Here is a 72,089-nt window from a genome sequence, read left to right as displayed (position 1 = left end):
AGCTTGGAGCTAAAAATATGTGCAGCCAAGCAGCTGAGAAGTGAATTGCGAGCACTGGAAATTGGAAAAGGGGCAACAATAAAGGTAGCGTTTAGTGATCTGACAGCACAATCTCACATTACTGATGAGCCAGAGCTCAGTTTACATCTTGACATCCACATGCAGCACACGGAAGCACTTAATGCACCACTGAAATAAAAAACTTGAATTTCCTTGCATCAGATAAACTGGTATATACTGATTTACAGTGTTATTATGAATCTTCTGCCAATGAATACTAATTTGGGAAGACACTGGAACATATGCCTATTTCCCCAACAGTAGCAAACATACTTGCAGAGAGGTAAAAGAGTATTCGTTTGAAAAACACATTAAAATCTCCCTATTTTAATATTATTGGAGTAGTAAATCTATCTCAGTTTTTCCAGGATTTAATAAAAAAAAGATTCCTTCATTTATGTCGAGCCATCTCTTGTATCTCATGAGTGTTCCTGTCACACATTTATTACTGAAATTATCTCAGTCATCCCTCACTGTTGATGAAAAAAGTATTATAATAGAGCAAGAAGACTGAATTTCAATCTTTAATTATACTCTCCTCAATACATTGAATAATAACACAATTGATATGAATTTGACCAAAGTTTCACTTATGTTTGTAACATGAGTCTTTGTTCTATAGATTTATTTGTGGTCTTATCAATATTGAATTGCTGATGAAGCTAACGTTGTTCAGATGGCTGTTTTTCAGCTATAATTTCTACTTTGTGATGGATTAAAAATAAATGAATCAAAACAGCTGTCAGTTACACTAGTTGCCATGAAATTATTTAAAATAATATAATCTACTGTGAATTAAGAAAAAAAGAATATATAATGTTACTTTTGGAAGTTGATGAAGGAGGTATTTTCTAAAACCTTCTCTTAAAGTCCAGGTGGAACAGCGTTTCGAGAGTATCTAACTTCTGTATCGTGACGTATTTCCGAGTGAAACAGGATAGAAAGGTGGGACATAACGTAGGGAGGATTTTGATTTGAACGTTGAAAAGTGGGTGTGTCATAACAAACATAAGCTCTGTGCTGATGAAAGTTGAAGATTGATTGATTGGTGGATCTCATGATATTATTGGTTGAAATTGGTTGGTTCAAACCTACATAAGCACATGTCATGTTTTGTTTTACAAGAAGAAAACATGATTGGATTTTGATATAGGAATACAAAGAAATTTTTTTTTTTTTGGTATTTTTTGGCATATATTGTTAAATAAATGCACAATATAACCAGGGATGTGATCTAAAAGGGTTAAAAAGGCATTTTTCATTTCATCTCGACTTTAAGATTAAATTGACAACCAACTCTCACACAATTCCTTTCCTGAGACTCAATCCAATCCTGCAAGCTTGAACCCAGCTTTACTCAGTCATCCTGCTTTTCATCAGCGATTCTGCCCGCCTCCTTGTTCCAGCTCTTTTATTTTTTTGGTCCCTCCAGAGTATTATGCCTTCAGCCCCCACAGCTCATCTAGGATTCTGCAGCCAGCATAGTTCAGGATACAGGAGTGGGGCCTCCTGCACTCAATCCACTGGCTGCTTGTCAGCTGCTCATCCCAGACCCAGAATGCTGTTAGGGGAGTTTAAGTCCCTCTTCTCCACAGTCCAGCCTGATATTGCAGTTATGCTCTAAGGCACTTACTTCATCCTCCTTGGGATGACCTGGGGAGCCATAACTTCACATACTGGGATTTTCTCTCTCCTGGCTCCTGTACAGTAAAGACTTTCCCACAAGAAGATATTGAATTTTGGTAGCATTCTCAACTAAATGTAAATTTCTTTTAAAACAAAGATATAAAAACACAAAGTGATTCTCTAAATCCTATTGTTCTTATCTCCCATTGATATCTGTTATCAAATATTTGAAATATCCTGCTAACATACAAAATTAACAAACAAGACCCCAATAAATTTGTTACTTTATTTGGGGAGGTAATATAGGGGGAAAAAAACTATCAAAGTCTGCCACAAAAGTTAAAATAATAAAATAAATAAAAAATCATGTGTGTGATCTTAGTTTTAATCTTTTATCAATTGCCTTATTGTGAAGGGGAAAAGAATTCTGTCATCATAAACAACCCCTAATCCACCATCAATACAGCATTAATACACTGACACACAAAACAGCACCACTATAATCCATATATGCAGCACAATCAACAAACTGCTTAATTACAATGTATGATTTTAGTACATTTCTATTTGTCATATAAAGAGGATTTACCGATTCATTTGTACAAATAATGTTATTTTCCGAGTGGCATTGGCTTTTGATTGTCATGGTACATACTGTGAAATATGAAAAAGGTTGAAGACTGTACACTGTGAGAGACACACCACGGTCTAAAGAAGGATATGCGTAATCTTTCTAGTGAAAAGGAGACACTGTCAATAACACTTAAGGCAGCCATATGCTATCTTGTGGGGGAGAGAATCAAATACATTTTTTCTATAGAGCTTATACATTCAACAGTTGAATGGTTGGGCTGAACGTCACAGATGTAGCACAATCTGGGCTCTGAAAGGACACGCCTCATTCTTTAAGCAACAGGCTTGAGGAGAAATAACACATGTACAAAGGAGGAAAAACATATCCTTATTCTCTGTCAAATCTATTCTTTCTTTTCACTTTTTTAACGTATCTTTGTGTTTTTCATTGGGGAGATCAAATCTGCATGTGAATGTATTTCTTGGCTGTTCTTACAGATGATTTCAAAGGTGTATAAGCTACAGATTTTACAGCGCTCTCTTTGAAGGACAACATCGTTCCAGTGTTCTTTTGTTAAAAGAGCCATGAAATGCCAACCTACACACCTTTCCAGCAGCTGCTTTGAGCAGATTTAATTAATCTCTCAATACACAAACACACACACACACACACACACACACACACAGTATCACATGCAAAATGATAGAAACCGTGAGCTGATAAAAGTGATGTTTGATGATGTTTAATACCAACACCAGGGTGTCCTAGGAGGGAGGATACTTGGAGTCCAAACAATCTGCCCTGCGGTGTAGCATCATGGGTTCACAATGTCATTCATCCTGGAGATTATTTCATTTATTGTCTCGGCTGGCCAGATCACTTATTACATCACAGTCCACCTTGTCTCCAAGGACACACTAACGGATCCATTAAATCAGGATGAGAAATCCTGTGGTGTGTCGCTGCTGGCCCCCCAAGTGTGTTTCATTACTCTGTGTTGGTGTGTGCCGGCATGAGTGTTTGCATGTGCCACAATATTTACAGCCTGGCTCCCACTACAGCAAATAAGTCTTTACAATCATTATTACACTTTTCTATCATCCTCTCACAAGAAAATATATCTTCTACAGTATTTACTTTGTTCCCAGAGTGAACAGCAGCAGTGTCAACAGCCTTTGCACAGAGTGATGATGATCCCCTGTTGTGCGCAATGTGCTGTGACAAGGCCTGCATCATCACTATGGCAAATTTAAAAACCTACAGTTAGTGTATGAAGGAGTGTGTTGAACTCAGCCCTATCCTGGAATGAAGTGCCTGGTAATGAAAGTGGTCCCATGTCAGATTCAACTCATGACTCTTGGAGAAAAATGTCAATCCAGAATTGACAAGGCTGATAAAGGATGTGTAAATCTCTGCATATTCTATTAACATTCAGTGCCATTTCCCCCCCTCACACTTGTCACACATAAGGTTGCGTAACAGGACGGCATGGTCACGGGCACAGAAGCGGAAAGGGAGCGGGTCCAACATGGCCAGTGGAAGTGAAGAAAATGCTGAGTCATACTTGTCCTCTGGGAATTCTGAACATATAATCAATACCTCAGGGCACTTGAAGCATCAGACAGCACACTGCAATTGGAGGCCAGTTTCATGCTTTGTAAAAGTGCCAACAAGGCACCTGAGGAGTGACCTCAATTCTGATCCTGCCGTGCTAGGGTTTCTCAACCAGCCCCTGCACTTCTTCTTTTGGTCGATGTGAAAGAGAAAAGAGGCAGAAGTGTTGCATTCTTCTGACAGGTCTATTGACTTACTTTTTTCTTTCACATCCTGTCTGTTGCAAAATTACAGGTTGTTTTTGGTTTGCATGCTATTCTGAAAAATTCATCACGCATTACATTTGACATAAGCTGCCATTTGTTAAACATTCAACGGAAGATTTAATCGCCACATCTGGTTACATAAACCACAGAGATGTAGTGCAAAAGGCTGAATAGTAAATGAGGTTGTGCTTACATAAGTAGTCAAAAATCACTAGTAGTAACAAATATCTCACATCAAATAGATAATTCCTCATATTTTGCAACATTAACATACAAATACAATCCACATTTTACCACGTTGAGACCCTGAGGTGTCATTACTAAATTCATTTGTAACGGAGCATCACCTCCTCCAGATATGCTGCAGCTCCAGCATACAACATTATCCTTCAGTCATTTCTGACCTACAATGTCAACTGTATATGCTCTTGCTAGAGGGAATCAGAAAGTGATGGCCTGACTGTATACTAAGCTAATAACAAGTCAGTGAGCATGCCCAGCCTCAGCTCCTCTGGGCGTTATCCAGCAGAGAGCTGCTTTCAATGCAGGAGCCATATGCACAAACTGGGGAATCTAATATCTTACCCTTGATATCTTCTAATGGCCCAAAATGAAAGATAATAAAGAAGATGACATTTTATTACTCACGCAAGTTGTGGAGCACACAGCAGGCGATGACGATATTCTCAAGCTTAATTAACCTTATTCTTCATAGTGCCAGTTATCACTGTGGTCTTCTTCTAACTGTGCAACTTTGAACTGATGCAGACAAAAATCAAGGACACGTTTGTATCGGTACTTGGAGGCATTTTAGGAAGTGACCCTCCACCACTACTCTACTGAAATATTCATTATGTAGAGGACAGAGCTAAAGCTCAGGCAATATGCTGTGTTTGGATAAGGAGGAAAAAGCTGCTGGCCTCCACATTCACACAATAGAGTCTTTGAATTCATGCAACACAGACAGGGTGGGATCTGTTTTTACTGAAGTTATGGAGCTTCGATTTTCATCCTCACAACCTGATTAGAAACACAGAGAACCCCAGATGTACTGTTTGTATTTAGCCAGCATCTGAGGAGGTAAAACTAACTTGTTGTCCTAAATAAATAATTGAATCACACAAGTGTTCTCATTTCCATAAATTAAGGCATGAAACTCTATAAATTTGGCAATGACTCTCCATCACTCAGTCAGCATTTGAGGATTTTGAACCAATGTTGTAGTCCAATTAATGTTCAGCTGCACACAGTGCTGCTGCTGGAGACTTTGAGCCCTGAGGTGGCAATCTGTATGATATCTTCTGTTATTTCTCATACACAGTCTGTCTGACTACAGCCAGACTACAGCCTGCAGGTGCTCTGCTCTTCTACATTTTCAGTAGATGAGTTCTGGTAATACTCACATCCTTGCACTTGGCTGATTATTCAAAGGCTACAGCAACACTTTTCATGTTAGTGATAATGTGACTCCTCTGGCTGTAAATCTCCCCTACTTTTTTCCCCCGAATTTGCTATGTCCTATTACCAGGGGCTGATTTAGTGATTTAGGGGCTCTAGGCAGATGCTGTCTTGCTTTTCACCCTTTCTCTAACTGGGATTATTGGTATTGGCAGTGGTAGAAGAAGTACTCAAAACTTTTTTCTGAAATAAGAGTATTAACTATTAATAGAAAAACTGTTAATACCACACAGTAAAAGTAAAAGTCCTGCATTCAAATTTTTTACTTAAAGTGAAGAGTGAAAGAGAGGAATTATTAGCACAATGTACCTGAATTTACTTAACATCTGTTCAAGGTGAAGCTTTTAATTCTAACTTCTTTATATAATACTGGATAGTCTAATGAATAATAATGCATCATATTTTAAGAGTTTTTTAGTTTTTTATTTTGTGAGTAAAGTCTTGATCTGCAATGTAACCAGTAACATTTATCTGTCAGGTAAATGTAGTAGTACAATGCTGAAGTTCTACTTTGAAGTAGAAGTACACAGTAATATACAGTTGCTTTATATATACAAGTATACAAGTGTTTTTGGGGCCTTTTGTAAGTTATTTCAGGGTACAATGAGTTAGAATAGTAACATAATACAATATTTTTCATATTTAAGCATCATAATAAATCTATAGCTGTTTAGGGCCCTTTTAGTTGGGGGCCAGGCAGTTGCCCACTTTGCCTTATGGTAAAGTCCACCCCTGCCAATTACCCCATCCATATCACTGCTAACACTGTTGGCCTAGGAAGGGTGCAGTCAGTCATGTGCCTCCTTCAAATACACATGGAGTTGCTAGACAATGCTTAGCTTCACCAGGAATAAGCTGATGCTGTGACCCCCAAATCTCATCTCCCCCTGTGCATATAAAAAAGAAACAAGGACATGGGCAGATGTATCTATTAAATGTATTTTAGATATATTAAATCCATATAAATCTTTATTTAAATCTCATTTCTCTTTAATTTGCATCCCTCTCCAACAGTGTCCAGTGTTTACAAAATTAAAATATAGTGTGTTGAGTTATCTTGATGAGATCAGACAATGAAATTCTATATAAGCATGGACCAACTTTGGACATATTTCTCCTTGTTTCCCCTTGGACCACAGACACGTCCATCACCCTCCAAAGTTTTTGTTCTCAACTGAAGTCCTTTGGGCCATTTATCTCCACAACAGAGCAAAACAGCTCCTCTCCTGTTCCCTCCTATCCTTGTTTTCCTGTTTGTATCTGCTCCAGCAGAGCGTATCTAAGTATCATTGATTGATGTAGTAGTTACTGTGTGAGGGTACTGACATTTCTGCTGAGACAACAAAGTGGAAAGCTTAACTTTGTGGCTGCATTAAAACAAATCGGAGCATTGCAGCAAATGTGCGGTTTCTGTTTAGACTTATGATTCTTCTAAAAAAGCTTGGTGTTGATAAAGTGTGATTGCATTATTAGAATTATATAGCGCGAAAGGTAGAAAAAAAACATAATTTTCTTAATGTGTATGTGAAGATTGTATATTTTTAAGGGCTTTTCACGCTGCACTTAGCCCAGGGCTAAAAGCATTCTTAGAACCTTCTTAGCCCCAAGAAAGGGAGCTGTTTGCTGTCAACGTTCACTCTCTCTGCTGGTGTCAGCTTTCACGCTGGCACAATCCTGGCACATTCCAAAGTGAGCTAACCTCCACTTTAGCCTAGAGCTTGCAGGCCCTGCTCCAGGCCAGTGTTATTCCCGAGGTTGCAGGGTTATCCCCTTAAAATAAACTAAACATGGGGCTAAAAGGTGCCAGTGTGAAACGTGGCTAAAGTAAACAATGGACTTTGTGTATCATTTTTGTTGTCCAATCACACTACTTCTTCGTCACGCCATTACAGTATGCACATGCTTTCTGTTTACATTGTAACTACTACTAACTGAAACAGGCAACATTCAGATGTTAAAGGTACCTAGCATGCTAGCTAACTTAAAATAACAATAATATGTCCGGAAAAGACTTCAGATCACATTGGTCGCAGGCTGATATGACATTGTTCCAGAGTTTGGCCAAGTGTTAAGCCTTCAGGTGGATACAACTCGGCGAGCAAAGACACCCTGGCCATGGCTGAGGAGTAGATGGGGGGAGAGCAGAATGGAGATGGGGACGTGTCAATTGCGGAGGAGGAAAGGATGGATGCTGTGAATTAAATCACTTCATCAACATCAGCAGGAGTCAGATCAAAACACCCAGGTAGGCTGTCTTTGTTCTCGAACAACAGTCACACACTGCGCATCCACTGTGACGTACACATATAAACGGACAACTCATACTCGTTAACACCCACACACACACACACACATGCACACACACACACACACACACACACACACACATACACACACACGAGTCTACTAGGAATGTGCAGAGAGCACAGTATTTGTATTTGTATCTGTATTTGATGAGGCAGCAAAATTATTTATATTTGTATTTATATTAGAATAAAAGTGGAAATGGGCATAAAAATCCTTTTTTTTCTTATTACGTTTTTAATTTTAGGATAATAAAGTGTTAAAATAAGTGTTTATGAATAAACTATCTTACAAAGGAGGTCCCCACACCAGGTCTCGAACTCAAGCCTCCCAGATCATAGATGACTGTGCTGACTACCGAGCTAAAACCAGGTGCAGACAGACCTTTACTTATTTATACACCCTTGAAAACAGAGTCCCCTGAAAGCACTTTGCACATGTCAGTAGCTCAGCTTTATCTCTGGGGGACATCCCCAACTCTGGTAGTGATGTCCAAATAAGGAAATGTGCGTCATGCAGCAGGTTGATGTGACTCCCCTTGTTGAGACTTGCTATGTTTTTGTTTTCTCCCCAAAAACAAATTTTTGAAATATTTGTATGAAATAAATGTTCGTAAAAAAACCCACTATTTGTGCTTTGCTGAATAACGTATTTGTATTAGGGCACACCCCTAGAGTCTACCTTTTAATGAGTTGCTTAGCCTTGATGTTGAATTGAGACAAAAAATGCCAGAGGTGACGGTAAAGAATGTCCAGTTAGTGGTCTACAACAGGTCTGTTGTTGTGTTGAAGTCTGTTTCCCCCTTAAATAATGTCCCCCTCCTGCTAAATTTGTATTTACGTACCCATAGAACAAACTACTATTGGCACGGAAAGCCACTCCGGACCAACAGCCTGTGGACTACTGGCATGGAATCCCATTCTGTGTCAATAGTCAGTAAGTTATTGCACCCGTTCTGTAGCTGTAACCGGTGCCAATTAAAAGGGGTTATTTTCAGATATTCATATTTGTATTTTTATTAGTAGTAATTTATGTGTTTCTGTTGATGTAGAAAATCGAAATAGCAGCCATATTTTACAGTACACTGTAAGAACTAATTTTTGGTTTCAATTCACCAAAAAATGCCCACTAGTCCCATCCCGTCCCCCACCACAGATATCTATAGTAAGGGTGGAGTCGAATCCGAATATGGTATTAGGAAAAGCACAAACAATGGATTTTTATGAATATTTACTTTGTACAAATATTTTTTAAATTATTAACATCACAGCAAATAACAGTGTGCAGGTTGGTTACATCACTGTCCTGTCTCTCTCTTCTGCTCCACTCTGTCAATCTCTGTGTCATGGATGTATGAATAGTGGCAGGTCTGAGTGCTTTGCAGAGCGTAATAAAAAGTGTAGTTAAAAACAAAAACAGGATTGTTATGCCAATTTCCACATTTATTCAAATACAAATAATTTTGCTGTCTCAACAAATACAGATACTGGGCTCTCTGGACATCCCTAATCTATAGATTTTCATGATGTTTGATTCTCTCCTGTTAAAAAAGTGATATCTTCTTAAATGTTCTCTATAATCAATAACTCGTTGACATCTGGTCATGTCACAGCTTATTTCAAACAAGCCACTGTTCAACCATTTCTCAAAAAAAAAACAAACCTGGACCATTCTTTGACCCAGAACTACAGGCCTATTTCTAAGTTACCTTTTATAGCTAAGGTCAAAGTGGTTGCAAAGCAGCTTACAGCTGTCTTAGATAAGCACAACATTTTCAACAAGTTTCAGTCAGTTGCATTAAACAGAAACAGCTCTTCTCAGAGTCTCAAATGATCTGTTAATGCAGGTTGATGCAGAATAAGGTTTATATTGGTACTACTAGAACTTAGTGCTGCTTTTGATACTGTGGACCACCGTATATTGACTGAGAGGCTCAGGCAGTGAGTGGGTATCTCTGGATCAGCTTTGGATTGGTCCTCTTCATACCTGTCAGACAGGACCTTCTCAGTTACAGTTCATAATTATGCCTCATCAGCTAAATCTTTGTTTTATGGTGTTCCCCACATATCAAGAACTCCCTATCCTAGAGTCAAATGATCACACCTAAGGCAGGGAGGATAGCACAAGCACTCCTGCCTGGAAGGACACCCCCCCCTCAGGTGCAATCACTTCACCTTAATGAGAGGCTATATATATAGCCTTCCTCCCTTTGTTCTTTCTTTTTGACCTCAGCCATGTTGTGTGTGTCCTGTAAGTGAATTTCCTTATTTGGATTGAATTTTTGCACACAATTTCTGTTAAGAATTGATGTTAATAATTTCGTTCTCTCTTTGCAGAACTTAAAACACACACACATTGAAAAGGAAATCCATAAAGAAATTAAAATAAAATGGCTGTGTTTTTGAACCTTGGATTCCTGCCTCATCTATGGGTCTCTCTCAAACACACTCAGCCTACCCCACCAGCCATTAAATTTCAAATCTAACACCAAGGTTCTGTCCTTGGCCTGTTACTGTTTGCATTGTACTTGCTTCCACTTGGGCAGATGAATAATTTTAAATGTATCTCCTTCCATTGTTATGCAGATGATATTCAATTATACATTTCATTTAAGCTTCAAAATGTTTCAAAACTGTCTGTTATGTGAACTGCCTTAACACTATAAAAGATTGGATGGCAAATTTTCTACTGCTAAATACTCATAAAACAGAAGCTCTCATTTCCACTTGGCTCTTTATCTTCTGTTAAACCTTCCCTCCGTAATCTGGGCATTTCTATGGGCCAGGGTTTGAATCTTGACCAGCATGTAAATTGTTTGGTTCTGTCCTGTTTCTAGCAGCTGAGAAACATTGCTAAACTCAGGCCCACTGTGTCATAGCTGAGATAGAGATGATTATACTTGCGTTCATTTCCTCTTGTCTTGATTATTGCAATTCCCTTTAAATCTGTCTTAGCAAGACGTGGACTAATCACAAGTGGTCCAGAATACTGCTGCCAAGCTACTAAGATCGTACAAAGACAAGGGAGTCCATTGATGGAGGCCACTCTCAAATAATACTAATGTCTGAAGATTCTCAGTCATCCAGGTCATGGTTATACAAAGAAGACTGAATCAATCAATGACAACTGGACTTGGTTGTAGATACTTGAAGTTTCGCCTCTCATCCAAGGGGCTTCATCAGTTCTGACTGGTGGGGAGTCCCAGGTATTTAACCTCTGTCTGTGGGGTCGTTATCAAGGTCATTGATACCAGTTGGTTCGTTAGTGCTCCTGGCTGTTGTAACAACAGTTGTTAGTCGTTGGAGTCACCTGAGGCCAAGTGTAAATGACAGTCGTTGGAGTTGTCACATGAGGCCAAATGTGAATGTTGTTAAGTCTCCTGGGAAGGAATGAAAGGACAGCATTATAGGTAGGGGAGAAGTGGTGTCGTAGACCTCTTCCTCTGTTGAGGGATGGATTTTCTACTTTGACATTAATAGCCTCCGTCACTCCTCCTTCAAACCATTTGTCCTCCCTATCCAAAAATGTATATTGTTGTCCTCAAAAGAGTGTACCTTATCATTCAGTTGTAGGTAAACTGCTGAGTCTTGACCTGAGGAGTTGGCCCCCCTGTGCTGAGGCATGCATTCAACAACCAAACAACCAATATACAAGTCTTTGCATTCCTCACTGCATTGGATTGCATACACTAGATTGATTTTCTTGTGTTTGAGTGTTCAGTCTTTTGGGTAGTCCAGTTTCTGTCTTAGTGTGTTGCTGGGTTTCAGAGACACAGGGATGCAGTGTTTGTTGAAAATCCTCCTGAGTTTCTCAGATACTCCAGACATGTATAGAATGACAATGTTGCATTTTTTTCTTCTTTTCTTCACCACCTGCAGTGTTGGTGTTTTTTCCTGGATCTTGTGGCTGTTTTCAGAAAGGTCCAGCTAAGGTATCCAAAAGTATTAAGTGCATCCTTTAGGTGTTTGTGTTCCCTCTCTTGGGCCAGGGCACTTGTTGGTACGTTATCACTTCAGTGGTGCAGGGTTCTGATAACTCCTAGCTTATGTTCCAGTGGGTGGTGAGAGTTAAAATATTGGTCTGTTTGTGTGGGCTTCCTTTATACTCTAATGTGGAGGTTCCTGTCATCTTCAATGTGTATGGCACAGTCCAAAAAGGACAAGATGTTGTAATTAATAATAATTATGTCTCCTACCTAAGCGTGATCTCTTCATTCTATGTTGTTCATCATAGTATGTGATTATTTTGTAATGTCCCAGTCCTATCAATCATGACCTAAAGCACTTAAGCATTGAGTCATGAATGATACTAGTTTACTAGTATCACTAGTTTACCTCAGCACTGTTTTATTAATAATACATGTTGATTAGTTGTGTCCAATTATACAGCATCTTCATGCTACCTCATTAGATGCACTTAACTTCTGTAAGCCACTCTGGATAAGAGTGTCTGCTAAATGACAAATATAACATTTAAATGTAGCTGGTGTGCAATGTTTCAGACAGTGAAAACGCCCACTCCAAACAGCTGTCCGATGGTTCTATATTCAGCATTGGTGGCTAAGCGCCGCAAAGTCAGGGCAACTCTGCAGTTTATCTCGACTGACTGGTGAAGACTTGCCTTTCTTTATGCATGGTCGCAGATTATTGACAAGAAAATCAAATGTTGTTTTCGATATCCTAAAGTGTTTGATCCATTCTACATCCGTAAATGTTTTGACTGTGAAGTGCCACCTACGGTCACTTTTTGGTAGTGACCAAATCTGTCGGTTAGGTGGTGGTACTTCGCTAGGCATGACACAGCAAAATAGCAACTTCTCATTTCTTTGCCTCCGCTGGAAAAGGTAAAACAATAGACATCTTCAGTCTTACCTTTCTCCACTGTTCTATCTCTTTTTGATGTTTCAACACCGCTCTCACATAAAGCCCTGCGAATGGCAACACTTTAATGTTACTGCTTGCTGTTAAAGAGTAGTCACGCATCATTCTAAAATGTAAACATTAGTCGCATGTTCCAACTGACGTATAAGCCAGGGCTAGCAGAAGTGCAGTGTAAATCATTTAGCCCTGGGCTTAGGTTAACCCTGGGTTAACAATGTGTGTGTGAAAATGGGCTAAATTATCCCAGGGCTATCCTTACCTCAGGGCTAAGGATAGCCCTGGGCTAAGAATATGCAGTGTGAAAAGCCCTTTCGTGTGTGCTCAGCAATCTCCATTATTGCATGAATTGGTAATGTCACTGCTGTCACCCTCGCTCAGTGATTTACAGTTTCAGCATTAAGAGAGGTGTCAACACCCAAAACAAATGGTCCAGGAGTTAATGTGCTGGCGTGCACAACATACAAGCCATATTTTCAAGGACAAAATTGTCTGCTTGCATTAAAACCCTTTTTAATGTGAGGATATTCCTCAAAGGGTGAAAGTAGTGGAAAAGTTCAGAGTTATAATTGAAACCCTGAAGCAGTGATAAGATTCTCTCCTGATAAGGGATATGAAGGAGGACTGGGTGAACTGGTGGTGAAAGCAAATAGGAAGATGGTTATTTCTAGATTTCAAATCAACACTTTCATCTGTGTGTTCAGTATTTGGGCATCCAGAGACACACAAAAACAGACACCCACATTCACTTGCAGGCAAACACACACACACGTACTGGAAGATCTCTCATTGTCTTGATTCCAGCCCCAGTTCCTTTGGCAGTAACAAAGGTTGTGGAGTGTTAATGTTTTACTCACTCTACCAGTCTATCTGCCAAGTTCCTAAAAATGCACTGTCGGGCCTCCTGGGCAGAAAAACTGCTTGTGCAAACACAACCCCTCTCTCCCTTTCTCTCTCTTTTTCTCTCTTTCCTTCCTGACATTTTCGATAACTGTCCCTCATGTACTGCAATATGTTGCTGCCTCACTCTCAACCTCCCCTTTGCTGCGTCAACACAGCTAATGTAAAACACTCATCAGCTTGATTGAAACTGTTAAAGCCTAATTCAGTGACTACTTTCATACATTAGTGCTGCTCCAATCAAAGCCTAAAAGCAATTTTGTGTGTTTCTTGAGTGTGTTTCTAAATTTAACATGTAGAATGGCCGACAGTACGTCATGAGACAAACTGAACTCTGCACTAACCTACTGGCCTCTTAGGACGAGAGCTGTTCTGTCAGCCCACCTGAGCACAGCTTAGCAATGGGGGACCCTCTAAGTCTGTTGCTGGGTAGAAGCACGACTCCACCCCACACTGTGATAGGTTGATGCAGTCTTGATGGCCACACCTCTTGCAACAATGGTGTCTTCTCTGAGCACAGCCGTCTGTCACAAATAGGCGAGGGAAAGCAATCCCAGCAACCGCTCTGGGGCCAGGTTATTTGTGATCTAAAGTTAGAAAACACAGAGATACGTAATCTGATCCATCTGTGAGTATACAACTGTCCTCAACTGAATTTCACACGTACCCAAAAGGTTCATGCTTCATCTCTGTGAAAGTTGGCAGAACTACTTTCTCCCCTGAGGACAGACACTTGCACGTACCATTGGTGAAGTCAGCTACACAGACACTGTGACCCAATAAAAAGGCACTCAACAATGAGGGAGATAACATGGTGCTGTTAATGGAGTTAATCATCCATGGACACTTAAATATCAGTATTTTTGTTTTTTTTCTGTTGCAGAGGAAGAAGTGTGGTTTTGTGGTTAATTTAGACTCTCTTCATTATCTACCCACTTCTGTCTAGCCTGATATTGAATCTCAGCAAATTGTAAACAAACAAAATGATGATGATAATGTAGTGACACACACTCAGATGAAAGTGAGAGTCTGAACAAATCCCCCAAAGAGAGATTCATCTTGCTGGTATAACTCATATTGTCTCTGTCTGATATATGCCAAGGGAATTCATTTTTAAAAAAGTTTTATTATTATTACAGAACTGTTAAATATATATATGTATATACATTAATTAAGATGATGTAGTCAACATATTTCTCAATTACGAAGACCATAGCCATTGTAGTTCATTCTGAACTTGATTGTGACTATGGCATACGTTCAGCTGGGTGAAATTATACGGTCCCCTTATTCATTTGAATGGGTCTACTTCATCCGGAGGGTTCCAACACAGAGAGCTCTGTCAAAAAAATGTAGGATGATCTGGCAGTCTCAACTTTTCTTTTGATCACAATGCATCATAATTCGGCATTGAGCTGTGTTGGCCAATTGAATATGTGCAAGCACACATTCCAGGTAGATTATTGTGTGATGTGAACGTTAGGGATGTGCAGAGAGCCCAATATTTGTATTTGTATCTACATTTGTTGAAGCAGCAAAATTATTTATTTTTATATTTGTATTTGTATTCGAATAAAAGTGGAAATAGATGCAAAAATCCTGTTTTTGTTTTTATTACACTTTTAATTTTAGGATATTAAAGTGTTAAAATGAGTGTTTATGCATAAACTATCTTACGAAGGAGGTCCCCACAGCGGGTCTCAAACTCGAGTTTCCCAGATCATAGACAACTGCACTGTTTAGACAGACCTGTAGCTATTTATACACCCATAACACAGAGACATTACAATGCATAACATGTAGGAAAGAACTTCAAAGGCCATTACTGCTTGGCGCTTTTTATTTATTACCTATTTTTTACAACCTAACTTTGTGGAAAGGAGAAGGGGAACAACAGGTTATGGAGATAGTGATGTAACCGACCTGCACACTGGTATTTGACTTTTTTTTTTTTTTCCTTCCCGAAAACAAATGATTTTTAAAATATTTGTACAAAATAAATTTCTACTGTTTACCTCTAGATTGTTGCGACAAAAGATACAATGATTGTCATCATGATGACTGTTTCAGATCATTTTAAACCACTGTGCAGAGTTGTGGTGTATGATAATCCTTCAAATTCATGAATCTGTTACTTCAACTATACTTCCTGAATCATATTGTCTCACCGATACCAGAAGCAACACACTCCCACCACTCGCTGCCCTCTGCATTTGTTCATCACAAGACAGTTTTCAGTTTGAACTCCCACTAACTCAGTATCAGGCAAAATTTACTATGATGTGTTTATGCTGCTTTGATATATTAAACTGAAAGGAAACCGATACTTATGAGAGCAACACCAAACCTTTAAATAGACCTTTTCATAGCAGACATTTTGTCTTGTCATGGCAGGAAAAGAACAGGTGTAACTAATAATGTCAGTGATGGCTCTCCTCTATCCAGTGTGTTACTAAATTCTGTCATGACCCAGCATGCACAATAGGGCTCTGGCACTGGCACAGCTAATTGGAATGCAGCCTTTATTAATTGTATTAGTTACAGCAGTGTTTGACAGGTCAGAATGTCTGTTCCATGACAATCTGAGATGTGGGCGGCGATTCAGGGGTCTGGAACGAGGCTATCTTCTCCCTGCCAACCCAGCTGCTCTGATGTTCAGCATCAACAGTACAAGGCTGCTTGAACTGGAGTGCACCCAGGTGTGAGATTGCATAATGTAATCCTCCCTCAAACTGCACTGCTGTGGGGCTTCCAGAGAGAATAATTTCTGTGAAAGGGGAGATGTTGCTGTTGTAAATCATGTACAAGCTGGCTCTGTCCTCTTCTCAGCTCATGCCATCTGCCCCTCCATCACGATATGCAACCACCCATCTAACCTCAAACACTCTTTCTTTCATTCTAATCCCTCTCTCTCTATCTCTAATTGGTTGGCATGAGTATCCCAGCAATCTGTGGTGTAACACAGACGAAATGGAAGCTGTATGTTGATGTTGTCCCAAATTTTAATCTGTCAAAATCAGGGCACTGTTGATTCAAATGAGCGATTATCATGTTATATCATGCAGTAAATGGATGCACCTCATCTTTTCCTGTCCACATAAACCTCATCCTACTAATAGATATATAATCAAATCACACAAACAAATTCTTAATTAGTTAAATCACCTCCTAACGCTATTTCACATTTATTTTGAAGCATGGTTGCATTGTTGTTTACTTGCTATGTTTTAAACATGCTGGTTCAGGTGGGCACAAAGCTTGACTTTTAACCACATGTCTAGAAGCGAGAGAAAACACTGAATGAAAAGTGACAGCGCTATCTTTGTTTGTCTCTAAATCTGACAGAAACAACCAATGAGTATGGTTTCAATTCTGATTCAGTTGTTATTTGCCTCATGCATTAACAAATTGTTACACAGTCCTGAAAAATATGTACAATTTATCAGCTGTAACAGCTCAACAGCTCTGCAAATACTGAACAAGAAAATCAAATATTTGACATACTGGGAGGGAAGGCTTATCCTCCAAAAACACAAGGGGTGAGTCTGTTTGGAGTATCACAAAACTAAATAACAATACTAAAAGAAAACTTCTCACTCGTGTTTTGCATAGTGGTATGTGTAAATGTCATTGAGTATTTACAGTAAATGGAGGACTGAAAGTGCTCAGTCTCTCCTGAACAGTTGATTGTGTAAGACAAAAAATAGCAATTAACTTGTAGTGACCTTGACTAAGCTTTTCAAATGACTTGGGTTTTTTGGCTATTTAATAGTAAACCAAGCCAAACATCATATTTTTCTCATGTTTGTACTGTCAAACTTCAGGTAAAAAATATGCTAATCCACATTCTGCTGTTAGGTAAATAACAGCAAGTGCCCCATTTGGCTAAACAGGTCCATATAAGTGGAAGTTGTCCCCTGCTGATACATGTTCTGTCTCCCTCCCTAATGGGCCTCCTTCCAAAGGGCACTGCATCATTTGGCCTGGCACTGGCATGGTCTTCCCCCTAAAATAACATACACACACAGACATGCCCACATCTACACACACACACACACACACACAGAAAGAGGCTGCCAAATTCTTGAAGCGAGGGCTGACAGTACAAAAAAGGGAGGAGCTGCATCACCAGGTTGTGCACATATTGGCAGCCTCGAGAACTGAGTCGTCCACCAGTCTTACTCACCTCCCTGCATGAGAGCAAGGTAAATAAACTCCCCATGAAGATGAGCTTCTGCTAACACAAAGACCAAAGTGAACTTTAACCCACTACATGAAGGTAACCAAAGCAATCAGTTTTCTGGTAGAGATCTTACAGCTTTATTGTGATTCTCTGTCATTTATATACTGCTAAATTGTCAGATGTCAATGTTAAACAAGTCCAAAACCTGAGGTGAACATAGTAAAAATGTCACCTTCAAATCAAACGCCCAGGCTTCAGCCTTCTCTGAACACTCCATTTGCAATGTTACCTCTAGTTCCCCATTGAACTGATGTCAGATCGTTTGCACATGCCTACAAATGGCTATCCATTCTATTGTCTTTGTTTCTAAAGATGTTTCAGGGGTTGTTCGCATTGTCAACTTGCATTTTGGATCAGATTCAGGCTTGTACGGATGTATTTGAGAAGTATATATTTTCAGTAAAGAAGAAGAAAAAGAAGCAAAATCTGACTACTGTTTGTTTACGTAGCCTCAGGACCTGGCCAATCAGAGCATCCTATTTCAGACAGAAATGGAACTGAGGTTGCATAAAGCACCGGCATAAGATAAATAAGGAGGGTTTTTTTACTGTAAATCATGCAAAGATATGCCCAGAATAAAAACGTAGGCTTGGGAATGTGCATGTTATGTCCTCTTTAAGCAAAAGAGGTTTAATGGTGCAAACAGGAGTTAATTACGACAAATATTGTGTGCGCGTGTGTGTATGTGTTTGCGTCTGTGTGTATTTGTGTGCATACACTATAGCCGGAGCTGTCAGTGTGGCTATCTGATGTCCTTCCAGAGATTGCAGTTGATCCCAAACAAGAGAAGAGGAGGAGGGCAGGGGGAGGAGCGGGCAGAGGAGGTGGGCAGTGGAAATTTTTCCTGTAGCATAGTCAGCGAAGACAGAAGCAGGAGATTTGCACAAGTCCAAACAAAATAGTGTTTAATGTAAACCCAATGCATTACATTTAGCTGTGTAATGCAGAGTGAAGCATTTGATCTTTGGATGACAGGGAGATAAAGCCAGCAGTCAGAATTTGCTATGACATCCCTCTAATATTTCAATTCATCATGGTGCATGCTGTTGCTTTATAAGATAAGACAAGGGAGAGTATTGTTAAACTCTTAATCATTTAAGCACTCACTATGACAAATGGATGCCTTTTCTTTTAATGATAGCCCTTTGAGATTATGAAAGAATGAAGTTCTAAAAGAGTGCAATGCGGAAAACAGGACAAGCATAGGAAAACATCAGGCAATTTCTCAGTCATCCACTGCGAGCAAGGTCAAAGATCCGGAAAAATCCACATGATTTACAAGGGCAGCTCAGGGAAGGGTCACCGCTGTCTTATCACAGGTCAAAGCAGACTGCACTGCTGTGCCGTGACCGCAGGAGTACACCTTGGCTTCTCCTCCCTCCCTCCATCCTTCCTCTATCGCTTGACCACCTGGCATCAGGCGGCACGCTCCCCTTCCATCTGCTCTTATTCTCAAGCTGAGGAAACACTGAGGGACAGATGGATGGATGAAGGGGTTGGAAAAATAGGAGAGGGAAAAGCAAACAGGTCAGCAATGAAAGCAGCCAAGTATCTTTTATCAGTTTTAGATTTAGAGAAAGCCTGAGCACTACACGATAGCACGCATGATAAAAAAATAAGCAATTATTAACTTTTGTTTAATGCTGACGGAGTAGGAAAAACAATAATTTGAGGGTCCAGTTTAAAGGGAAAGTCTGCCAGTTGTGTTGCAACAGCTTTGCTCTTCATGTCCAAATGCGACTGACCTAAATTCCATTCGATCAATATTATTAGAGAAATCCTATCTCCTGCATACGTGACAAATCTCAAAAGAACATGTTGAAGCAAGCAGTCTCAGCCAACATATTGATTGGCTATGGCTTTTCTTATTGATTCAGATTAAAGCGCCCTTCCTATCTGACGTCCATCTGTCATTTTTTATGATTCAATCAAAGGAAGTGGCTTTTCATTTTGATATGTTGAGGTCTTGACCATCATGTTTGTGCTGTGCAGATTAATGAAGTGGTCCTGAAAGAGCCTGCTGATGGGACTGCATTGCTGTAATTGAACATCATATATATAAACTGAACATAAGACATTCAATCAATGTGTGTTTTTGTGTGTTTGCGTTATGTTGTCAGACATATGGTGCATAATTGATGTTTGCTTTGTGAATGGATAATGGCTGGTGCAGTACATGAGGCTGATGTAACAGCGCTTTGAAGGGAACAACATGTACTGACAATTGTTTACCATAATCATTCAGTGGATGTCAAAACAGACTGTGTGTGTGTGTGTGTCCGCGTTCGTGTGTATCACCACCAGGCTGAATGAGAATGAGAGTGTTACTGCCTGTCTCTGATGTCAGAGACACAACCTGGCAATTTAATGTCTCAATTAATATGCGCAGCTCAAGTGATCTGTGCTCTGCGATGGTTTCTTGCTCCTTACTTTCATATTTCCCAGCAGCCATAGAAATGTAAATCAACTTAGGTGTAAATACATACACAGGCCACACATCAAGGGATTTAGAATTCACATCTTTGAATGGATTGTCAGAGGTTCAATTTGTCACGTTTGTTGGATGATCAAAAGATAACAGGATCCAAATAGAAAAAGAGAAATAGAGAAAAGGCTTTCTAACTTTGTTTTTTGCATAATGAATTCATGTAGTGCAGCCTGTTTGGCTTCACCTATGCAAGCCCCAATGTTAGCATAGCACTCTAATTGAGTGCAGAGGGGAGAGGCCAGGTCGGGCCATTTAATGTAAAACATGAGCTTTCTACTGAGGACACACAAGGCTCATATTTTGCCTTCAGTCTCAGTAAAACGGCATGCTACAGTCTGTTCAACATTCACAAGGCTTCCTACTGCAAATTGTCTTAGAACCAGCAAACTCCCCCTGTGCAGGACTCTGCAGTCCCTCACTGGATGACTATGAGACGCCTCACAGCAATTTATAAAGCCAGAAGCGACTGCTCTTGCCTCCTCTCTGGTCTTAAGATTTTCATGAGATTCTTTCCACTCATAGTTTTGCAAAGCCAGATGTGATTGTGCTGCTTTGTAAGATGAACACATGTCAGGAGACACCTAGTTATTGTAATGGTCATGGTGTTTTAATGTGTATCAGTGTGTGTATGTGTCATCTTTGGTTGACTGGTATGTTTGTTTTTGTGTTGTGACACCTTTAGTGATATGTGGTCATCCACTTGGTGTTTTGAACAGTCTTTCTCAGTGATTACTTGGCAACAATGTTACCACAGTGCTGCTTTGATTCACTTTAGTGCAGCAGCTTCCCAAACCCCAAACAAACAACATGCACTGTTTAGCTGAGACATCACAGTAAATAATTGAACACCAAAACGCTACACGCTACAACTATACAAAAAACATGACTGCTCTATTACAGACTAGAGCAAGAGAAGAGAAGAACTACTGAAGTGACGATTATGCTCAACTTGAGAAAAACATTTCGCCAGAAGATGCTCATGCAGCTGGATTGGGAGAATCACAGGGGAAGCATGAAAGGGTCAGAAGAAGCGACCAAAAACCAGGAGACTGTTGCTAGATCAATTAGAGTCGAATCAAAAGCACACAGGAGCCTGTTTTAGCTAATATCACAGTCAATAAGAGGACGACGGCCAGCCTGACTGGATGCTGGACACGTGGCATTGGACTGTTTCCTCCCTTTCCTGAGTATCCCGCAGCATGACCGCACCAGGTGGCGAGTCCAGGTAGGTGGACACTCGAGAGGTAGCAGTTCTTTGGCACAATGCACACTGAATGCAGCTGTCAAAGCATTTATATACTGCTGCTGGATCAGTGACAAGTGATTTATATGAATCCACTATGACCTTCCTGCAGCATTAAAGTGATTGTCACTGTGACATTTATACATTAACATCATCTGCTTAAATGTAAAAGCCTATGAACTATACTAGTAACCATAATAAAGATACCTACCAAGCACATGTTTGGATAACTGTGTAAACTCATGACCAAACTATGGGAGACATGAATAGCCAGAAATACATACAACATGGAAAACTCGCATTCAAACATTATTTGCAAACAAGGGCTCAAAGCTTAAAATTTCCATTCATGTTCACTGGTGACAAAAAATTGAAACTGAAGTTGCAGCATGGAGCTGTATCACTTAAACAGGATTTCTCATTTATAAAGTTGTACATGTCTAAATATAATGATACGGTCTATAGTCACTATATGTTTAGTCTCTAAATTTTTACCTTCCACAATACACTAAACTCCAATAGGAGTAAATGCAGTAAAGGCAGAGTGATGGGCTTGCCAGAGGTGAACCAGTGGACATATATTACACTCCCTATGCTCTCTGCACTCCAACTCTGATTCATATTGGTGCCATAAAGTACAGAGCGAGGGCACTTTCAGACAGGGGTGGCATAAATCCCTGACTGTACAGAGCTGATGAAAATAAAAGCTGCTGCTCACTACAATCCATTTCTAAATACTCTGCTCAGAACAGGCTCTTTTTTTTGTTTTGTTTTGTTTTTTTGCTGTTTTTTTCTTTTGAGCTACAACAGCGACTGAGTTTCAGGCCCTATTTAATCTGCATTGTCTCTTTTTATACACAGAGTATATCCAAGTAGAGTCCAACGCTTGTTCCATACTGATGCAAAGCAAACATGGTGACCTTCATAGTATTAGGGCGTGTCCATCCAATCTTTCAGTCTCCCCTGAGACCATCATAAAGCACACACTGCTCTGACACCTCAGGGTGCGGGGTGCAGGACCGAGAGTTATGATGTGCTGTAAAGGAAAAAAAAAAAAAGAGCTAAACATGACTGACTGTGCAGTGAGCAGACTGTGTATGTTTATGTTATATTTCATGCAGGCTTCACCCTCTTACAATGCTCTATAGTCTCCAGCTGCTGACCCCCACATCTGTGTGCACTGAAATTTCCACTTGAGATGGCAGATGTCAGTTAAAATCATGTGTTACAATATATGGCAATAATACACTCCATGGTGTCCCAATATTGAAAACTATGGTCACATCTACCTCTTTTTCAAGTCTTAGCACATCTATTTGTGCATTAGTGCATGACAGGACACACTCTATTTAATGTGCACCTTTCAAATGAGGTACTCCAGCAGTTAATGTAAGAGAAGCCATTTCTTAAGTCAAACATGCTATTTTAGGGAGAGTAAGATAGGATGTACTTTCTCTGTCAAGATATCTGACAAATGTTTACCCAGCAAAGTCAGTCAAATTTTAATCAGTTTTGCTAATGTTTGCACTGCGCTTAGCGTCAGTCAGAGTGCATAAAATGATCTGTGTTTAGATTAGAAGGGACAGCGTCAGCAAAGTGGTAAAACCTGATAGCAAATATACTCTGAAAAAAAATCCCTGGCCTTGATCTTGACACGTTGTGGTTACAGCATCACACTGTACATTATTAGTTTGTTAATATAGACATTTTTAATTATTAATTCTGTTTTAGTGCACCCAGAACCTCAAATTTAGCCTATTTGGAAATTCATATCTGCAGTAGCTCTGTGTGAAAATATAAGACAAATCCCAACCTTTGTGTTGCTGAATATTAATAATGCACAGATGTCTCTGGGCACAATGTTTTTCCCAGACACTTTTAAGCTAACCTAGTTAGAAGCCTGATATGTTGGCCACATACTATAATTTCCCAAAGACATAATATGATGCAAGAAATCCCCCATGCATGTTTTTACCTCTTTCTTTCTATCGACTATTCAGGGTAGTTACTCACGAGCAGAGAGGCTTATTTTGGATCAGTGCTTGGTTTCTTAAGCACCAACAAGCAGGCATACTTGCAGCTAATATGGCAGAATTAAGAGTGCAACCTGGTCATGGCATTTACTGATGCGGTGGCCTGCCTCCGCTTCATGTTTACCATGTCAACACAGCACATAACAGAAGACTGTCTGCAGGAAAGAAAATAAGTAAACAGGGCTGCAGAAGCAAATGTTGTTCATGGTGATTAATCAAGTTATTTTATTGAAAATGTCAAATGCTTTTTTGTGTGTACAGTTTATTTCAGATGGATGGTTGTGACTTTGAAGCATTACATTTGCAGTATTTGTCTTTCATCCAATTTGTTAATTGCTGATGACATTATTTGTGCATTATTTTCCTGTCACCTCTCAGAGCTGCTGCCTGTCAAGAGTAAAATATGACCTTACAGTAAGCATAAAGAGGGAAAAGAGAGTGAGAGTGTTTCTCAAAGTGTATCCCATTCTCCACTGCATTCCACAAGTTCACTTCCATGGCGTGAATATTTGCTTTTTTTGAGAGCCAAGGCAGCCTGAAGCTTTCCCTTAAAAGGTTTATAGTGTCCAAAAAGGAAATTAGAAGAGTATGAAGGAAGACTCTGAGAAAAGGGGAAACAGTAAGTGAGGGAAGGGGATGACAGAAAAGAGAGATTGACATATATAGGAGAAATAGAGATCTGTTGACGAAAATAGCAATGGAGACCAGAATAGTATGATGTTGAAAAGAAGAGAGGGTGGGACAGAAGTGATTTGGGGAAGAAAGAAGGAGGATAGAAGCAAAGTGAAGACAAAGAAAGAGAGAATTAAAGATGATGCAGCTGTCAGAGAGAGAGCCACCACTCTCTCTGCTGTTGATTAGTTCTCAAGCATCCTGGCACACTGCTAATCTGAGGACGGATAGAGCTTAGTTAGTCGTTAATAGCTCTGCTGACGCCTCCCCATGTGTAGTGACCCGGCACATTCACAGGTCAAACTATCGGCCAACAGATGATCCACAACAACATTGCAATCCTTACAAATTAACCAGAGAGGTCTTATTATAGGGCTGATAATATTTCAGTGTTCTGCAAACATGCCCGACCTGCAATCCTCTGCAATCAAAGGTATTTTTTTTCCTCTTCATCTCCTGTTTTTCTCTCCCTCATCCTCTTCTATTCTCTGTCATTTCAATTCAGTTCATTTCTCAAATCCACATACAGCCTTACAAGAAGCAGACAGACTTTTGCCTGGCTGAAGCAGCCTCTAGTCAATATTTTGACAGCATTTCATGTTTCACAAAATCTGTTGGATATAAATTGATAAAGCTCCAGGTATGTAATGATGTTGGGGTTGGTTTGACGAGCTGCAAAAATCAGGAATGCTTTCTGATATCAAAGAATTTCTGCAGAGTTGGAGAGAATGATGATCATTTCGGGTGCTCTGTGACCTACACCATGTGCCCTTCATGAATTTTAATGGCCCCTTTTACGTATCAGAAATATTGACATGAAGAGTCAATACTGAATGAAAAATTTATGGACAGAAGTGTTGAGATGCAGTGCCCTCGTTTCAGGTGCAGAATGACAGGGTTCAATCAGAACCAACTTGTTTCTCAACTTGGGGGGTGACCACTGAAGGTCAGATGCTGTTAGGATTTCTTCGATCCTGAAGGAACTGAGCACCGCTGGGTAATGATTTTCTCACTGTGGGAATAGATATTCAGTACTACTTCATCAAGAGAGAGGCTACTCATTTTGTAGGCCCTCCAGGGTCCTACAGAACAGCAACCTTTTACATGCAAGAGGCAACTGAATTTGCGTGATCCTTTTAACTGTGATCAAGATGTTCACTGGGAATGATTATGAAGTAAGGTTCAAATCTAAATCTAAAATCTAAATCTAAATTACCATGGTATCCTTTTGGAAATAGTCAGCAGTAATGTAGAATGATTTGTAATAAATGAGCCAAAACACTGATGGCCCCCTTTAGAAGGAGAAATGCTTGCTTGCAAATTCTGACAAACAAGCTGTGAAAGACAATATGACCTCACTGAGCAAAAGCTTATGAACTAGTTATCTGAAACAGTACACATACAGTATTGATATATGAGCCTGTCCTCCCAAGAAAAACGACACTATGGCTACATTCACATAGAAAGCCTAGGTGCTTAATTTGGATTGATTGATCAGATCCTTTTTTTTTTTGTTTGGCTGTTCACATTATTTTTTAACTGTGGCCAATATCAGATTCCAGTGTGAACTGGTCACGGGATTCATTCAAGGTCATAGTGGATTCATATAAATCACGAACTGGTGAACTGACCCACAAAGATGTCATCCGCAGCACGCTGTTGTACGGAAGTAAACATGGAGGCCACTGAAGTCAGCATTTACGGTTTCATTTATAAGTTGATGTGCAGTGGAAGCTGGCGTGTGCAGATGATAACGAGATGATCGCTGTCCCTCCATCGCAGCTATCTTCCATGTTTGTATTCATGGAATGATTCCCAACAGTGCAGAATTGTGACGAATGTCGATCTAGAGTGACGTAAAAATCGTGTGACTTCCAATATGACTGTTCAGACTGAGGTTGTGTTGCAAAAAAATCAGACCTGTATCTGATTTAGGACCACATATGAAGTTAGTTTTGGGCCATTTTTTCCTGCAGTCACCAAAAACGACCTATAGTTACATTTGAGTGACGGACATGATCTAGTGGCCATAGTAATTGTGACCCAGAGCAGTGGCGCAATTCAGATGACGTCTGTATAAGGTGGCAAATTTCCATATTCAGAGGTGGCTGGTTAGATCCTAACTTGTGAAAAGTGGACTTTGGACTGTGCTGCAGGATACCGCTGCTTCACTTCCTGTTTCCAACCACTAGTGTCACATTTCTTACAGTTCCCATGGTAAGAAAAAACTGTAACCTACAATTGTCATGGTGCTTCTTGCCATGATGATGAAGATTGCCTAAGGAAGTAGTAACTTTAACCCACACCTTGTTTCAAGTGATCATTTAAACCCAAACCACAATCTTTCCCAAACCCTAACCGAGTGTTTTTTGTGCCTAAACCTAACCAGACCTTAACCATAGTGTTTTAACACCATAAAACATCATTATTTTCAACAGTGATTTGTAACAGTTTTGGAAAGCACAGACAAATTATGTTGTCCTGCTGATTAATGATGATAGAGGTGGCATGTTAGAAAATGCTCTTATGGGTCATTCTGGAGTGCATGGTCATACGGCCTATTTGATCATTTAATTTGGAGGACTTGTTGTAATATACAGTACTGCTGTGTGTTTCTGCATAAAAAGGCATTGGAAACAATCGCAGCAGGGCAACGTTGTTAAAACTTATCCAGTCGATGTTAAAGTCATGTGTGAGTGCTGTTAGACTGTTTGCTCATTATATAAAGTTCTCTGCCACACTTTCTATAAGCTCACAAAAGGTAAATTGAACAATTCCTTTGCTCTCTTCCCCTCCTTTATACCTCTCCCCTGTACATACACAAAAATAACTCCCAGTGCTCCTTACTCCCCTTGTATAAGCTTGAGCTAGCTTTGGTAGCAGAAAGCGTCAAGCTGACCTCAATCCCCTCCCACTGTGGGTCACTGTCTTGCCTTGCAGAGCGGCTCTCTGGCTGTCACACGAAGCAGCAATCCGGCATATTCTTAGCCCTGCAGCTAGCTGGTTCCCATGGCCTGGGGCGATTAGAGTTGCTATTCATACCCAACCAAAGCTACTCTCTCAAGCTCTCTGTCTCCTCAGCTGCTCTCCTCAAGGATGTGACTGGTTGAATGCTCTGGCTGGCAAAATCTACTTCAGCTAAGCAGCTGATCAGCACGCGTCTCTCAGAAAAGTGTGTGTCCATGTATGCATGTGCACTAATCACGTACAACCTAACCAACATCAAGAGTCAGTGGCCATCCAACATGCACACAGGAAGAGTAAATAAAGCCAGCCAGTTCTGCGCCAAACTCTCAACAACACATTATCGCTTTAGTTGCATCATTGTAACTCCTGCATCTTCACAGTGAGAGAGGCGTTTCTCATCCATCTCATCAACAAACACTTTGGCTTCTGCTTCCCACAGATCTGGCATTAAAAATTCAGATAGCTGAACCTTCCTCTCTCCCACTTCTGATACTTCACAGTAGCCACCTCTGAGTCTGAGCAGTCAAAAACAATCTTTTACCATGGGAATTAATTAAGACAGCCTAAATCTAGAGTGGAGTCTTTTAAAACATACAGTGCAGAATGACAAAGGCTGGAAAAGAGGCAAGGATGAGTACTGGAATGTTTAAGTATGTGAGAATACACAAAGCACGAGGTCGCAGAGACTTAGAGAAATACAGAGAGAGACTCAAAGTGGATGTAGATGGATGGGGGAAGAGAGAAAGAAATAGTTTCCTTTGGTGGTGAGCCAAACCTCTTTTTTTGTTCTACTTTCACCAAAGGTTTTGGCATCATTAAACTCATTCAAAAGTCTTGATCATCAGCAGATGATGAAAAAACCTATGATGACGTGTTATCATGTTATCTGCTATATACAGGCAGACTTGAAATGTTAAAGGTTGTTTGTTTGTTTGTTTGTTGATTGTGAGGCTTGAGAAAAGAGTTGTCAACCATTTGGCGTAGGGCCTGAAATGCTCCGCAGCCACACAATTAGTTTTTTAGCTGGGTTCACGGGAAAGCTTTGCTCCATAACAAATCAAGTTTACACAACCAGATAGAGATAAAGCTTATAGTGACATAACAAACCTGCCGTGATTGCCTAGAAACAGACCAAGCACACACAAACATGCACACAGATTTCAACACAACGCTTGTCTATGTAAAGGTCATCTCTTGATTTATAAAATGATAATGGCTTTGATATCATCACACAGGTGAAGATAGAGCAGGATACTGAAGCACTGTAGTGCAGTAAATCAACTGGAGCGATATCTGTGTATTGTGAGAGAAAGAAATTACTGTTATAAAAAACTAAAATCACTGTTTCACCATCAAGAGGAGTAGTCACTTGAAGCCCCAAAGAAAGTTAGAAATGTGTCAATATAAGTGAATGGTGCCCACATTCCGAGAAAGCTTAAAGTGTAAAATGTCCCTCGTGCTTGGCAGCGTTCCCTACACCTCAGTGCTCAAGACGTTTCACAAACATTGGCATTTTCACACCCAGCCAGCTTTCCTTCACTAAAAGGGCATTGTGCACCATGCCAGCAGGACACAGGAGGAATGGGAAACACTTAAAACTCCGACAGGGAGAAAGGAGGGACAAAATACTGATGACCCCACTGTGTAACAAAACAGTAATCTAAATGGAGCCTGCGTAGAGAAGCATTTATTGGAAATATATACAGTTTACAATAGATTTAAGAAAAAATGTCATCAGATCAGACTGGACAGATGTTAGAAATTTCATTAGCTTTGATAACTTCCAAGTTCTTGGCTGTGAGAACGGGGCACTTTGCATACAAAAATTCAAATGTTTATGGGCTCCACAGATATTGTATCTATTAGTCTGATATCACATTTCACGCATCTTATTTTAGTCTATCTTCACCAGTTTCATACATGTTAGCTGCATGGCTCTAGCAATGGCAATGTCGGTCTCAACAACTTTTACATGGATTGCAATGAAAGTATGTACAGTCATTCATGGTCCCCAGAAGATGAATTTGACTGACTTTGAGATCTGCTGTAATTTCCTCAAGTGCCAGCAGTAGGTTGACATTTTTGTCTTTTTGTGAAATATCTCAACAATTATTGGATGTCTGCCATGAAATTTGGTACATACATATATCCATGATGCCAAATAGATTAATCCTACAGACTTTGGTGATCTTTAGGCTTTGGCTTGTCCTCCAGTGCCACCAGCAATTTTTTGCTTATCGAGTGAAATATATAAACATCTCCTGGATGGATTAGCACAAAATTTGGTACAGGTATCCATGATCCCCAGAGGATGAACCCTACTGACTTTGGTGACCCCCTGACTTTTCCTCTTGCATCCCCATTAACAGGTTGACATTTGTAGTTTTGAGTGAAATGTCTCTACAACTATTGAATGGATGAATACATATTAATTTTAGTGATCCATTGTGAATATGTTGGTATCCCTATACTTGCAAAACATTCATCTAAAAAAGCCATATAGACTCAGTGATCTTCCGGTATGGCTATAGACTCTTAATCATGTTCAAAATAGAAATGAAACTGAATCCGAAACAGCCCAACTCCAGATCTGTCACCATCCTGTATTGATTTTCAATCTATCATTAATCTATTTCTTGCAATCCTATTATGTGCACCCTGCACCCTCGTAAAGACCAAGGCAATATGTCACATAAAAAAGGGAGGCTTGTGCACTCAAAAATGGTATTCTCCACTCCTGCTAAGATGTACTAGTTTTTCACCTTAGCCTGTCATGAAAGAGACTGATGTTCCTGCGAGGAGTCCCAGAGGTCAGGTAGCCATGTTCAACTGCTGCAGCCCAACCTTGGCAGATACATTAGTAAATTTAATTCCCATCTGCCCTGCTGTATGTCTTTTTGTTGTGCAGTTCTGTGTGCAGTGTCCAGTAAATGCCAAGAAGCTGTGCTTATTCCTGCTGTATTTCATACGCCTAAGAAAGAAAGGCAAAGAGAGAGCAAGGATTAATTTAGTTTGACATGCATGACATACAGATTCACATCCCTGAAGGCAAAGTTTGTAAATTGGAGTTTCCAAGAGACTGCATCTCAAAATTGTAACTTTGAAAAGAGTTGCATGTGAAAGAGCAAAAAAACACAAACCTTTAAATTCCTTTGAGTTGTTTTTGTGGGAACATCAACAACATATACAGAAAAAGATTTTGCCCTTCCAAGTAATTCAGATACAGAGACAAGAAGGAACAGGGAAAGAGGGCTGAGTGAGAGAGGTAAAACAGAGAAATGGGGAGAGTGGAGAGAGAGAATGAAAATACCTAAAGTGAAGGAGAAAATGATGAAAAAAGCGATACAGTAGAAGATAGACGGGAGGTGCAGTAGAGTAGGCCTACATTGTGAGTGACTACCTCAGGCCATGAGCTGACAGGTGCCAGAAACATGTCACAACATGATTTATTTCACAAGATGAAGCAATATCACTACCTATGACCTATTTTTTAGCAGTTTCACAACTATTTAAAACCAAGATAATACTCCCAACGAGGCAAAATCACTTCTCATCGTACGGATTGAAATCATTCAGTTATATTTCTCTTCATCCATTGTGTAAAATGTAAATGATGTTTTCTGTTTTGATTTCTAGTAATATTTTCAGGTCGGAAATTCTTGTGGCAACATAGAAGTCCTTCACTGCTGAGCTGGATGTGACACAAATGACAACATGCAGTACAATCTGTCTGGTGGGATCACAGCCTGCTTATAACTTCATCTTGCAAGGTTTTCCCAAATATGTGTGTGTGGATAAGTATGTTTTTGAATGCATGTTTCCATAAATGTAAATGTATCTGTGATGTATTTCCCATTCAGTTAAAGAAATGAAGTAAAGGCGCCTTCTTAGGGTGTTAGGAAAGATTAGAAAAAAAAGTTCAAGTTTGAATTGGGGTTAATTTGCTGTGTGCTCCTTAATACTTACATACAATACTATTGAATTGAATGAATGAGTATTAATACGTGTGTACATATTCCCTTATATTCAATAACTCACAAAGAAAACTCTAAACTGTATGCTCTATACCCACAATTCTCACAGACACACACACACTTGGATATTCCCTGACACTTCATGTTGCTAATGCTGGATGGAGGTTGTCATGGGAACACATCTTTGACAGTTTCTCGGCTCACTTGCAGCATAGACACAGAAAAATACTCAAGAGGCAGAGGAAGTTCAGGTGATAAAAAAAAGGCAACCGGGCTGAGTCTGGCGGGGCAAAGAGGATCATTGGGAGCCATCAGTGCAGGAAAGTTAAATGCACTGTGATACTGTGGCTGAGTGGTTTATCTATAGTGACCGCCAACACAGTTTGAATTTACCTCATTTCACAAATCCCTTTTTCGGCTTTAGAGGTGCTAGTACGCAGATTTTATTACCTTTGGACAGAGCCAGGCTAGCTGTTTCCCCTTGGTTCCTGTCTTTGTGCTAAGCTAGGCTACCAGGCTGCTGGCTGTAGCTTCATATTTATCATGCATGAAGAGCAGAGCAGGTGGACCCAAACGCAGGAGACTGCAGGCAACTTGAAGAATAAATCTTTAAAGACTGAGTGCAGGCAGAGTAAAACTGAGCTGAACAGAACAAAGGATCCACCAAGGACTAAACAGAAAACCAGGACTAAAATACCAACTTAACTAATGAGGGAATGAAGATAAGGTGACTAGAAAGAGAACAGGCAAGGAGCTGATTGGCTATGGAAAACACTGGGAGCGGGGAAGGACTAACGAGGCTGATACAGGGAGGGTGTGAAGGGAAAATCAGGATGGGGAGGAGTACACAAACACAGGAGGGAAACACAGCAAACAGAAAACCAAAAATCCAGAAAACACAATAAAGACAGTTGTCTGATTCCTTGCTGTACATTGTTACATTTGCAAAAGGTAATATCACATACACAAAAGCATTTTCTTATATATAACAGAAAGGCAAAACAGTCTCTTAATAGTTTGTGTGGGGATCAGAAACTAAAAGGGAGTGTGTAAGGGAAAATGTGGTTGTCAGCACAGGATTGAGGTTTCTGAACCAGGAGTCTCTTAAACTCAGAGAGACAGAGAAGGGGAGATGGGCGAAGAAGCACAGAATGAGGTGATTGCAGCAATAGCAAGGTCTGGAGAAAAGTCTGAGGGCATGTGGTGAACTGGTAGAGAATGGCAGGTGTGGGGAGTAGGAAGAACAAACATGGCCAGGGAGAAGTAATGTAGAGAGCTGGGTGTGGGAGTGTGGGGCTGCGGAGACAGACTGAAGAGCAGATTGTGACAATGCAGACATAATAGTGGTATCAATCTTGTGGTATCTAACTTTGAAAATGAACAGGTGTTTCTCCCAAGATGTCAAATTATTCTTTAAAGATATAAAAGTATACTCACAATGGTACTGCTCCAACTCAAACCCCTTGAAAGTCTATTTTTTGTAAACTTGGTGTAACATTGTAAAAGTACCTCGAAACAAAAATAAAATGTAGGCTAGATTGTTTTAACTAACAGAGTTCCCGTTTAACAGCACTAACATGAACCCATGGTGTGATCCACATTAGTGTTTACATTCAAAGATCGACTTTTCTAAGTTGCACAGCTAAGTGAAAATGACAAATCGCCCCGGCACCAAAGACATGTGGCGCTCTTACAGTAAATGAATTGCAAACTCAGTCTCTCTGCTCCCATCTGTCTGCTTGTCTATCTCTGTGTCTGTCTCCCTGTCAGAGATTTATGACTCTGTCTCACCACAAGCCTGCCACTGCACCCAGAGATGCTCAGTAATCACATTATGGTGCACGACAGCAAAACTGTTGCTTATGTATGTGTGCATGTATATGTGTATATGTGTGAGTGTGTGTGTTTCTGAACAATATAAATATGCTTTTCCATCTTCATCCAATGTGCAAGAAGATAAGCACACCTTCATTTCCAATTCCATGTGTTATTTATGGAAACTGAGATGGAGCTACCTGAGACAAGTTATTTTACTAGTCTCACTTCATCTTTTTACAGCACATATTGTATGTTCAATTGCTTTTCTGATATGATCCTGTCCTTCTTTTTTTCTTTAAAACATGTAGTCAGCAAAGTTTTGCATTTCAGACAGTTTAATCGAAATAGTATCTAATGTTTCTCTCTAACAGTATAGTGGATACACTGAAGTGTGGGACTCTCTTCACTGTGTTTACTTTCTTTTCCACTTGGTCCTGAGGCATCTGATGCACAAACTGTATAATCAAGTTTACTCAGCCATCCCAGAGTTCATGCAGACTAGCAGATGTAGCTGTAGAGCTGCCTATAGCCTCCAGGTAAAGACAAACCATAATATACAGGAGGGTTTCAGAAATATTAATAAGTTAAATGGTGATAGTAGGAAACTATACTATATCACAGTATGTGATAGCAGCTGTGACTGGCTGGAGGAGGGCGAATCCAGATATGTTCACATGTGATTAAGTGCACTTTAACTGCCAAATTACATCATGTGATGACACCTCTCACAAAACATCACAATGCTATATATTAGCAGATGGCCTCAGGGTGCAACCTATACGCTTTCCAACTCATATGTATTCATATGTGACCATGAATATGTCCTGCATGGGAAATTTGGCTTGCAGCTTGGCAAAAACAGACACATCAGAGCAGACTCATCCAACAATTAAACAGATTTTTTTTAAATATATAATTTAGAAAGAATAATACACACAGAAAAAAAATAATAACAATAAGTCAAAACAAATTGGTAAAAAAATCAATGCAAGTGAAAATGAAAACAAGTTTTAAAAAAACAATAAGACAATAGGACAATAAGACAGGATCTGTCTTTTTGGTGACTAAAAAAAAGTTATATATAAGTGTCCTTTTATCTAAATGATTTAATCAATATAAGTAGTGATTTAATTAAAAATCCCTCAATTGATATGAAAATGACTCACTACACTTGATATCACTACAAGATCTGAAAAAAGACACATTTCACTATCAGAAACCTAAAAACCTTTTACACATTGCATGCATACCACAGTAAAAGAAAACATCTAAGCCTCTGAGCTGCACAGGACTCCCCCTGGAAACTAATTTCACAATCACAACATAATAACAGATAGTAGAATAATAATATATGAGGAACTGTTCTCTTCACAATTTACAAGCACTCAGTTATCTTTTTTCTGCCTTTCAGGTACCTTGACATCATAGTTACAACTAACCTCCAACAGCCAGTCCCCAGGATCGCTTATCTCACTGTGGTCTGGCAAGGACATGGATAAATTTTCTTGGGGCCGACATCATTGGCAGAAGGCTGAACACAAGGTGATTGACTGTTCTCTCCTTCAGTCAGACATCAACATGAACCTCTCTGATTACACAAACACACCACTGGGCTGCAAAAGGAAATGGAGAGTAAACCAGAATCAACATGTTACCAGAAATCATGTCTCGCTTCTTATTACTGTGATGGTTAACATGATACAGCAGCAGCAGTTAGCTCCCACATTTGCATTTTAAAAGTAAATCAGCAGCCACAAAAGCTACTGTCATGAAAGGATTCACGATAGAGGTCACATTCAAGGACAGACATTATACTGGTTGTTCTTATAAATGAACAAATTTGCATTTTAATGACTCACCTCATAACTGTGACTCATGAAATAGATCTTGTGGAAAGAATATAGACTATCTATCACATTTCATTTCTCATGTGGCGCTCAGGAACACGCACGCCATATTAAACACTTGTGAGTGATGAAATTGTGAAAAGAATGTTTAAATGATCTGTACTTGATTATATTTTAAACTGTTTTCGTGTGCTGCCTGCCTATAAATTAGAGCCCTCATTCATAGTGCAGAACTGCGTCTTTCTGCATTAATATGTTTTGAATAGCTAACAGAATTGCAGGTACTCAGTTGAGGAAATGTGTGAATAATCTCTCACTCAGACATTAAATTATATTCATCAGTGCTCAATCAGGCAGTTTAAAAAATACTGATTAATGGAGCACATGAAATAGACTTGCTTTTTGCACTTGCTTGTTGATTCTTCTGTTGTGTGTGTCTATACTGTGTACGTGACCAGTACGGGCTGACTTTGCATCCTTGTGAGTAGCAAGCTGAGGCACATACAACAAAGCAACCTTGTTATATACCATTAATTAACTGGAAAAAAATAGAAATAATGCCTATAATTCAGCAAATTTAGAAAATGCAGTGCTACATATGTTAGTCATATTAGTCAAATCACCCCTAGAGAGAGCTGATCAACCCTCCAGAGTTGAGAGCTTTAGGACCCAGGAGGATAACACTGCAGGGAGATCTAAACTAATCAGTATTAATCAGCTATGCATGACTTCAAAAAAGACCTCTCCATCTGTAAGCTGTGCAGGGCACTTACATCATACTCACACACACACACACACACACACACACACACACACACACACACACACACACACACATACAGTCCTCTTTCCATCACTTCAGAGGACATTATATTGACTTACATTCATTTCCTGGAGACTTATCCTAATCTTAACTACTTATAACCCTAAACTTACCTTAACTTTAAACCAAGTCTTCATCCTAAAATTAATGATTTATGTTAAGGGGACTTGTTTTTGCTCCCGTAAGGGGCGAGACCCCACAACATGACTGTGTAAACATATTTACGTCCCCACGACGTAAGGAATACCTGGTATATACACACACACATTTCTGTAGATAAAGGGGAAAGAGGGACTGTTCTTTTCAGTCACATTTAAAGGCAAACAGCAGCATACGTAAACAAGCACACAAACACATTTACAACAATGCAGATAACAAGGAAAGTGTGAATATATGATACATCAATCACACACACATATACACACACACACATACACACATACTGCATACAGAAAGATGCCAGCTTGTTGCAGCTTTTGATGATGGAGGAAGTCAATATTTGCCCTGGCCTCTCTCCAGGGGTCTTCAGATGAGCTTGACATGGGAGGGCCCCTGGGAAAGGTCAGCATAGCTCAGAGCCCCAGTGGGGCCACATCAGATCCAACACTGAGGGATCAAAAGCTAGGATGTAGCCCACCAGTGAGACCCTGCAGTAGGGCATCAAGGAGGACCTGAGCATGGAGAGGTGGCGAAGATGAAGGGGAAACAACAGGAAGATGAGAAGAGGGAGGGTGCAGTAGAGGAGGTTGAAAGAGAAGGGGAGGAGACGGGTGTGCAGGGGGTGGGAAGAAGTGAGCAGCCTTGCACTAGTAGGCACATTGTGAGTCACCTTTATGTCAGAGCCTTCATTATTCAGGTCCGGTTTACTACACCATGACCTTCACGTACTTCCTACTGTATATGGGCAAATTGCGTTTGACATAAGGTGAAATGAAATCATAACCCGTATCTGCTATTTCCATTCCACAGCAAATTCTCTGTTGATTTTTCAGTGAGCATTATTTGGAGTTGATGAGATAATTGTGTGTCCACTAACAGAACTGATGCAGCTTCAGTGAGGCTGTTTAAATAACCCGCAAGTGTGAAATTAACTCTGAAGCTTGCAGACTAAAGTGTCACACTGTCTTATCTCAAGCGCAGACATGTGTCTGTAGCTAATGAAGTTACACCAACTTGTGTACACTCATTCACACACAGACACTATTAGACTGTGACAGGTGATCAGATTCAGGAACTGACGGGGTGTGGTGTCAGTGGACATGCATCCCTTGAGTCAGAGAGGTTGTGTGTTTGTTTGCCGTCTGTACTTGAACAGTTTGAGCTGCATGTATAAAACAAGATGCTGAAAGCTGAAGATGCCCCAGGTTTTAGGAAGGATTATTTATTTTCTCCATTACTTTCTGTGACCTTCACATTCAGCTAATAAAAATAGCTAATTAAAAATACATTTTCTCAATAACCAAGGTTGTGTGTCATGGTAATCCAATAAATTATTGTTTAGAGCTGAAGACCTGCTCTACATCCAGGCTCTGCTCTATTAGCCTTTGTTCCGCGGTGTATTTTTGCACTGACGTTTATAGACAAGAAGCAGATACACATTTAGTTAAGAATATGAACCACATATTTCAGTATCATGGTTTAGCTTTAAAGAACAATTGCTGTAAAGGAAAAACCATTCTGAACAAGAACAAAGTCAAATAGAGGTGAACCCAAAGGAAGGGCACAACTTCAGCTCTCTATACCTAATAAATCAATATATTATTAAATCCTTAACGGGATCAGAGTAACTTATCCCATGTCTAAGCATATCAAAGTGAATTTTCTTACTGTATTGCACCAGTCTGATTGATTTCCATTGGGTTTAGGCAAATTATCTTAGGTTGGATTCATCTGTGCCTATATATAAATTAGCAAACATGGTTTCAAAACTTACGCAGCATTTAGGGATGAAAATCTCTCTTATCAGCCACTTCAGTGGTAGCAATGTCTCAGTTCTCTTGTTTACATGTGTGCAAGATTATATAAGATATAAAGCTAAATCGCAGAAGAAGAATGACTGTCAGAATGAGTACGGAGTGCCTGAAAGCCTGAAGTGCCTCTTCAGAGAGACAACCACCGTCAGCCCCATGAATCATGAAATTCAAAAAGGAAAAAGAGACTCATAAGCTCATCCAGTTGTCTGTCCACACAATAGTGTAAAAAAAAAAAAAAGTGACAGGGAGAAAGAGAGAGGAGGACAGCGATAACAGCAGCATGTCTACGTCATCGTTGAAAGAGTAACCAGACCCTTGGGGCTGAGGGGATAAATAAAGGAGCGAGGAGCGTGGGTAATATTACCCACGTCTCCCTGCTGCTTGTGGCCTTGCCGCCTGTCATGCTCTGCTGGGCAGTGATGTCACTCAGACTGCAGAGAAGCTGGCTCGCCCCCAGCCCCTCGCCAACATATGAAAACACACAAAGAGTATGTACAGAACTGCACGCACCCACGTACTGCCGATGCTTAATTATTAAACAAACAGCATCCTAATACACACACAAACACGTGCACGTGATTCCTCATCAATATCCATCTGGTCAATAATTCACAGTGCACTGTCACAACAACTGCCTTTCACATACACTGGATAACATGAGGTAACCTATGATTACTGCTCCAGATATATGTTTTTCTTATTTTTATGCATCTTTAGTTGCACTGTCATCCACTTAGTTCTAACATTTAAGGTCCCACATACAAAAAGATAAACAGGGCAGAAGGGCAGATAGATAAAGATTCAGGTTTCCTCCCATTCCACAAACAAGGTTAAACCACACAGAAACACAATACTTCAAAAACACTCCCTAAATATAGCAAGGGAGGGGAGAGAGAGAGAGAGAGGATGAGGATCCGACTGATTTGCAGCCATATATAACCTCCGCCTCACTGCTAGCCTGCACATGGTGTCACACTAAACTGTGTCCCTGCTTTCAACCCCAGTTCAGTCCCCTCAGCACTTTAGTCATTTGCTATAAATAGTCATACACACACAGACTACAGCCACCAGGCCATATTGTCTATCTACTTTAGAAAACTCTTTTTATTTTTTTAGCCAAAAGGATTTCAGCTGTTATGAGGCCTCACCTGCAGGCATGTCATTCGTTCATGGTGAGCACAGCGTGCTCTAAGTACGCCACAATGCTTTGCTGTATTGGCTCAGAAAATGCTTAGCCCAGCCCATCACAATGAAATACTGCGTACCTCCATGGGAGGCCAAGGGCACTCTCACCAGAACTGAGGGAGGCTTTTAAATCACATGTGATCATATAGCAGGTGCACACACTCATAAACACACGCATGGAGCTCAAATAGACAGGCACAGACAGAGGCACATACTGTATCAACACACAAAATTTATAATATTCTGTGTGTAAGATTGTGTGCGCTTCTCTTCTAACGACAACCATGTCACTATAATAACAGTTCCAGACACTGTGGATATCATATTTGAGTTAGTAGCCATTTGGTTAATTTCTTGGTGACTGAATCCTTTTTTGTCATAATTCCTGATGAATTTCATTTGAAATTCACTTTGAGGAAAAGCCCTGTAAATTTCTATTCCCTCTCTGCCAATTTTCTCTCTGCTTATTAAAGACTTTTATTGCCTAATATAATGTCCTGGATTAAAAAGCTCCACTATGTTGGTGGTACAATAATGTGACTGTGTGGTACCGAACCTGCTGTATCCACTACAAACAGCAGAGGGAGGAGAAAAGGCCTCTACTGTGTTCAGATATTGTATGAATGGGAATGACTGCATACTGTGTAATTGTGTATGTGTTCCTATGTGCACACCAACAAGCAACTGTATGTGTATTTAGTACTTTTCTCATTTTGGTGAGTTGGGTACATTTCCCGACTTTTTAATCATCCTTTGAAATTTTGGAAGATAAGATTAATCATGTTGGTTTTTAATGGGAGAAATTCTCCTGCATATAGAGCAAGTGATTTTCCATTTCTGGCAGCAGTATCAGGTGTTGTTTGGAATGGAAAGAAGGAGATCCTGTTGTTAAAATGACAAAATGAGTCATGATGGCTTGACAGCCAAAAAAAGGAGCAGTACCATTAGGTGCTCAAACACAAAACAAGGCAGATGTCAGAGGTCTGATTTGGAAGTATTGACTACTAAAATAGTTGAGTGTTTGTACTGTATCTTCTCATTCTATACATGGCCTGCAGAGAGCATCATTGGATTCAGAGAATTAGGGGAAAAAAATACAAAAAAATAACCCCCCACTCACTAAAGCATGCTGATGCAGACACACATGCAAACCCACACACACACACACACACCTCTCCTCTTGTTTACCAAGCCTATTAGCTGAACTACTTGCAGGGGGAATCTTGATAGTAGCAGATGCATCTCTTCCTCTCCCTCCTCACCACTGCCATATTTTTCACTCAAGCGTCATCTGGTGAGCCTATCTCTCTGTAGACCCCCCCCCCCCCCCCCCCCCCCACCCCCTGTTTTTCTAGACTTCTTACTTCTTGGATTTCTCACCTTGCTTTGCACTCATCCAGCCCCCTTCGCTACAAGCCAAGAATCACTACTACTTTACCGCTATGCTGACACACCACAGGCGTCCCTGAAAGAATTGCATCTATTTAATCTACTATCGCACAAACTTCACCCCCTTATGAATAAGCGTTCATAATGATGCGTTTCATAAGGGTACAATATTATGAAGCTTCACCCAAGGTGCTATGAATGTGTTTGCTGTTGTTTTCTTCATTTCCTTCCACTGAAACTGCTCTGCCCTTGTTTTTCTTCACTGAAGGTCTTGTCCTTAATCTCGCTGTGTGATCACACTATTGATTTGGCAGCCTGTGTTGCATGTCATTGCCGTGTATTGGGCTGAGACAAGCACAGGTGTCGACTTTCACATCACATAGCACAATAACAACAAAAAAAAGGATCAACAACAAAGAAACACCATCAAGGAAGAACACATAAAGGGACGTGTTAGCTTTTAGTGACAAATGTATTTTCTGTGATCACTGATAACTAACAGAGAACAAATGACAAGCAAAAGATTTTGACCTTTGACGGGGGATTGACTTTCAAGGAAGGTCGGAGAGACACAGAGAAGGCAGCTGGGGATGTTATGTAACAGCCTCCACATATTTGGGCCTATGGGGCTTATTTTACTGTCATCTATGACCAAGACAGGCTCGATGATCAACGACGAGCCAAGTGAGCACAACATGGCAACCTAAATCTCCCGCTCTAGTGGTCAGAGTTGAAATCCTTGCTCCATCTTTAGTTTAGTTGAGTATTACATAATGTTAAATCACTGGACTTACACAACTTACACACTTATTTCCCTCTTTCTCTTTTTTGTGCCTTATGAGCCTTCATACTGATGAGACAAAGTCTTGGCATGTGTATATGCAGATGTATGCACCATCATGACAAACACATGACTACTGAAAACATAATTTTGACAGTTTGGACAGCATTTTTCATTCTTTGTCATTATAAAATGAACTACAGTCAAAAACCCACTGTGTCACAGGTGCGGAACAGTTATAATACAGTATTTCTTTAGTCATAATCTGTAACTGATCTAATGGAGGTACTTCTTCCCTCCGTCCCCAACAGCTCTGACACAGGAAGTTGGGATCAGTTCTTCTTTTGCAGCATCCCAGCTGTAATACAGCACAAACCTGGCATGTTACTCAGAATCCCTCAGAATCCCCTGTCTGGTCTACAACACACTCTGTGACGTCAGAAACCTCAGTGTTTATGTGTGTGTGTGCAGGCCTTGCTGTCAACCCCCGCATGGCTTAAGAGGAGGAGGGGTGGGTGAGGTAGGATGGAGGGATGGAGAAAGAAGGGGGCGGGAGGTGGGCTTTACGCTGTGATGTAATTTCATGGAAATGGTTTTGTGCTGCATCCTACAGAAGCTTTGGACAGCCCAGCCACCTACTGGCTGAGGATGAGACAGCATGAAGACAGCATAAATATAATTCTGACTGGAAAAGTGACATTTGGCAGTCTTTCCTCACCCACTCAGATATGATTTGAATATATCAATCAGATAAACAGTTTTTTTCATCACACTAATTCTTCAGTTGTTTAGCATAATAAATTTACATACATTCAGCTTGGTTTTCAATGAACCCTTTGACGCGTATTTCAGTATTTTCTTTCATATGAAGCAAAATGCGTCATGTCTTTTGATACCAGAAATGCAAATCACACACATGAATATGACCACAGTGGAACTGAGAGGATATAATTGAACCCATTTTAAAAAATAAACAAAGAGCACCATCTGGTGGTAATATGGGTCACTTGACGGAGACAGTTGTTTTATATGATGTAGGTATTAAAATGTCACTCATTAATTAAAAAACGAATTATCTTCAATTCTAAACTGGGTATTTGTCATTTGACGTTCTTTATGGATGCTGCAAGTATTGGGATAGAGTTTAGCAACTGCCTCGTAGAAACATTTCTGCAGACAAGCACATGGGACATAAACTGACTTATGCATGAGTTATAGTTCAGAGGGGATGCAGTGGAGAAATAAAGGGGTTCATTTTTTCCACTTTCCTAAATTAAATCATAATTACATGCACTCATTAATTTACCAACAATGAAACACAGGACATCAGCGAGTTCTCCATGAAACTGAGTTTAATAGATTGTTAAAAATAAGGCTATGATGCTGTTTTAGCAAACATTGACCAGGAGGAACAACCGTTGTGGCGTCCAGAGAAGTCCGGTACAACGGGTAAATGTGACCATTCTCTGGGGTATTACAGATGGACATAACAGTGAGCACACATACACTGCACATTTGCAATATCAAACACACACGGACAAATGTGTCTCGCGTTCAGACTCCTACGTGTACATGTGTACCGTACACACACACACACACACACACACACACATACACACACACATAGACATCCACCCCACCCAAAACGGTGGCAATAAAACAGATTTAGCCGATAACATAGCAGTGTTCTCTTAAAAAAAACATGCATAGCTTAGTACATGAATGTGTTGTTCGAAAACCAGGTTATTGTTTACACACTTTGATCTTATGGTTTGTCAAAAAATTTCCAACATGATCACATTGCTATATTTTTTTTTTTTTTTTTTTAACCATTTAATTTAACCATTATTAACAATCATGTAAACTCATTGGACTATCTTGCTCACAATAGCCTCCTTTTATATTTTGCTTATGTAGAAAGTTACATTCTGAACCAAGATAGGCTCGATAACAAAGGAAATAAATACTGGAATGGCAAAAACACAATATAAAGTTATTATTGTGAATGATGGAAAAAAGTGGACTGAAGACCAATCTTGGCCCAACATAAAAACAAACTATAACACCTGCTTAATATTGGTATTCTGCTTTCATGTTACATCAAAATTCTCATTACTTAATAAAAGTGTCTCACAGATGGATACAAAACAGCAACAACAAAAAATAATGACAATAATTGCCTTCCAGGTCTCCAAATGCATTTGTCACAATAAAACAAGGAATGATGAAGCAATCAGGAGACTCTCTTTAGTGCTATGTGCATGTCCATTAGAAGGTGCCACGCAAAAATGTTATTGTCAGTCAAATTCCCTCATTCAAGATTATTTCCCAAGAGGACACCCTAAAAATATACATGTATACGCTTCAAATTATTAGACTCACAAGACTATTTAAAGTTGGAAAATATGAAAATAATGAAATTCAGTTTCACGGTGCTTCTACTTTCGTCCTTTGGTTACTGGGGTGACGCCTTGCAAGAATTTTTTTTTTTTTTTTAAACATATTGTTCCCTTCATACAATTGGCACACAGTACAGTAGTGTAGTTTACATTACCATGGGTGTTTTTCCAAACCTCAAGCGACTAACATCTAACATTTTAAAGTGCCAATGAGCTGAAGCAAACAGGAAGCACCAAGCTGGTGGCACAGGCAGATTCTCCTCACACAGCAGACTAGGGTTTAGCTTTTAAAATGGCCGAGCAGGCACACACACACTTGGACGATAATACAGGATTCCCTCATGCAGGCTAATGCTAACCTACAGTACGCTGGTTCTTCTATTAACAGGAAACACCGAAGTATCCAAACTGCCTAGACATTATTGATATCACAAAACTTAAACCTGTGGAAAAATAGGGCTGGGTATCAATCAAAAAATGTATACACCCTCTATAACAGTGTTTTATTCTACAACTTCTGCTGAATAAAAGCACATTTAGTGATGAAACATTATGTTTTTTGTGTATACTACCACTTGTATGTGCAGGCTGATTTTCTAAGTCAATCACTCTCATCAGACAATACAGTATAGCAAATAGCCTCATATTGCAGGTGATAATTCAACCTTTTGAAATGTCTTATGCCTTTTGCCATGTAGTTATCATGTTTTGACACCCAGCCCTAATGGTAAAGATGATAAAAATGCTCAACACAGGAAAGATGTCCGTGAAAGCATACACACACACCTCATGCTCACACACGTACAGACATGTGGTATACAAATGTAAAAGTCTTACGTGTATAATATAAAATATACTTCAGTTCAAATGAAAACTTGCTTCCTGTTCCCTTTTTAATGACTGCAAAAATGCTTCAAGCACTTTTCCCTTTATATCGATCACATCTAAACTCTTTTTTTTTTTTTTTTTTTTTTTAACATTTGTGGAACAAAAACACGTCCGTACTTTACCTGATCAAATTGCCCACACCTTTATGTGTGTTCACTTGGCCCTTTTCCTGTGTGCAACAGCTTTTCCAACATGAAACCCAGCAGAAGGGAACACTTGGATCTTGGACGTATTCTTAAAGTTAACATAAACCTCAACTTACCAATTTTAAATTCATAAAGAATAAACTGTACAAAACATGGACTAAAAATAACTGTTTTTTTTACAAAGTAGTCAACTACTCAGGCATTAAGAACAATCAGTTATATCAAATTAAAAACTTAGAGAAGGACATGCGGGGGTTGGTGGGCGGCCCTGGCGGTGACAGTCTGTGATTTTCTCAATCATGGGAGGTTGTGACCTGCCAGACGATGAGGTGGCTCCGCTCAGCCTTGGTAGGTGCTGACGGCTCGCCGGCTGTCTGCTCTGATAAACCGTCCAACTCACCGCCTTCATCACCTGAGGAGGAAGACGATTAGTCAACAGGTCACAGTTTTAATAGTCAGAGGTACAGTGTATATATTAGCTACATAAATGCAGCCGTTAATATTTTGCTTCTACTAAAAGGAATATTATGTGTTTGCTCCACCTCAGTGAAAACATTTGCACTACATCTGTGCTTTGTATTACACCAGTTATTCTATTGTAATTCTATAGCAGACTTTCATGTGGGTGTTTTAATGAGATATTCTGTTTTTAAATGCTGTATACAGTATACCAACGTGTGCGCACATATACACGTGGCATGCTCACCCATTCTGAAGTCAATATAACCTTCTCCTCCACTCATGACCAGGTATGTTTTGGGTTCAGAGGTCGCTGTGTCAGAGGATTCAGATGCAGGATCATCAGAGCCTGAATCAGCACTACCTGGTGGAGGCATTGCCTGACCTGTGAAGAAAAATCAAATAACAAGTCAAAAACTTTTTTAGTTTACAGTATTGAGAAAGCGAGAAAAAACAACTTTTAGTAGCTATAATTAGGAGGCAGTTGCCATTTTTATTTGATGATTGACTTAAAAAGTGGACTTCTGTCAAATGACTATTATTGACATTCACAAAATGGACCATAATTAAGATGCAAAGAAAAGAAATAGAAACGATGGTAATGCAAATCTGTTAATGTCTTCTCAGATGAAAAATAATGTCAAGTAATGACATATATAAAGTAATCTGGCCCATAGAAGTAGCTGGCATTTTTAATTGATTAATGGGTTTTGCAGTCTATTCATTTTTCAGCATTCATCACTGTTTCTGCTCTTATTGCTTACCTGGCACGGTGACAAAAAACTTGACAGCATCTCGATGTCCATGGAAACACAGCTGGGCGTGGGCCATGGAGCAGTATGGCACAAAGCTGCCTGGCATGGCACAGTCCACACTGTCTTCACTGTAAACCCGTACAGCACTGCCGGGACGATTTGGCACTATTCCTGTTGTCTTGTTGGCTGCAGAAAAAGAAAGTACTATTAATGCTAGAACAAGTGAGGTCAATGCGTAAATGATCTTGTTTTCAGACAAAAACATCCAATTTTATTTGTGCATTTTACTGTGCTGTATTAAAGCAGGGAAGGCAAAGGCTTATCAGGAAAATGATCAATAAACAAGCACATGAAAGAATAAGAAATGAGAAACAAAATAAGAACCATACAAAAAAAGATGAAGTGGTCAAACAGGACAATGGTAAAGACAAGAGGTAAGGTCATTGGGGCTCAAGAGGTAGAGCAGGTAATCCACTAATCAGAAGATCGGCGGTTTGATTCCTGGTTCCTACAGTCCACATGTCAAAGTGTCCTTGGGCAAAGGGCAAGATACTGAACGCCAGATTGCTCCCGATGGCTGTGCCATCAGTGTGTGAATTTGTTTGTGAATGATTAGATCCTCCTGATGAGCAGGTTGGCACCTTGCATGGCAGCCCCTGCCATCACCATATGAATTGTTGTGTGAATGGGTGAATGTGTCTTGTAGCGTAAAAGCGCTTTGAGTGGTCCGAAGACTAGAAGGTGCTAAATATGGTGCATTCAGAAAGTATTCAGACCCATGCACTTTTTTCACATTTTGTTATGTTGCAGCCTCATGCTAAAATCGTTTAAATCATTTTTTCCCCTCATCAATCTACACTAAATACCCCATAATGACAAAGTGAAGACAGAATTTTAGAATTTTTTTACAAATTTATTAAAAAGGAAAAACTGAAATATTATATTGACATAATATTATATTGACATAAGTATTCAGACCCTTTACTCAATACTTAGATGAAGCACCTTTGGCAGCAGTTACAGCCTTGAGTTACATTGGTTAACTCAGGTAAAGGCGTGGACTGCCTGTCCACCTCAGGGTGTAATTATCAGTCTTTACAGCTTGCGCACCTGTGTCTTTGACTGAGGAGAGGCTTCTGTCTAACCACTCTGCCATAAAGCCCAGATTGGTGGAGTGTCGCAGTGATGGTTGTCCTTCTGGAGCTCAGCCAGAGTGACCATTGGCTTCTTGGTCATCTCTCTTACCAAGGCCCTTCTCTCCCGATTGCTCTGTTTGGCTGGCCTGGCCAGCTCTAGGAAGAGTCCTGGTTGTTCCAAACTTCTTCCATTTAAGAATTATGGAGGCCACTGTGCTCTTGGGAACCTTCAATGCAGCAGAAATGTTTTGGTAGCCTTCCCCAAATCTGTCCTTCAACACAACCCTGTCTCTGAGCTCTGCAGGCAGTTCCTTTGACCTCATGGCTTGGTTTTTGCTCTGATATGCATTGTCAGCTGTGAGAACTTTTATAGACAAGTGTGTTCCTTTCCAAATCATGTCCAATCAATTGAATTTACCGCAGGTGGACCCCAATCAAGCTATAGAAACATCTCCAAGATGATCAGGAGAAATGGAAGGCACCTGAACTAAATTTAAAGGATCACAGCAAAGGGTCTGAATACTTATGTCAATGTGATATTTTAGTTTTTCCTTTAAAATCAATTTCCAAATATTCCTAAAATTGTATTTTCGCTTTGTCATTATGGGGTACTGAGTGTAGACTGATGAGGGAAAAAATGAATTTATAAGATTTTAGCATAAGGCTACAACATAACACAATGTGAAAAAAGTGAAGGGGTCTGAATACTGCAGTCCATTTACGATTTACTATTGGTGAGGCCATCAAATCTCAGTCTTTGACAACAATGTGTTAATGGATTACTGAGGCACACACATTCATATAGACACAAATTTACATAATAGAGTGTGAAACTGAATCCCAATCCAGAAAACTAGAGAGTTTATGAGCAGAGATGGCCTGCAGGCAAAGTCTCTCAGACAGCACAGAGCAGTCTGTGGGTTCATGACAGTCTGACAGCAGCTGAGCATGTTTGCCCTCATTGTTTTTGAATAAACATGCAAAAAGAGAGCTCTGTGCCTCTGACCAGCGAGTGAGGCCCGTAGTGGAGAAACCAGAGGTTAAAGAAAAAGAGGACCTAGCTCGGCAACAATTTCTCCCATATTCATACTCCATAACAAGAGGAGTTCAAGACAGAAAACAAGTGCAATAGAAAACTACATAAAAAAAGAGAACAAAGGGAAAAGGAAGAAGATGGGGACAAGACATGCAATGACAAACAAACAAACTTTCAGAAGATCCAGAATTTGTACTGTAAACAAAAGTGAACATTTAGCAGATCGCTGCATGGGGTAAATCTGAGTGGGCTGTTGATGCTGTGCACATACGATACCTTCAGACAGTGGGATGGAAATTATGACACCGTTTCCTGTCCCCACCCACAGTCGGCTGCAGGACACCACCAGAGCTGTGATTCTCACAAATGAGAAGCCCAGTTTACCCGTACCTGCAACACACGCAAAGAAGAGATTTGTTTGCTGTTTCAATCTATATTCAAAAAATCTTCAGTATCTACCTAAAATATACAGTTGATGGTAATTCCTTACTCGTACACTCTCAATATTAAAACAAAAATAAGACCAGTTCTTTAGATCCAGGAGATCATGGGCAAAATGTCAGTTTTATCACTGTGTGGCATATGGTCAACATTGTCCATGGTAAAAATTATAGCTACATGTAGTCAATTTAATTTGTCTTTTTGGACTTAAATCAAATTCTTGACATTAAAGCCAAAATTATAAATGTTCAGTAAACCTACCGAACTGGTAATATGACTTTAAATGATCACACATACAAATTTAATTATTTTTAAATAGTTAACTTTCATATAGTAACTTTAGAGGAAAACTGTGGTTTGGTTAGTTGAAAGGATTTCTGTGAGTAAGTTGGTAAGCAGTGACCAGTAGCCATACCCAGCATCTTGCTGACGTAGGGCTCAATGTCCACATCCTGGAGGTGCTGGTAGGTGTGGGCATGAAACAAACGCAGGGTTGAATCCAGTCGGATAGACACCCAGATACCATCTCCAACCCAGGCCAGCTGCCGGACTTGGCTCTCCTTGCGAGGATGAGCATCAAACGACTTCTGCTCAGGTATGACAGGTAGAGATGATGTAATGTAACAATTTTGTGGAAATCACCGTGAGACATGTTTTTACTTAAGGAATATTTTGCTAATTTGGGCTTATTTACTTTACTGAACCGGTGAACAGGTTTGAATCCTACTTATAGGACTACTTTGTGTCTATAGGTAATTACACATCTGAGCGGACAAAAATTACATGCGGAGTTCCCCAAGGCTCCATTCTGGGGCCTCTTCTGTTCAACATCTACATGCTCCCACTGGCTCAGATTATGGAAAACAACAAAATATGTTACCACAGTTATGCAGATGACTCACAAATTTACATAACCATATCACCAGGGCACTATGGTCCAATACAAGCACTAAGTAAGTGCACTGAACAAATCAACAATTGAATGTGCCAGAATTTTCTTCAATTTAACAAAGATAAAACTGAAGTAATTTTTTTTGGAGTCAAGGAAGAACAATTAGAGGTCAGCACTCTGCTTCAATTGATAATGTTAAAAACCACAAACCAAGCCAGAAATCTTGGTGTAGATAAGGACTCAGACCTGAATTTCAACAGCAACATTAAGACAATTACAAAGTCAGCCAACTATTACCTGAAGAATATATCAAGAATTAAAGTACTTATGTCTCAGCAGGATTTGGAAAAACTTGTCCATATATTTATCTTCATTGGACCCAACTACTGTAACGCTGTCTTTACAAGTCTGCCTAAAAAAAAAAAATCGATCAGACAGCTGCAGCTGATTCAGAACGGGTTTAGGGCCAAAATACATTTCTGCTCTGCTGCTACATTATGAACCATCCAGACCTCTCAGGTCATCTGGGACAGGCGTAAAAACTAAACATGGAGAAGCAGCATTCAGTTTTTATGCTCCACATATCTGGAACAAACTCCCAGAAAACTGCAGGTCTGCTGCAACGCTCAGTTCTTTTAAATCAGAGCTGAAGACTTTTCTGTTTGCCACTGCTTTTAATTTAACCAAATTTAAGGGTTAATATCTTACATTGCACTGTAACTTTTATCCTGTTTTATCTGTCTTATTCTGTTTTAGCTTCTTTTTTATTTCCAAATTTAACACTTTTTAAAAATTATATTTAAATGTCTCTTTACATTGTCTTGTGTTGCTTTTATATTCTGTCTTGATGCCTTTTATGCTCTATGTAAAGTACTTAGAATTTCCTTGTTGAAATGAGCTACACAAATAAACTTGCCTTGCCTTGCCTTGACCTGCGATAAAGGTTAACTATTACTTTAACAAAATTATAAGACTATCAGGTTACACAAGTTGTGGGTGACTGGAAAATAACTCCTATAAGTGACAGAATACTTATTGACTGTAGTGGCAGTTGTACCTCTATCCTCATGGCCTTGGGCTGGATTATGTAGATCTTGTTCCTGTATCCGCACCACACTTTGTCGTGGACCACTGTCATACAGCGGATAGAGTGGTGGGGCCGGCCCAGATCCAACAGGTGGTAGTTGGTTAGATCCCACTGACCATCTGCTTGGGAGAAACACAGAGACTTGAGAGCCAAGGTCTTTGTGGCATAAAATGGTCATCAGAGGTTTTGGCAAAACGGTTCCAACAGTATAAATATAGTCAGATATGTTGTTGAAAATGTACAGGAAAAGCTACAGACTTACCAATGCCTCTGTGGAAAATTGCTAAAGTCCCATCTGCCAATGCTACCAGGACTCTCCCTTTAACATGCCTGTAAAAAGATGAAGACGCTTTTTTACACCTTTTTTCCTGTAAGTAAAAAAGTATGTTAGGTGTGTGTGTCACAAGCAACTTTGTACTCACACTATGCTGAGGATGGAGTCTTTCAATTTGATGGCATGGAGACACTTCCTCCATCGAGCTACAGACGAGTGGACATACAGACTTAAGAGGGAGACACAGAGAGATGAAGAAAGGCCGATCAGAGTACAATACTGGCTTAAGAAGAGTAGATTTCCAACTAAAAGTTGTGTGATAAAATAATTTGACAAATAACAGAACCATAACTGGCTTAAATCAGGCTTGATTCTATAAACACCTTCCTGTTTTTCAAAATGTAAGAACAATTTTATCAATAAAGTTAAACTTCCATTCTTTGTCTGAGTCCTTTGGCAAGGAAAATGTGGAATTTGTTGTGTTAGTGCTGCCCCTTATATTTCTTGCTGTACTTATAGCACCCTCTAGTGACTGTTGTCCTGCTCACCATCCATTCTGAGCTCCCAGCCACATGGTGGGGAGGGCGCTACTCATCCTCAGGAGTTCTCCCTCTGACGGGTCTGAGTCTTCCGGTAAGGAGGTCACACCATCCGGCCCAGAGCCCCTGGGTTGCAGAGGGCAGAAGATCATGTACACTTCATAGTAAAACTAAAAAACTTGTGACACATGGACACATATACATGTATATATTAATGACACCAAGGTTGTTCTTGTTAACATTTACTTTGTAAGCTAAATATCCTGAGGGTTATACTTTGTAATGCCAACCAGGGGAAGAATGTTAGACTGAAAATTTGATTTGAAATATATAAATTTAGTCTTCACACTATTTCTTTGGCATAGGCACATCAGCTCCTTTGAGAGAGCAAAATAATAAATAAAGCTGGCATGTTGAAAAAGTACTGAAGATGTGATACGTCTGACAGCAAAAGGCCAGTTGAACATTACTTATTGTGGCAAATTTTTGTGTTTCTACTGTAGAATTGTTGAAATCAAGATGGAAGTTTTCAGTAAAGGCTGTTAATGCTTTCAACATATCTTAGTGTTTACACTCCACAATGGCAGAAATTATAATCTAGAACATGGTTCCCCACCTATGTGTGTCAACAGGAGAAGAATCAGTGGGCCCCACTCCTAGTGGGTCGGTGAACACATGCTCTGTGTATATTCCTGGCTGGTTTTGATCTGCTCCCTGGTCCTCTCCCTCTGCGCCCACACCAGCATTGGCCTCCGTTGCTTCTGTTGCCTCTTCCGCTGTAGGAACCCCATCCTCTGCTGGACTGGTCTCTCTGGACAGCTCAACTATGGGTATTGTGGGTTGATCCGAGAGAAAATTCATAATAAATTTAAGGTTAGGTTAGGGATTTCAGCACCAAGGAATGTAACTGTTTTTGCAAGGAAAAGGGTGGATTGCCCCTGATACTTGGGTTGGGAAGTTCTTGTTCATGAGTGTAAGATGAAGCACATAGTGATGAAATAGTGATACCTGCAGATGGATGGATGGATTATCAGTAGAAAATCCATTTATTTTATTAGCAAAATTGTTTTTCACAGATGAGAAACAATTAAGGAAATACTCTATCAAAACATATTTCCAGCAGAGAAATACCTGAGCCAGAGATGGCACTGTGCTCAGCCGGCTGGTCAGTGACACCTGTGCTGGCTGTCTGGGGGATAGCAGTGGTCCCCTCTGTTGCCATGGCACCATCACTGCCTGTTGAGCCCACGCTGGCCACACTGCCAGCCAGTGACACCCTGTCACCTTGACTAGCCTCCAAGTCTTGGGGTACCTCCTCACCCGCTGGATAATCAGTCTCCAACGCACCTGAAAATTGACATTAACAACCTTACAGTCCAAATTCAGTTATAGATGACAAAGAGAGAAATCAAACGCTCCACCCCACACAAATAAACAATGTGATCACTCAACCTACCGGGAACACTGGCAATACAGACAACGTGGGTGTTGCAGGCATAGAAGCTGTCAAGCAGGTCAGAGGGTTGACTGGCGTCCAGCACCATAACCTTGGTAGAGGAGTGGGTGCTGGTGCACACCCACACCCTACTGGATATCTCATCCTGAAGGATCAGCTCCTTCTCCTGCTCCCCTTTCTCCTGATCCTGAAAATCAGCCAAAGTCTTGACAGAATTCAAACCAAAGTTTGAAGCACTTTCTGAACTTACTGGACCTACAGACAGCAACTAATTTTTAAACATAAAAAACACTATAAGATACCACAGCTTCTTCCTTAAATGACTCACTCTAACTTTATTATCTTGCTCCAACTGGTCCAGGCTACTCTGAGAACCCTTCGTCTGCTTAGCGAGCTCTGATGTGGGTAATGTCCTCCCACCGGACAGGTTAACCCCTGCAGCACACCACAGCTGGGAAACAGAGAAGGAACAAATTAAACATATTACAATGGGATTATATCCACTAATGTGATACACTTCGATTAATCATCAGTGTAAAATAATATTGTGCCACAGAAATATCAAATGGATATGTACAAAAAGGCACACAGTATGTTCTGTGTATGTACGTGTTATCTAGTTTACTTATGTACCTTCATAGAAGCATCTTTCTGATCCAGAGGTCTCAAGTATACCGGTACAGGCAAATTCATTTTGTTCTCTACCTGGCCACCGTTTGCCACCTGTCAGGGTCAAATTTCAAAACATATTTGATCAAAATATGGACAATAATGTGAGAGCACTGAACAGTATTTGTTTAGATGGCTGTTAAATTTAGACAAAAAGGCAACATAAACAAAACTGCTTAAAGCCAACATCTCTCTGAACTGTCCACATAGGCACAGCAGAAAGACAGCACAGCTACATTCATAAGTAAATGAAATGAAAACAAATGGACAACTCCAACTAAAAATTTATCGTGTTGATTTTATGTTATCTGTACTTCGATATACACAATTGGCAAATCTCACAGGACCAAGCTCCATCTAGTGGACAATTTAAATAAATATGTTTCCTTTAAAACAGTGGGGAAAAGTAAAATGCTCCAACTTTAAACTGACAGTCTTGATCATTAACATTAAAAAACAGCCATATTTACTCTTACAGTAATAGATTTGTATTTAAACCTCTTCCTTTCCCACCTTGTATTTACTAGGCAGGCTCCAGCCATGTGCAGTGACTCGTCCATCCTCCTTCTGCATGTGGGCCTTCACCTGTCTGTACTGGGCTCTCTTCTGTTCTTTACGTGATGGCGAACTGCACTGGTCTTTTCTGCAAGAAGAGCAATAGAGAGAAATTGGATCAGCTAACATACATTATGTACATGAATATTATAACAGGCTATTAGGTGAATGAACTTTGGAATGATGACCAAACTCAAAAGGTACTGCAATGACACAGAAGTCAAATTATTAAATTATAATCATCAAATGTAACTTTATTTTTAACTTTTTGGATTTGTATCAATTCAACACATTTCTGTACCTTTTTCGGAATTTCTCTAAACATTGTCCAACTTAATAACTTGACTGCAGTACTCACTCTTCATTGAGGAAGTCGAAGGTCTTGGACTTCTCTGTGGGGAACTGGGAGAAGGTGCTACTCCTCTTCACCAGGCTGCCCGGGTTGGATTTTACATTGGACTGGGGCTCCATCTTCTTTATAGCAGGGGCACTGGAGGAGGAGCTAAACAGTCTGCTGAAGCTGCAGGTGGCGAAGTTACAGAGAGCCAAGAGGGACACAGAGCCAACAAGAGTGCAGGGAAAAAGCAAGGTAGGGGTCAACCAAGGATCACCAACTACCACCGACATTTACTGCACAGTAATGTAAAGCATGCTGGGAGTTGTGGAATAGCTGAGCGTTACCTATAACATCTTACAAGAACTGGGTATTGAACATTAAAATTTTTTCTCCAGAAATCTCCAGAGATTTCTATGTTGTCATTTCCCATAATATACTAGGTATTGCATTACTTGTTAACTTGTTTTTTTTAAAGTCTACTCAAGTAGACTTAATAAAACAAAGATAACACATCTACTATATTCTGTTAAAAATGTCTTACAGTAAAACTGACAGAACACACACAAAAGTGACAGAACATGTACATGTATTTAGGCTACTGAGGGAACTCCATCCCTCTTTAGCTCTCTATGAGCAGACAGAGTAGGAAAACATCAAAAGGCACACAGCAGGCAGGAGACAGGAAAGCCCGGGGGGCACAAGGAGAGTCATGTCTGAGCAGTTTGTGATAACAAAAACTGATACACTGCATGGAGAGTAAAGATTATGGAGAAAGACACATCAAAGTTGGATCCATTTGTAATGGAGGAGTAGTTCTGTGTCAGTGGAGGGCAAGAGAGAGGTTTGGCTGGGAGAAGAGTTACTAAACCATCTTTACCTAATGCTGCCAATTCAATGACACATCCCGGAAAAGATAAGAAAAAAAATGTATTTGAATAATTTGAGAGAAAATGTCACAGGAGTTAAATGGAAAGTGTGCACTGACCGCAAAAGGCTGTCAAAACTAAAGCCCAGACAAAATGGTGAATAACGCTGTAGTTTTTAAAAAAAAGAAACTGTAAATTTGAGAGGACTCACAACTGCCAGATGCTGGATTTCTTCTTTTCTGTGAGTGTTGGATTTTCCCTCGAGGCCCTAAAGAAGAGTTTGAAGACAGTTTTTAGACACACAAGTGCAGGTTGAGTATGTAGAAGGATCCTTCTGCTCCTTACAATTAAAGCTGAACTCTATTGCCTTCTTTAATTGGTATGTCATTATTGTATCCATCTGACTGCTGGTGAAACATTAAGACATTATTGTGGTTGGAGGTGGTCTCCATGTTCCGCTACTGAAAAAAGTTAATGAGGTTGTCTGAGCTTTTTGACAGCTGTAACACCATCCAATTTCATCAATCCAGACAATAACATGCTCATGTTTCATGGTCAGAATATTGTTTTGATCAGAGATGTTTTTACTGCAAACAGACAACACTGGTGGATGCTCAGTTATCTTTGCTGTTGCATTAACATGCAGAAAGTTATGGATTTTAACTCTAAGTTAAGAAAACAGCAGAGATCTCACAGAACAATGAGATACTGGTATTAAGTTTGGCTTTGATGAATACTAATTCCTCTTTACCTAATCATCTCTGTCCACCTCACAGCTTCCTGTAGCTCCATTAGTCTCTCTTTGTACTGGTTCCTTTCCATCAGCACTCTGGCCATTTCCACTCTGGTGAAGCGCTTCCTCTGGGCTGTAGGTACATCACTCTGTGGCAGCGCACAATTAAACCCACACATGACCACACAGAAATACATTCATTATTTTAGGAATGAGCTCCATTTCGACACATGTGGGAAGTGTTCAGTTGCAGATATTGTTGTACAAGACTCACATCTTCTTCATCTTTAGTTTTGTGTTTCACTTCCTCAATCTCCACTCGCACTCTGGAAAAAAAACAAAAAAAAAACACTTTAAAACAAGAACTGCAGTATAAAAACTAGAAATACTGCCTCATGGTTGTATGCCTCTGCCAACCAGTCAAGTTTGCACTTAAATCCATGTCTGTCCGGACTCATATAATCCAAGTGAACATTTGTGCCAGATGTAATGAAATTCCCTCCAGGGGTTCCTGAGATATCGTGTTCACGAGAATGGGACGGACGTGAGGTCACAGTGACCTTGACCTTTGACCACCAAAATCTAATCAGTTCATCCTTGAGTCCCAGTGGAAGTTTTTGCCAAATTTGAAGAAATTCCTTCAAGGCGTTCCTTAGATATCGCATTCACGAGAATGGGACGGACATATGGACAACCTGAAAACATAAGGCCTCCGGTCCTGGCTGTCGCCAACGCAGAGACATAATGATACCTGCTACTTACTTTTTGAGTTCCTCCTCAAGCTCTCTGTTCTTGTCCTCCAGCTTGGTCTTGGCCTGCAGCAAAGCCTCCATCTCCCCCTGCAGCATCTCCTTCTCACAGGTCAACTCATCCACCTTCAATATCAAGTCTTTATTCACCACATTCAGGGCATTCCTGTAAAGAAAGGGAACAAGTATGTTTTAGTATACTCATACAACACTGTTGACATTTTTCCCTCTTGAGTCCTAGGTACATTTTAACTGGGACAAAGGATTAAAAAGTGATGGATATAAAATATCAAACTCTTTACACAAAAAGATTAAAAAGAGAGCTCCACCGATTTTACACATCCAAGTTTGTTTACAGGTCTTGGGGAGTACTACTGCATATGTGAAAACAGTATAAAGCCTTCTGTGGCTCCACACAGATTTGCGTGAAATTTGATAAATTGCCTAAAAGTGATGTCATTTGAGTCAGTGTCAGTTGGGGCTGAAGACTACAAGTTTAAAAACGAAAACAATCTGGGGTTGTGGCGTAAAAAACAAGGGAGGTTACCAATCCTCTGTAGCTCACTCCTCAATTCTGCTCAAGGCTGCATTAGTCACTACGAGCGTAACAAACCCAAATTCTTTATAGTCGAGTGATTCGAGTCGAGTTGCATCGTGGGTAATGTAGGCAGCAGGTTTTGAAATGGAAGAATAATGTGTGTAATAAATGATTTTGATCTGCTTTCTTTAAACTGTCCATCATGAGTCTGACAGTATTATAGCAGTGCAATGCTAAAGTTGGTGGCGTATTCCTCAAGTTATGTACTTACTTTGTCTCAAGCAGTTGTGAATTCTCCTGTATGAGATTTTCAACTTCCCGTCCCATACCTGTACGGAATTGATGACCACATTGGAATTTTATTCCATAACAAAACTTTGACAGCAAGCTGGAGCAGTGACTACATAAGCACTACATATTAACCTCTTCCACTCCTGCCCCCCTACCACAGACCCATTTTTGGAGGGAACAGGGGATGTTTAGGGAGAGATAGCAGGTCAACAGTATATGCCACATATATATCATCTGAAAGATGGGAATCTGAGATTAATTTGAGATGCAGTTCAGCACTGTGTGTCAAGTTTTTCTAGTAATAAATCTGTAATGAACATTGCGTTTTGGTTAGGAGCCTATTTAAATTTTGAAAGTTTAGAGTGTATAAGGGCCTAGAACATTATGATGGAAGTATATGATGGCCATTCCCAGGCTCAATTATGTCTCATAAGTTGTTGCAGCAATTTTTGGGTTGATATAATTTGTTATACAGATTTGGTGCAAATTTTAACCATTTTTGACCACTCGAGAATTGATAAAAATGGTCAAAAATCCCTCCAAAATACCACATTAAGACACCAAGACCTTGAAGAACACCACAGAAAAATGCATGCTGTGATTTGGTATCAAAAACTTTTGACATTTGGAGATTTATGTAAGAATTGCATTTTTCAGAGATTGGATGGTGAGCACTTCTGTTCTGGAAATTGCTAAGAAACCCCCTTATGGTCAATATACTTAGGAAAGCCATATGTCCTCTGAATGCCCTCAGTCTCTAGCTGGTGGGTATAAAGTTTCATGAGACTGTGATTATCCCAGAGGTCACAATAGGTCATTTTATACAGTGAGGTCAAGTTTCAAAAAATGGTCTCACTACAATGAAATGGCTACTATGGGGACTAACATCATCACACATTAATACAATTTGGCTCATTAAATCCAGTCTCAGCTTTCCAGTCATACCCAATTTATGCAATTCCAAGACTGTTTAGGGACCCCAGTATGCAGAAATGTTCAAATACACCATTTTTAGAATAGCCGAAAATAACACATTTATACTGCATGCAAAAAACTGCATGGTTTTTGCCTAAAATTGCATGGGATTAGCATAAAGTGGGCATGTCTATAAAGGGGAGACTTGTAGGTAACCATAGAACCCATTTCATTCAGATATCTTGAGGTGGGGGGTCAAGGGACCCCTTTGAAAATGGCCATGCCAGTTTTCCCTTGCCAAAATTTAGCCTAATTTTGGAGTGTTATTTAGTCCCCTTCCCAACAAGATAGGATGACATGGTTGGTACCAATGGATTAGGTCGCCTAGTTTCATATGATACAAGTATCTTAACAGTAGCTTTAAAACTGAGCTGCTACAGCCTCTGAGAGACAGTAATGTCACCTGCAGACGCCAGTGTCCTCAGGGAGTGGAAGAGGTTAAGATGCACCACTGTAGATTATTCTTACTAAAATCCAACAAGACACTACATAGGGTGAGAAATATCTCCTAGTGAGATATGCGTTACTGTAGGTTTCACAATACAAGAAACTATGTGCAGAAACAACCACAACACACAAAACCCACAGCACATGTCACATGACTGACAGGAGAAGGATGGATAGAGAGGGTGAGGTCTTACCAATCAAACTAAGGTCTGAGAAAACCATGCAATCCAAGTCAGGCGGAAAGAATAAAGAAGAGGGAGAGAGAGAGAGAGAAAGAAATGCGGATATAGTTTGAGACAGTGGAATGACCAAAATGATGGAGGAGCCAGAGCTAAACATGTAGCTGTTGACTCCACAAGCAAACAGGAAGAGATGCTGCTTGTTCTTTAAGGCAGCAGTAGGGAGAAGGAAAACAAGAAAATACAAGGGCAAAAAAATATTTTAAGCTGTAAAAAGAAAAGTTAGGATAACTTTATGGAAATGATGCATCATTTGAAAAAAGGAAACACTGAACCCCGTCACCCATGCACCAAACTTTGTCTAAACGACTGCATATCTGTGTGTTTTAGCTCAGAGGCAGTCAAAGTAGACGGCTGAAAAGCTACACACTGTGCATTACTGAACCCAACTGTTATCAAACATAATGAGGAAGAGGCTGTGAGCTGTAGCGATGGCGAATATGGCAGAAGGTGAGTTGTGAGTAGAAAGTCAAAGGGAAATTACAAAAGAATGTTTAGCTAAGGAAAGGTTTGAGGTCATACACACCAGAGTACTCCACTGGGATTATGGACAAAAGCAGGGAGATGAGACACGGGAGAAAGAGAGGTGATGTTAACATAGGTAGATGGCTAACACTGTGTATAACAGCTGGACCAAAGCAGTTGGTGTAGCATTGCAGCATACAGCAGGTGTTGGAGTTATAATGAATTTAAAACAAGTGCTAGCAGTAGAACAACAGCTGCTAACCAAATATGGTACTAGAGCTTCAGTAAAACAGCTTTTAAGTCAATTTGAAAAACCAATAAAAGCAGTAATCAAAGACATAAGAAATATGCAGGGTTATTAGACATTATTTTTATGTATTAACCTACACCTCATTGATACAACAAGAAAAAACAGAAATAGTCCATTAAAATATAAAATATTCTCTGATGTCACATAATATCTTGAACACATTTTGGTTGCATGTTGTGTCCTAACAAAAAAGTTAAAAATAGACACCACAACATGATGTAGAGTCTATCCTTTTCTGTATCAGGACACCTCAAAGTGTATTATTAAGTATATTATTATACCATGGCCACTCTCAAAAGAAGCAAAAGGTACTTTGCGTATAAAGTTGTCATACATTTTTAAAAATGTAAGTATCATTGCCTGTAGTTTTATCAATGGGGAAATTTCACCTATAGCCCGTTCAAGAGGGCTAAAGATAAATCAAAATTGTTATTGTAGTATAACTTCTCATTTTATATCCATTTATTTTCATTAAATCATTCAAAGGCCTAATGATTTAGCCACTGAGTTTTATTGACCTTTAATATATGTTCTAATGAATTAGAATGGTGAAGCTTTTGGTCAGATCCACGTTTAAGATGCCTCGAAAGACCTGTATGATTTTAAAAGACACCTGCCAGCCAATTACAAACAAGTATCTTTCATGGCCATGGTGTAATTGTAGACATAACATTTACTATATGTATACGCTTAATCTTCACACAACATACAAAGTATTGGAAGAGTAGAACTTCAGCAGTTTTATATTTCAACCAGTATGTATTGTAAAATAGTGAAATACACCTGTGAGTAGGATTTTTTTTAACTTAAATAACCATTTTGAGTCAATTCATAATTGAATCAAGCAATTTCATACAGACTATTTCAACACTACACAGGTGACATGTATTCAGAGGGTCCAACAGGATTACTGCTACATAATTCACTATCAGTTCTGCATTGTACCAATGAGAATCGAGTTTTTACTCACCCAGCAGGTCGGCCCCCTCATCTACATCCCCTATGAGCCCAGTGCCTGCAGACGACAGCTCTTCAAACAGTGAGTCCGTATTGCGGTCAAATGCCATGTTCTCAATGCCTTTGGTAGGGGTGCTAGAAGAATAATAAGAACAGGAGGTGATGTTTTGCTACCTGGTGAAACTTTATGTAAAACTGACCCGACAGGATGTTCTTAGTACTACCTGCATGCCTTGTAACCAATGAGATCCATGTCCAGCTCAGGAGTGGACTCAATGATGTCCTGCACATCTGAGCTGTCCTCATTTTCAGACAAACCTACATAAGACACAGGACATGCCAGAACAATATATGAGTAAAAATCTACAAAACATGTCATTAGTAAAGTTGGTGTGTACGACTAGGATTTTTTAGATTGAGGAAACAAAAACTTTACTTCTTTAACAGCTCTACAGCATAAACAGTGTATGCCAAACACTCTTTCATCTACTGTATATGACGAATGACTAATGGATGATTAATGAATGTGATTCTGTAACTAGCACAGTTTCATGATGTTTGACCCTACCCACTGATATGGATCTAGTCCCTGGTGCAGCCTGCACCTCCATGCTCTTACTGTTCCCATCTTCCTTCTCCATGTCCGAGGCTGTGGTGGACATTGGTGTGGCAGACTTGGAGCCGTTGAAGTCCGACAGCTCATCCTGTAATAACAGGGGACTTATTCACGGCAACATATTGATAGCTGCTCAAAATCAAGGGTCAAGATGCCACTCAGGTAGACCATAAATGAACCAGAGCCAAAATTAAGAAATAAAAATGTAAAAGGACATATTACATATTAAAACACATACACAACATATTCAGACCAAACAGGGGAAAAGAAAACATAACAAGACAATTTATGATCTAACAGGTAAACATGAGGCTGAACAGAGAAAGGGCTAAACACAAACAAGACAAGGGAAGACACAAGAGTCCAATTTCCTTCAGCTCTTACATTATGTAGAGCGAGAGCATCATGACAATCTCAAAGTATAGAAAATCTAACTTTTAAACTTTTATTATTGTGTTCTGAATTAGATAGAGGGAAAATCTTTTAAACACAAAAATCTGGAACAGTAAGCTACAGGGAATCGTTTTTTTGTGAAATTGGAGTTCATGAAAACATTAAGAAATCTAACAGAAACACTATGAATGAACACAACAAAAGAAGCACACATGGACTGAGGATAGCTTCCTATGAGAACACGAGGAACACAGAGCTAGCACACAAACAGTAAGTCGACACAGAGCTTCACAGATTGCAGGGGGAGGGGGGGCTTCACACAACATCAACTGAACATAAATCATGGCCACAATGGGAGGTGCCATTCTGCCTCTTATACACAACACAAGATTCAAAAACTAAAAACAGTTTAGAAGAAACTTAACAGAGGCTGAAATCATACATCTACTGGACGTGTTAGGTCTACTATTACACAACAACAGCAAAGACACAGAGTACCATCTAAATATATGATGCTACGTTACTGTACAATGAGAGATGATCAGAAATGTTACTGTAATGTTGAGATCTGTGTGAATGAAGCAAAATATGAAATCTAAAACTATCATGCATTTAAACTGAAATGAAAAACAAATTAGAGGCCAGATGCAACCAAGCTGTCATTGACTTTGACAGATTAATAATTAACCGTTTCCATCCATGACACAGCTGACAGTTGTGTGCACTTAGATTTTGAAAAGACCCCAATGTAGCCCTCACATACGGCATGGTTGCATGTAGCACAGTCCATCACAGGTGGTCTGTGAAGTGATGGTCTATAAATGCACAAAGTGAGTAGGCGACGATTTTTGAAAAGATGAAACGGCATAGTGGAGGAGACTACTGAAGCCCATACACACGCAAACACAAACAATGTGCTGCCCAAAGCCAATGCAGGCGTGCTGCTGCTGGCATTTCCACCAACCGCCACTCATCCAACTACCTTGCAGTCGTCTGCCAGTGAATTCCCCCAAGTAGAGTCTTGCGCACTCTTACCCTCCCTTTCCTTTGGGGGGTCGACAAAGTCCAACTGCTTGGGGGGGAAGAGTAAGAATGAAGCTCATACTGTATGTGCAGAAGCAGTTCAGCAGAAATGCATACACCCAAAAGTGTGCATGTCTGTGAAGTGAATGGAAAAGTACTATTGTTTGTAGCAAAGTACATACATATATAGGTGAATGTGTGTGTGTACACAAGTGGCAGTTCATCATTTGCTGTATATCATAAAACTTAAAATTTTGCTTTTAGTCTAACCTACAGCCAAAATACCTTCCAAGATGTATCTTAACATAGCATTTGTAAATAGCATTGGTATTTTCATTTAAAGGACCCTGCATGCCCACTGTACACCTGCACAGGTGATTTAATGTATTTTGAATGATTCAAGCACTTCTCAGGAGTGTGTAGACTGTTTGATTGACATCTTTGATGCACCTGCCAGGGAGGGACACATTACATCTTTATCATTCTTATTGGTGCATAAACTGTCCAGGTTAAGTGGGAGCACCTGTGCGGGTATGCAGGGCCTTTATTAAAGAGGTAAAACTATTAATTATGAACATTACAAACAAATATTTGCAGCATTCTAACTTTTTCATCACTACCTAGAACGCTTACAAAATTATGTAATTATTATGTAATATCAAAATGTCAATGTATTGTACCAGTTACATATCCACTTTGATTTGTTTAAGTGACATTGCTTTGTTAAGGTCTCTTTGAATGAAAGAAATGCAATGATTTAGGAAATATAATTACACCAGACTCAAAGGCAATGAAATGGTCTTATTTATATGATTCATATTGCTGATGGAGATTAGATTATGGCTGGCATGCACGTCATTTACCTGTCATTCATTTTCACTTGCAACACCGCCCACTCCCATAAATAAATATGATGTCTGTGTTTTAACTATAACGGCCTGTGTGCATATCAAAGCCACTCGTATTCAAAAGGCTGTGGCTCAACAATAACCGTCCTGTGGCACTGATTACATAAGGACCAATCACATTCCAGCTAGTCCTTTTTCTCCCTCGGTGACTGGCTGCGAGCCATACAGCGGCATCACTCCCATCATGCACCGCGACACAGAGCTGATGTCCCAGTTTTAACAAAAACGCAGCAGTGGGATGAAATAACATTGTCACCCTCCAGGTCCTAACTGCCACAGATACAAACAAAACCCACACACCCAAAAATGCGAATAATTTAGAGTAACAACAAAATTTCAGCAGAAGGAAAACAGCCATTATAACATCTATATGAGAGGAATGAGCTGTGCTCCCTGTAATATTTAGGGCAATTTAACATTAATTAAAATAAGTGGGAACACACATCATATAAAGAATAAAATTCAAAAGAAAAATGAAGTAATTTGTCCCTGCATCAAATAGAAAATTGCTGCAATTATAAATATTCATGTGATGCATTTAATGATCTCCTCTCACTGATGCACCAGGTGATCAGACAAGTTTGCATATTCATTAATGGCTTAAAAGAGGATGTCTGAAAATAGAGACGGCCTTGTCAGATGCCTACTGAAATATGCTTAGGCGCGCCCAGGCCTTATCAAAGGCTCTCTATTCTTAAATGGATCCAAAGCCAAAAACTCCTCTATCTTCTAGCACTGGCAGGAGGGCCGGAAACACTCTGCCAGGAAATGGGATAATAGCGATCATATCATTCTCTACATTTTTGCATTTTTTTTTTTCAAAAAATGTATACTGTTGACACTGATTTTGATCTGACAGTTAAAATGGTGAGAGTGTTTACATAGTAGTTCACACTCAGCTATCAAATAATTTGAATTAAGTGATGTCCTTTTTTGTGAGCAGAATAATGATGGGATCAGACTACACAATAAGTTTTGATTATTTAAGATCATCATTGTTCAGACTGGAGAATCAGCTTTTAACATGTCGCCAGATAGGACACACTACACGACTGACTCTCTGGAGCACAGATACTGAGGAAGGAAGTCCAGATGAATTAACAGTGACTGGAGGAGGAAAACATGTCGGTCTTTGTGGCAGGACTTCAAAGATGTGGCATCCTTTGTCTTTCACTATGCTACACTGCATGTCTGACATTTCCAACTCCCCCACATCAGTTATCAGGCTGATATCATGTAAGTGATTTTTTATTCCATGTAAGTGAGTTTAAGTGTGGAAAATAAAGACTTATTTTGCCATCCACACACCTACCTTAAGGCTAGTGTTGGACCGTGGCTGTGCTGCGTCATTGAACCTCCAGCCCTCTGTGTTTGGTGTCTCTGCCCTAGCCTGGGGGTCTGGGATAATCAGAGATGCCCCACCAGATGATGGGAAGATCCCCAAAGAGAGAGGCCGCTCTCTCCTGGAGAGGTGAGAGGGAAACGAAAAAAGATTTTTGTTTTGACGTTTTCTCAAAGACGCGACTGTGTTGGTGTTTTCACTTGTTTGTTTTTTTATTTTGAACTGATCAGCTTTGAAAATAATACGAAATAATAATATGAAAAACTTCTTAACGCAGACGTATCCTGTGTGTTCTTACCTGACTCTGCCGACACCGCTTGACTCTGAAGTCTCACTGATCTGCTGCATTTTGATCCTCTCTACATGCTCCATATAATTATGGATCATCTGCAGAAGTCAAAACAAATGACCCAGAGGAAACTTGTCAAGAATGTCGTTAACAATCACAACTCGGCAACATTTCCTTCCTTCCTCTCCCCCTTCAGTTCCTCTCCCTCTTACCTCAGAGTGCCGCTGATGGAGGGAGTTGTACTCCTTCTTGAGCTCCAATTCTCGTTCTTCCAACCTGCCAACTGCAAAAGAATAAATACTGCTTAGTTTAAGGTGGTCACTCTGAAATATGCAAGACAATGATCCTACTTTGCCTATGAATTATGCGTAAACAAAAATGAAAATCATTTAAAAATGGGAATCAGGCGTGAAAAATTCAAAATACTGCAAGCTGGACTACAAAATCCTTACCAATTAAGCAATACCTGCATAGCAAGGCTATAGGTGCATATGAGATATTGATTAAATATTTTACATCATTAGAAAAGAACAGATACAAATACGTGACTGTAGTACAAGTCTATGCATTAAAAAGTGTGCATATCCCACTTGCATAATTTTGCTCTACCAGACAGGCACCGGAACAAGGCAGAGGGGGTAAATCTCACTCCAATAGGTTTCAATGTTGGGCCGACTTATGAAGTGACAAAAACACCTAATCCCCTATTAGCACGTCAGGTTTAGCCTAAGCCACACACAGAGCTGCTGCAACAGACAGATATATAAAGCCTGGATAGTATCAATTACAGCAGCTACAGTGCAGCTTCTGCATGTTGTGTGATGATGACTTGCCAATGTGTATATTTTGACACAGCTGAGGGATTTCATTCTACTATCATGAGTCATCAAATTCATGGAGACAAAGTAATGAAGTGAAAGGCTACACACAGGGGAGGCAACTGAAGTCTCTAGTAATCTCTCCTGTGGGTTTGTATTTGTGATGTTCAAATACCACAGTGTAGGGACGCTGAACATTAAGCCAATAATATTGATTGAATTTATTCACCTAAAATGTGTTTAACACTGAAAATTAAATACTTTCCTTCTGTCATATCCAATCTAACAGGGTATGTAAAAAAAATCTACATTGTAGAACACGTTCAAGACTGGTAAAACTACACAACCCCAAATCAAAACTGAGTGCCAGGCAAATGAAAATTAAGTTAATAAAATAAATCCAAGCTATACAGTTATTGCCAAACATCTGCTAACTAACTGTGGCTTTATTACTGTGACACTACAGTAGCTGTGGACTCTGTCCTGGACAGGAAATGCCTCAGGACGCAATCAGCTCAGGTTCTGCAACGTAATGAATGAATCATTTACCATTCACTGGAAGCGGCAGCAGAGCACTGTGGTTTGCTGACAATCAATCATCAGGAGGCTCAAGTACATCCACAATTTTTGCAGGTGCTAGGTAACAATGATCCGCACAACAGAACGGAAAAAACGCTGCTGTTTTGTTCCCCATTTGGCACAATAGGGAAAACAGTTAATTAGGGCAGACAATGTAAAAAAAAAAATTCAAAGGATTTACATTTGATTTTCCAGAATTAACCAAACACTGACCTAATTATGCCTGGCTTATTACAGCTTCAACCAAAAGTTGAAGCTCTGTGTGAATGAATGATTCACTTTAACTGGCTGTGTAGCTTTGCCACCAGATACTGGACCAGTCACTGAGTGAATACACTATTTTCAACATGACAAAATGTATGAGCCCATCGTTTTGCCTCCATTCCTTAATCCACCAATAAGATGGGCGGTAATGCAGTGCCGCATTAGGAGGATGGGAATAACAGAAATCCTATAATCCCATTACTGTTAACCCCGCGAAGAATGAGAAAGAGGGGGTGTGAGTGTGTATGGTTGTGTGTGAGTGTGTGTGCGCTGTGAGAAAAACTAGGCATAACAAGCCATGAGAGAGACATCAAACAAGTGAAGAAGAAGATATCAACAAAGCAGAGAGGAGAACAAAATGTCCTTGTACGTGGGAACAGACAGATGAATAAAAATAAATGGTTATACTGGTGTGTGTCTTCATAAGATGATGGAGAGCAGTGACTATGACAGGAACGACATACGTAAAAGGGAGGCAATAGGTGCAATAAATGATGAAATTTTGTGCACACGAATCTAAGTGTGTGCCTGTGTTTGTGCTTACTCTGGTCTGCGTAGTTCTTGATCTTGAGTTCCAGTTGCCGGGAGTGGGACTCCATTCTGTCCATGTGGTTCTGCAGGTCTTTCTTCTCCTGTTCATGAGTGTCCTCAAACTCAATGAACTTCTACTCAAAGACACACAAACACACACACAAACACACACACACAGGGCTTGGTCAGGCTCGCTGTCATCCATCAAAAGTCGGCTGCTATTGTTGCTCTGATGTGGTTTAAAGTGATAAGTGATAACGTTTTTTCTGGTTTTCTAACCTATAGTAAGAAACAAGAGGAACTTGAGGTCACTAATGTCTCACCATAGTCAACAAGATATGCTGTATCTCAACATGAGCGTGCTATTGATGTTATTAAGGTAATAAATCCATTACTACATATTTGCATTATATTGTACTGTATGTGTTATAAAACAATTATTTTCATCATCGATTAATCTGTCAATTATTTTCTCAATTAACTGATTAGTTGTTCGGTCCATAAAATGTCAGAAAATGGTGGAAATTGTTGATCATTGTTTCTCAAAGCCCAAGATGTGTTATATACATAATATCATGGATCACAGATGACACTGTGACAACATAACTTTTCATAACATGATGGTGGATGTAAATATGTGTCTAAATCAGGATCTTGAGCTCATCGGTTCATTCGGAAATTCCTGTTCCTCTCAGTTTCCTTGTGGGCAAATCTCTGAGTGTGTGTGGGCGTGTGTGTGTGTGTGTGTGTGTGTGTGTGTCAGCGACCACATCCTGTCCAGCTGAGTCAGCCCAGGCTCTAAAGTGGCTGCACTCCTTCTTCTGGACACATGACTCTCACTGTATTTGTACAAACACATGTTATGGACTTCTGGGCACTGTATGACAGCTATATCCATAAAACCACAATGCCTTTTTGGAAAAAAGGACAAACTGGAGAAAAACTACAAACAAATCAGCTGGCAGTCGCCAATATCATCAGTAACTTATATGTGTTTGTTTGGTTATGTCTTCAATATACATCAGAGATTAGAGGAAGCAAGGCTGTTAAAAATAACTAAGCAGGGATGATGATACTGCTGTTTCATGTCTGTGCCCACTACACAGCCACAGAGTGACCTGCAGTGAAATCTATAATGAGTTAAAAAGAAATGAATGGCCAATTCAGGGAGTAAAAGGTCTAAAAAAAAAAAAAAAAAAGTCAATACATGTTAACTGTTCATCTCAACTGGATGCAGCCTCCTGAAAAGAAATGTGACACCCTTCACTACTCTGGTACGGCGGGGGAGTCAGTCTGTGACACCAGAATTTGACACTAAAACTAGAGACAAAAAAAACAAAAAAAAAAAGGGAAAAATGCAAGCTGGGGGACGTTCCCTTTCTGCTACTTTCTAACAAAAGGATCACATGACCTGGAAGTAATACTTGGCTTCTCCAACCCACAATCACAGTCAGCGTACCCCTCGCTCACTCACTCCTCCTCCACTGGGGTGCGGACAAAGAATATTTCCCAACACAATCCCATAGATTTAGGTTTAATGTGTATCTATTTGACATAATAAGTTACTATATCAACACAAGATACGGTATTACTGTCAGAGAGTGTTTATGTGCCTGGCTGTCACACTGTTTCAGTGTCACTATGTCCACCACATACTGGGCCAGTGTCTCTGCTGGCCTAATGCCCTGAGTCAAGGAAGCAAGCTGGAACAGAAGGTCCGAGTCAAATCACATTGCGCCTCATAGAAAGGCCCGGAGCCAGGAGGCATCATATTCACACACCCAAACCACACACATCTTAGCTATTATCCTAGCCAAAAAACACAAGATCCTAACACATAGACATTTGAGTTGTACTTTTGTTGGCAACTAACAAGTTACTTTTGCAACAAAATGTATCCTTTTGGTTGCTACCTGCTGCATATTCTATATTTTGTGTAGCAGCGGATGTTGACTTACTTTCATATCTGTTACTTCAAGAGAGAAATACTGACTTAAAACCATATTTGTGGTCACAGTCAACAAACAGCATAAAGTGTATTTGGAGGAGAGAAAGGGGGAGTATAACTTAGACATAAATAAAAATGAGTAAATAAATAGATACAATTCTGCCCTTGCGCAGCTTGGTTTCACCCTGGCCACCCCCTCGTCCCCTGGGACCCAACCAACAACAGATGCCCCCAAATAGCACTGTAGCTTTCGTCTCTTCTCCTCTTCTTCTCTTTTGTCCCTTATGCTCTCTCTCCCCTCTATATCCTTACACACACACACACACACACACAACTACCCACGTTAACACACAGGTACACATGGGCATCTACTATTAAACCAATATTTTATTTATTTATTCTTCTTTGTTCATGTCGCTTTGTTTGAGTTATTTTCTGGTTCTGTTGCTTCTCCCGATTGTACTGTCCTGCGTCATACATATACTTTTTTTTTTGTTAATCACTCACCTTGTACAAAATAAAAGAAAAAATAAATAAAAATAAAGTGTATTTGCTCTCTCAATAGATTCAACAGCCCCCCCCCCCCAAAGGTGGAAAATGGTGCAGATTTTCTTTGATATTGCCATGGAGTTTTTGATGTTGAATGTGAGCTTTGGGAAGTTCTCTACCTGGGACCAGGAACGCTCAAAGGCGCTCCATGCACAGTGACAGGCTTTGAATGCCTTATACATTTGACTGTTTTCATACTACAGTATATGTGATATCTTGAATTGCTGTACACTGTGCAGAACATATCTGATAGAGTAACTGATATGTGGGTGAAAAGGGGCTACGGTGCTTTGTACAGGAGTGACTGGTGGAAATAATGACCTGCTGGCAGCACAGGATGTTGGTAGTAGTTGTGGATCCTATGAAATATGATCATCATAGGCAACAGTCTGGGTAAAGCTGTGACGGGATGTTTTGAGTATTTCTTTTGATGCATAGATGCTATATGGCAAGCAAATCTGTCACATCCTTCTGTCTGTCAGTGTGTCTCTTCTCTCGCCACATTATTTGAGTTATCTCTCAGTGATGGCCCAAAATGCTGAGTCACTTCACCTGCTGTTTCTTCAGTCAGGGTCTCACAGGGTTCACACACTTTCTGATGCAATAGGCGAGCTCATAGATTACAGGTGAATTTGTCAGAGATATGATGATTATAGTTTTGCTTGTCAGAATGACTCTGTTGAGGTGACATGAGTCAAAACCTCTCATCCTAGGATTAGAGATGCAGTGTTAAGTCATTGACCATCACGCTAGAAAGCACAGCTAATACAAAGAGAAGGCCATTTCAGTCTGACGTTAGCCATGACACTGCCTTGTTTACATCCTCAATGATGGCAGGACGGGCGGGATGCTGCACGGCCACGTGTAGGTTAATTCATCACACAGGGATGCTGGGAGGTAAAAACACCTGAGGCAACCTTTATTCCTCCTTTAAAAAAGGGATGCTGCTGACAACCATCACCCCCAGCTCCGTTCAACTCACCTCCTCTGCATGTTTCCTCAGCGCTTTCTCCCGCTCGTACTGGGTGATGAGCTGCTCGTTGTCCTCCTTCAGCAGCTCCAGCTCCACTTCGTGCTCCTGGTTCTCCGCGAACACCGAGTCCAGGTTCTCCAGGACGGCCACGACCAGCGGCATCAGCTCCTTCACCACGTCTTCGTCGTATTTGCCGATGAGCCTCTCGAACTCCCGGTAGATGGAGTTGGCCAGGCCCGACACCCGCTCAGACATCATCGCTGATGTCCCCGGGTCGTCCTGGTACACAACTCCGTCTTCCAGCTCCATTTTAGTCCTCTCCCTTTCAGCAAACAGGACCAATGTGGGTTATTCCTTGTTATCCCGCCACTATGGACACCGTTATCCGCTTAATTGAAAGCAGCGTTTCTTTAAATAACAGGACACATTGAGAACATTTCACGGCTGGACTATTACGATGCAAGAGGCTACGTGGATTTCTTCCTCTTTTTTTCCTCACTTGTCCCATGCTGCCTTCAAATGCTCCTCCAAAGCTTCTACTTCTCATTTTCAGCAAAGGTCCAAAATCACACGCCCCGAGAGATGTGTTTATCTTGTGGGAATTAAATTTATAAAATGATTCCTATAAGCCAAACAATCAAATCATAACGTCTGAGTACAAAATAGCATTTTGTTCACAGATAAAATATGTCCCACACTTAATAGTTGTGAAGAAAATATTCACATCAGACATGCATAATCTATTTAATAGCCAGTTTAATAATTCGCTGAATTTAATCAATACTTTTATAAACAATGAATAACATGTAGGTTGTATTCACTGAAGAACAATGAGATTCCTGAATGACATTGGTCACTAAATGTGTTTCATCCAGGCGGCCTTGTTTGCAACTTTTCCGACGGTCCTGGAAGGCACCATCACAACAGCTGAGTTGTTGACGAGATCACGTGATGACGTCATGATCATCCTAACAACGTAAGATTTTTTTTTGCATTGCCATACTGTATTTTACTGATTTTGTACACATTATCTTGTTGAATTATTCTAAAGCCTAAAGAGGGGAAAAAACTACTAAAACGGTACATTTTCAGGGTTTCATAAGGAACTGCCTTTTTCTTCCTTTCCTGAATCATATGAGGCACTTTTGCCCTAAATCTTAAA

General features: G+C 40.0%; 1 protein-coding gene across 9 annotated transcripts; it reads right to left on the bottom strand.

Annotated features, from left to right (window-relative positions):
• Window positions 1-42,389: 42,389 nt before the first annotated feature.
• spag9a (sperm associated antigen 9a) lies at window positions 42,390-71,439 on the bottom strand. 9 transcript variants are annotated; one of them, XM_067615667.1, is made up of 31 exons: window positions 70,937-71,439; window positions 67,471-67,591; window positions 65,478-65,548; window positions 65,275-65,363; window positions 64,947-65,097; window positions 62,686-62,775; window positions 61,263-61,398; window positions 60,919-61,012; window positions 60,708-60,829; window positions 59,489-59,500; window positions 57,282-57,339; window positions 56,486-56,638; window positions 55,998-56,049; window positions 55,742-55,872; window positions 55,202-55,258; window positions 54,146-54,307; window positions 53,746-53,875; window positions 53,197-53,286; window positions 52,892-53,014; window positions 52,564-52,750; window positions 52,239-52,454; window positions 51,724-51,931; window positions 51,117-51,233; window positions 50,717-50,797; window positions 50,557-50,624; window positions 50,265-50,416; window positions 48,731-48,902; window positions 48,151-48,264; window positions 45,712-45,888; window positions 45,195-45,332; window positions 42,390-44,900 (listed from the first exon to the last, which is right to left on the bottom strand). In XM_067615667.1, the coding sequence occupies exons 1-31, from the start codon at window positions 71,234-71,236 to the stop codon at window positions 44,782-44,784; spliced, it is 3,891 nt and encodes a 1,296-aa protein (XP_067471768.1). In that variant the 5' UTR covers window positions 71,237-71,439; the 3' UTR covers window positions 42,390-44,781. The 9 variants fall into 9 exon arrangements, with proteins under 9 accessions (XP_067471768.1, XP_067471766.1, XP_067471767.1 ...); XM_067615665.1 differs by lacking the exon at window positions 59,489-59,500 and adding an exon at window positions 58,918-58,932; XM_067615666.1 differs by lacking the exon at window positions 59,489-59,500 and adding an exon at window positions 58,918-58,932 and having other exon boundaries at window positions 50,265-50,413.
• Between the last annotated feature and the right edge of the window lie 650 nt (window positions 71,440-72,089).

Source organism: Thunnus thynnus, chromosome 17, assembly GCF_963924715.1.
Source record: "Thunnus thynnus chromosome 17, fThuThy2.1, whole genome shotgun sequence".
NCBI lineage: Eukaryota > Metazoa > Chordata > Actinopteri > Scombriformes > Scombridae > Thunnus > Thunnus thynnus.
The sequence above is the reverse complement of the archived record's forward strand: the minus strand, read 5'-3'. Positions and strand labels throughout refer to the sequence as shown.

What these genes read in the sequence shown, in the direction of transcription:
- spag9a (XM_067615665.1), bottom strand. Translation starts at nt 71,236, where the DNA reads ATGGAGCTGGAAGACGGAGTTGTGTACCAGGACGACCCGGGGACATCA. An exon ending in TGAGGAAACATGCAGAGGAG is followed by an intron (nt 67,592 to 70,936) that starts GTGAGTTGAACG and finishes GTCTTTGAGTAG; the next exon opens with AAGTTCATTGAGTTTGAGGA. An exon ending in ATTGGTTACAAGGCATGCAG is followed by an intron (nt 60,830 to 60,918) that starts GTAGTACTAAGA and finishes TTATTCTTCTAG; the next exon opens with CACCCCTACCAAAGGCATTG.